The sequence below is a fragment of the Calonectris borealis genome, chromosome W (assembly GCF_964195595.1).
Source record: "Calonectris borealis chromosome W, bCalBor7.hap1.2, whole genome shotgun sequence".
In the NCBI taxonomy this organism is placed as follows: domain Eukaryota; kingdom Metazoa; phylum Chordata; class Aves; order Procellariiformes; family Procellariidae; genus Calonectris; species Calonectris borealis.
The window spans coordinates 37,178,322-37,242,613 of NC_134351.1; the positions used below are offsets into that span (position 1 = coordinate 37,178,322).

General features: G+C 56.4%; 2 protein-coding genes across 3 annotated transcripts; one reads left to right on the top strand and one right to left on the bottom strand.

The window, feature by feature from the left end:
* Nucleotides 1–17,357: 17,357 nt before the first annotated feature.
* On the bottom strand, nt 17,358–21,272 carry LOC142074717 (cyclic AMP-responsive element-binding protein 3-like). The gene is made up of 9 exons (XM_075135544.1): nt 21,047–21,272; nt 20,695–20,968; nt 20,370–20,482; nt 20,049–20,141; nt 19,354–19,460; nt 18,766–18,834; nt 18,526–18,610; nt 18,306–18,387; nt 17,358–17,854 (listed from the first exon to the last, which is right to left on the bottom strand). The coding sequence occupies exons 1-9, from the start codon at nt 21,182–21,184 to the stop codon at nt 17,481–17,483; spliced, it is 1,335 nt and encodes a 444-aa protein (XP_074991645.1). The 5' UTR covers nt 21,185–21,272; the 3' UTR covers nt 17,358–17,480.
* Nucleotides 21,273–28,307: 7,035 nt separating this feature from the next.
* On the top strand, nt 28,308–58,583 carry LOC142074903 (talin-1-like). Of its 2 annotated transcripts, XM_075135868.1 has the most exons (57): nt 28,308–28,472; nt 28,564–28,727; nt 31,026–31,123; nt 31,360–31,489; nt 31,721–31,873; nt 32,193–32,335; nt 33,267–33,394; nt 33,902–33,962; nt 34,263–34,367; nt 34,687–34,842; nt 35,064–35,165; nt 35,380–35,456; nt 35,629–35,809; nt 36,457–36,570; nt 36,905–37,013; nt 37,525–37,733; nt 37,851–37,949; nt 39,859–40,026; nt 40,301–40,595; nt 40,697–40,863; nt 41,232–41,360; nt 41,704–41,817; nt 42,039–42,152; nt 42,318–42,452; nt 42,613–42,741; nt 42,851–42,953; nt 43,030–43,238; nt 43,327–43,446; nt 43,613–43,810; nt 44,151–44,290; nt 44,390–44,483; nt 44,653–44,742; nt 44,917–45,039; nt 45,222–45,365; nt 45,688–45,849; nt 45,938–46,078; nt 46,338–46,519; nt 46,876–47,008; nt 47,131–47,232; nt 47,356–47,526; nt 47,717–47,866; nt 47,988–48,089; nt 48,214–48,333; nt 48,622–48,768; nt 49,715–49,881; nt 50,130–50,313; nt 50,576–50,701; nt 51,012–51,128; nt 51,209–51,394; nt 51,510–51,617; nt 54,610–54,715; nt 54,857–54,981; nt 55,287–55,412; nt 55,550–55,612; nt 55,871–56,053; nt 56,784–56,909; nt 57,565–58,583. In XM_075135868.1, the coding sequence occupies exons 2-57, from the start codon at nt 28,598–28,600 to the stop codon at nt 57,694–57,696; spliced, it is 7,626 nt and encodes a 2,541-aa protein (XP_074991969.1). In that variant the 5' UTR covers nt 28,308–28,472; nt 28,564–28,597; the 3' UTR covers nt 57,697–58,583. The 2 variants fall into 2 exon arrangements, with proteins under 2 accessions (XP_074991969.1, XP_074991970.1); XM_075135869.1 differs by lacking the exons at nt 28,308–28,472; nt 28,564–28,727 and adding an exon at nt 30,087–30,793.
* Nucleotides 58,584–64,292: the final 5,709 nt, after the last annotated feature.

Below are 64,292 nucleotides of genomic sequence, written 5' to 3' on the forward strand. Positions count from 1 at the left end.
GTGGAGTCCGGTTTCCGCAAGTCAGTTTTGGCGAGCCAGCCAGGAGGCTCTCTGCTTCACCGCGGGATCGGCTGGGGAGCGGACGCCCCTGGGCGCGCCCCGAGCATTTCCTCGGAGGGGACTCCGCTGCCAGCCGCTCACCGTGGGAGTAGACAAGAACCTCCTGAGTCCGCGGAAAGGAAAGGTATGTTTTAGGAGAGGGGCCTGTAAGTCGTACGCATGGCTGGGGCTGCTGGTAAATCGCGCAGAGACGTCTGGCGTGCAGCATAGTCCCCGTATGGTAGGAGGGTACCCTGCATGGTAATAGGGGGGATTCGCTGACCGATAGAGCGGCTGCTAGCGATCTTGGGAGTAGATCGAGTGAATCCGAGGTTTCTGCTGTATCCCAGTGTTGGGAGCCAGGACGGACCTGCTAATGACTGGTATATTAGAAGCAGGAGAAGGGTAAGCGGACCTCCTTGCAATTACGATTGGGTCATCTTTACGGTTGCAGCTGCTGGGTGGGAGTACAACTAATCCGAGGAGTTGTACGTGGCATGGCCATAAATATTATCATCTGTTGCAACAATTTATTGTGTGACTGAGTGTCTGTGTTGTATGAGTGAGACGCAGCACAGCTGCGAAGCGAGTGCGGAGTTCTGATCCGCAGTTCCGTAATCTCCGCGAGGAGAGCGGCCGGAGACGAACGAAGTGAATGATAGGATCGAGCCTTTGTCTTGTGTGTACGAAAACATTGTAGAATTTTGTGAAAAAGCAGTATTGTATATCTAGAGGGTTCTATGATAAGAAAACCTCCGATAAAATCACTAAGACAGTGCGGGAAGGAAAACCAGTCCCAGCATCTTATTAAAGGTTAAAAGAAAAGATCAATAAAGGGAAGATACGAAATGGGTAACACTCAAAAGGGAGTCTTGAAGAAAAGCCCCTTGGGCTGTGTGCTTGCTCATTGGAGAGATATCGTTGGGATCGGAGGGACGGAAAATAGAAAGGTTCTTATTAAGTATTGTAATCAATGGTGGCCATTGTATAAACTGGAAAGTGAGGCTAAATGGCCACTTAATGGATCAATAGACTACAATACTCTCCTACAATTGATGCTATTTCTAAGGAGAGAAGGGAAGTGGGATGAAGTTTCATATGCAGATATGTTTTTCACCCTCCGAAACCATCCGGAGTGGCAAAGGGACTGTGGAATGGTGCCACCACAGGACCCTATGGTACTCGCACTTGAGCGAGAAAATAATAAAGAATTTAAAGGTAAACTGAAGCGGTGTTGCTCGGCATGCAGTATTGGACAGAGGTGTTTGAAAGCAAACAAAATTCACCAGGTGCCGGAACCAGAGCTAACTGACCTGTTTAAGCCTCCCCCTCGACCACAGGAACAGGATGCGGACTCGGACGAAACTTCCACCCCCCCGGACAGCCCTGTATCTTCCCGCACCAGAAAGAAAACTGCCCCAGTAGCCTTACAGGCACCTCTTCGAGAGGCGGTGGCGCCTGATGGCGGGACGATGCTAATCAAGGTACCTTTTTCCACTACTGATTTAGGGGAATGGAAAAGGGTTGCAAAGGATTATAGGAGCGATCCGATTGGTGTAACTAAACATTTTCAGTTTATTGTGAAACAACATAACCCTGATTGGAAGGACATACAATTATTATTAGACTATATGTCTGAAACAGAAAAGCAATTGATTTTAAAAACAGCAGAAAGTTTGGCTGATGAATACTATAGGACTACAGGAGGGGATGTTAAGGAATATTTCCCTCTACAAGATCCAAAATGGGATGCGAACAGATCTGCAGAAATGGTAAAACTACAGGGGTATCAGGAGTGGATTTCGAGAGGAATGGAAAAGGCTATACCCAAAACCATAAACTGGTCAGCTCTATATGCAATTAAGCAAGGTCCCTCCGAGTCCCCATCTGAATTCCTAGATCGACTGAGGGATGCAATGCGCCATAACACACTGCTGGATCCTGGATCCGAGGTAGGAATACAACAACTAGTCTCTCTGTTTTTGGGTCAGTCCACAGGGGACATTAGGCGCAAGCTCCAGAAGCTACGCACTACAGAAAGTAGAAATTTGGAGGTGTTGCTAGATGAAGCATGGAGAGTATTTAGTAACAGAGAAGAAGCATACAAACAGGTACAAAGGAGAATAGTGGCAGTTGTAAGGAAAAAAGAGGAAAGGAGACCTAGGCAAGAACCGCCTCGCTTAGAAAAAAATCAATGTGCACGATGTAAAAAGTTTGGTCATTGGAAAGGAGAATGTCCGATGAATAGGGGAAGAGGACGAAATTATCAGGCAAGGAAAGTGGTAGCTCATGTGAAAAAGGACTGACAGGAACCTGGGGAATCCACCCTAGCGGATCCACTGGTTATAATAAAGCTAGGGAAGGAACAACAAGAGGTAGAATTTTTAGTTGATACAGGGGCAACATACTCAGTTTTGAATCAAGCCTTGATGCCCCTGGAGAATGATTACATCATGGTAAAGGGGGCAACTGGCCATAGTGAAAAGGCGTATTTTTGTAAACCTTTGAAATATAAACTGGGAAACCAATGGGGAATTCACAGATTTCTATATATGCCCAACTCTCCAAAGGCCCTATTGGGAAGAGACTTGCTAGAACAATTAGGTGCAAAAATTATATTTGAAAAAGAAGAAATTTCTCTGAAAGTAAAAGATCAAGAATACATTCAAATCCTGAGTTTATTCTTAACCAGTCCTTCCATAAAAGGAGAAATTAGGGAGGAAGTCTTAAATCAGGTATACCCTGGGGTATGGGCTACCGATGTACCCGGAAGAGCAAAGAATGCATTACCTGTTGAAGTTAGACTTAAAAAGGGAAACCAACAACCAGTAAGGATTAAGCAATATCCCCTAAAGAGAGAAGATAGAGAAGGGATTCGGCCGATAATTGAAAAATTTTTACAATTCGGACTATTAAAAGAATGTGAGTCTAATTTTAACACACCCATATTACCAGTTCGTAAACCTGACGGGTCGTATCGTGTAGTCCAGGATCTACGGGCCGTAAACAAGGTAACTGAGGATCTCTACCCCGTAGTGGCGAATCCATATACTCTGTTGACTACACTAACACCTGAATTAGCCTGGTTTACTGTTATAGACTTGAAAGATGCCTTCTTTTGCCTCCCTCTCCATGAAGCCAGCCAAAGATTGTTTGCATTCGAATGGGAAAACCCCAAAACCGGTCGCAAGACTCAACTCACCTGGACGGTGTTGCCACAAGGATTCAAAAATAACCCTACCATTTTTGGCAATCAGCTTGCAAAGGACTTGGAATCATGGGAAATCCCGTCTGAAAAGGGAAAACTGCTACAATACGTGGACGATATCCTGATTGCCACCGAAACAGAGAACGATTGTATCACCTGGACGGTGAATCTATTAAATTTCTTGGGGCTCCAAGGGTACCGGGTGTCTAAGAAGAAAGCCCAAGTAATACAGCGCAAAGTGATTTATTTAGGCTATGAAATCAGTGCTGGGGAAAGAACCTTGGGACAAGCCCGCAAAGAGGCAATCTGCCAAACCCAGAGACCTCGAACAGTGAAAGAGTTACGGACTTTCTTGGGAATGACTGGGTGGTGTCGGCTGTGGATTTATAATTATGGACTGCTTGTTAAACCATTATATGCCCTAATAACTACCAACCAGGGACACCTTGAATGGAACAACCAGGCCGTACGAGCCTTTGAGAAACTAAAGAAAGCCTTGATGTCAGCTCCAGCTTTGGGGCTCCCAGATGTGAGTAAGCCATTTCTCCTCTTTTCCCACGAAAAACAAGGGGTTGCTCTGGGGATACTGGCACAGAATTTGGGTCCCGATTGACGAGCAGTTGCCTACTTTTCCAAACAGTTGGATACAACTGCGAAGGGCTGGCCTGGATGCTTGCGGGCAGTCGCAGCTGTAATACTAAACATACAAGAAGCCCGAAAATTCACTCTGGGTCAGAAAATGACTGTGCTGGTGTCCCATACAGTATCTGCAGTACTGGAAGCGAAGGGTGGACATTGGCTTTCTCAACAAAGATTTCTAAGATATCAGGCTATATTGGTAGAACAGGATGATGTGGAAATAATAGTCACTAACATTGCCAACCCAGCTTCCTTCCTAGAGGGAAATACAGGAGAACCAGTGCATCATGACTGCTTAGAAACCATTGAAGCAACATATGCAAGCCGACCAGATCTGAAAGACAGCCCCGTAGAAGACGGAGAGAACTGGTTCACAGACGGAAGCAGCTATGTCCTGAGTGGTAAAAGATACGCAGGATACGCTATTACCACTAGTCAGGAGATAATAGAATCAAAGCCTTTGCCCCTAAATACCTCGGCACAGAAAGCGGAGATAATCGCTCTAACCCGTGCCTTGGAATTGGCCCAAGGAAAAATTGTAAACATTTATACAGACTCAAGATATGCCTTCGGAGTTGTGCACGCACATGGAGCAATCTGGAAAGAGAGAGGGTTATTGAGCTCTCAAGGAAAGAATATTAAACACGCAGAGGAAATTTTGAGACTGTTGGAGGCAGTACAACTCCCTGAGAAAGTGGCAATTATACACATCAAGGCACACCAGAAAGTGAGCTCGGAATTGGAAAGGGGAAATGAGCTGGCGGACAGAGAGGCAAAACAGGCAGCCAAGGCAAAGGTAAAAATAGAAGGGGCTTTAGTCCCTGATGGGTGAATCTCCCTAGAAGGTAAGCCAGAACATACAAAAGAAGATCAGAAGCTTATTGCAGATCTAGAAGGGTCATATAATAGAGAGGGGTGGGCTCTCACCCCACAAGGGAAACTAATCATTCCCTCCTATCTAACATGGTCTCTGATAAGGGAAGAACATAAGAAGAGGCACTGGGGGGCGGAGGCCCTATATAAACAACTAATCAAAGAAATCGTAGCTAGGAATCTATACACTACTGTAAGGCAAGTGACACAGCAGTGCGATCTCTGTCTCCAGACAAATCCCAAGAATACCCCCAAACCAGAAATGGGCCAAATTGGAAAAGGCAACGGGCCTGGGCAACAATGGCAGATCGATTTTTCAGAACTCCCAAGAAAAGGGGGGTATTGATATTTATTGGTATTAACTGACACCTTTTCAGGTTGGCCGGAGGCATTCCCTACCAGGACAGCCAAGGCTCGGGAGGTAACTAAAATATTAATACAAGAAATAATACCACGTTTTGGGGTTCCAGCAACCATATCTTCTGACAGAGGACCACATTTCATCTCAAAAGTAGTACAACAAATTAGCCGCCATTTGGGCATAGATTGGCAACTTCATACCCCATATCGCCCTCAGTCGAGTGGCCAAGTAGAAAAAATGAACCACTTAATCAAACAGCAGATTGTGAAATTGGGACAGGAAACTAACTTGGCCTGGCCTCAGTCTCTTCCTTTGGCTCTTTTGCGCATACGAAGTAGGCCAAGAGCAAAGAAAGGACTGAGCCCTTTTGAAAGCCACCGAGGCGAAGGGCTCCGGAGCGGAGGATCGCGCCGGGGGACCCTTCCTGAAGCGGCAAAACCGCGGCAAAAACCGCAAAGGCAAAAGCGCAGGGAGCGAGAGGGTGCCCCAGCCCCCCGTCCCCCGAGCCGGAGAAGGGAGCTCCTGACGAGCGGCAGCTCTGACTCGGCGTGGGCGGGGACAGGAGGGACGGCGGCCAAACCCCCTCAGATACAAGAGCAGCCCCCAGGGAGCGCGAGCGACCTGGGGCGCGGTGCGGCAGTTTGCGCCGGCAGGGCGCAGCCACCCTCCAGGCTCCAGAGGCTAGCTCAACTCGTGGTCGTCGCCCTCCCAGAAGAGGACCTGGCCATGGTTTCCACTCGGCCGAAAGCCATCGCCAGAAGAAACGTGGTGACCCAGACGGAGCCCCTACGCAAACACACATCTGTCCAGGCCTCCGGCTGCAGGGAGTGCCTGAGGCTGTCCCTTGTACAGGAGGGCAGCAGAGGTGACGCCTGTGTGTGCTGTGACCAGGTAGATGATCTGCTCAGCCTGGTGGCAGAGCTGAAGGAGGAAGTGGAGAGGTTAAGGAGTATCAGGGAGTGTGAGAGGGAGATAGATTGGTGGAGCCGCACCCTACCGTCCCTGAGGCAAGGGCAACACACGGAGGCTCCGCAAGAAGCGGAGGACCCCCTACCCTCTTGCCACCAGGCAGAAGGAGGAGACCCAGGTGATGGAGGGGAATGGACACAGGTCCCTGCTCGGGGCGCCAGGCGAACCCCCGCCCGGCCTCCCTCACCTCAACCTTCCCAGTTGCCCCTACACAACAGATATGGGGCTCTGGAACTCGAGGGCCAGACGAACGAGGACGCAGATGAAGGCCCATCCAGGGGGTTGCCCGAGGCGAGGCAGCCAGCCCCACAAATTACGACTGCCTCCGCTAAGAAAAAAAGGAGGGTAATTGTCATTGGTGATTCCCTTCTGAGGGAGACGGAGGGCCCAATTTGTCGGCCTGACCCATCCCACAGGGAAGTCTGCTGCCTCCCTGGGGCCTGGGTGAAGGATATTACTAGGAAGCTCCCTAGTCTCGTGCAGGCCTCCGATTACTACCCGCTACTGGTTATACAGGCTGGCAGTGAGGAGGTTGCAGAGAGAAGTCCCGAAGGGATCAAAAGGGACTTCAGGGCACTGGGGCGACTGGTGGGAGGATCGGGAGCACAGGTAGTGTTTTCCTCGATCCCTTTAGTGGCAGGGCGGAACACTGAAAGGAACAGGAAAACTCATTGGATCAACACGTGGCTCAGGGGCTGGTGCCATCGGCAGAATTTTGGCTTCTTTGACCACAGGGAGGTTTACACGGCACCAGGCCTGCTGGCGACGGACGGAGTTCAGCTGTCTCACAGGGGGAAAAGGATTCTCGCGTATGAGTTGACGGGGCTCATCGAGAGGGCTTTAAACTAGATTCGAAGGGGGAAGGGGATAAAACCAGGCTCACTAGAGAAGAGCCTAGGGACCGCACGCCAATGTTGGGGGAGAAATCAGCAGCCCAGCTCAAGTGCATCTACACCAATGCACGCAGCATGGGCGGCAAACAGGAGGAGCTGGAAGCCATTGTGCAGCGGGGTAGCTATGACTTAGTCGCCATCACGGAAACGTGGTGGGATGAGTCTCATGACTGGAGTGCTGCAATGGATGGCTATAAGCTCTTCAGAAGGGACAGGCGAGGAAGGAGAGGCGGTGGGGTAGCCCTGTATGTTAGGGAGTGCTTCGACTGTCTAGAGCTCGATGGTAGTGATGACGAGGTCGAGTGCTTGTGGGTAAGGATGAGGGGGAAGGCCAACAACGCAGATATCCTGCTGGGGGTCTGTTATAGACAACCTAGCCAGGACAAGGAGGCAGATGAAATATTCTACAAGAGGCTGGCAGAAGTCTCCCAGTCGCTAGCCCTTGTTCTCGTGGGGGACTTCAACTTTCCAGACGTCTGCTGGAAATACCACACGGCAGAGAGGAAACAGTCAAGGAGGTTCCTGGAGTGTGTGGAGGATAACTTCCTGACACAGCTGGTAAGCGAGCCCACTAGGGCAGGTGCCTCGCTTGACCTGCTGTTCACGAACAGAGAAGGACTGGTGGGAGATGTGGTGGTCGGAGGCCGGCTTGGGCTTAGCGACCATGAAATGATAGAATTCTCAATTCTTGGTGAAGTAAGGAGGGGGGCCAGCAAAACCGCTACCATGGACTTCCGGAGGGCGGACTTTGGCCTGCTCAGGACACTGGTCGAGAGGGTCCCTTGGGAGACAGTCCTGAAGGGCAAAGGGGTCCAGGAAGGCTGGACGTTCTTCAAGAAGGAAGTCTTAAAGGCGCAGGAGCGGGCTGTCCCCATGTGTCGAAAGAAGAACGGGCGGGGAAGGCGACCGGCCTGGCTGAACGGGGAGCTCTGGCTGGGACTCAGGGAAAAAAGGAGAGTTTATCACTTGTGGAGGAAGGGGCAGGCAACTCAAGAAGAGTACAGGGATCTCGTTAGGTCGTGCAGAGAGGAAATTAGAAAGGCAAAAGCCCAGCTAGAACTCAACCTGGCCACTGTCGTGAGAGACAACAAAAAATGCTTTTATAAGTATGTTAATGACAAAAAGAGAGCCAAGGAGAATCTCCATCCTCTATTGGATGCGGGGGGGAATGTTGCCACCAAGGACAAGAATAAGGCTGAGGTACTCAACGCCTTCTTTGCCTCAGTCTTTAGTAGTCAGAGTGGTTATCCTCAGGGTACTCAGCCCCCTGAGCTGGAAGACAAGGACGACGAGCAGGATAAACCCCCCATAATTCAAGAGGATGAAGTTAATGACCTACTACGCCACCTGGACGCTCACAAGTCTAGGGGGCCGGATGGGATCCACCCGAGGGTACTGAGGGAGCTGGCAGAGGAGCTTGCCGAGCCGCTCTCCATCATTTACCAGCAGTCCTGGTTAACTGGGGAAGTCCCGGATGACTGGAGGCTCGCCAATGTGACGCCGATCTATAAGAAGGGCCGGAAGGAGGATCCGGGGAACTACAGGCCGGTCAGCCTGACCTCGGTGCCAGGGAAGATCATGGAGCGGTTGGTTTTGAGGGTGCTCACGAGCCATGTCCGGGACAACCAGGGGATCAGGCCCAGCCAGCACGGGTTCATGGAAGGCAGGTCCTGCTTGACCAACCTGATCTCCTTCTATGAGCAGGTGACCCGCCTAGTGGATGAGGGAAAGGCTGTGGATGTGGTCTACCTGGACTTCAGTGAAGCCTTTGACACTGTCTCCCACAGCATTCTCCTAGAGAAACTGGCGGCTCACGGCCTAGACAGGTACACTCTTCGCTGGGTAAAAAACTGGCTGAACGGCCGAGCCCAGAGAGTTGTGGTCAACGGAGTTAAATCCAGTTGGCGGCCGGTCACGAGCGGTGTTCCCCAGGGCTCAGTTTTGGGGCCGGGCCTGTTCAATATCTTTATCAATGAACTGGACAAGGGGATCGAGTGCTCCCTCAGCAAGTTTGCAGACAACACCAAGTTGGGCGGGAGTGTTGATCTGCTCGAGGGTAGGAAGGCTCTGCAGAGGGACCTGGACAGGCTGGATCGATGGGCCGAGGCCAATTGTATGAGATTCAAAAAGGCCAAGTGCCGGGTCCTGCACTTCGGCCACAACAACCCCAGGCAACGCTACAGGCTTGGGGAAGAGTGGCTGGAAAGCTGCCCGGAGGAAAAGGACCTGGGGGTGCTGGTCGACAGCCGGCTGAACATGAGCCGGCAGTGTGCTCAGGTGGCCAAGAAGGCCAACGGCATCCTGGCCTGTATTAGGAATAGTGTGGCCAGCAGGACTAGGGAAGTGATCGTGCCCCTGTACTCGGCACTGGTGAGGCCGCACCTTGAATACTGTGTTCTGTTTTGGGCCCCTCACTACAAGAAGGACATGGAGGTGCTGGAGCGTGTCCAGAGGAGGGCAATGAAGCTGGTGAAGGGCCTCGAGCACAAGCCTTATGAGGAGCGGCTGAGGGAACTGGGGTTGTTTAGTCTGGAGAAGAGGAGGCTGAGGGGAGACCTCATCGCACTCTACAACTACCTGAAAGGAGGTTGTAGCGAGGTGGGTGTTGGTCTCTTCTCCCAAGTAACTAGCAATAAGATGAGAGGAAATGGCCTCAAGTTGCGCCAAGGGAGATTTAGATTGAACATTAGGAGAAATTTCTTTACTGAAAGAGTGGTCAGGCCTTGGAACAGGCTGCCCGGGGAAGTGGTTGAGTCACCATCCCTGGAAGTATTTAAAAGACGTGTAGATGAGGCCCTTAGGGACATGGTGTAGTGGGCATGGTGTGTTGGGTTGACGGTTGGACACGATGATCTTAGAGGTCTTTTCCAACCTGTATGATTCTATGAAATCTTGTATGGACGACCCTATAGAGTACAGAAAGGGATGTCCATGCAAGCCGGGGATGAAATCATGACCTCCTACATGGTTGCTTTGGGGAAACAACTCAGGAAGGTTGAGAAATATGTGGTTGGGACTCGAAGCAGGGGTTTGGATGGGCCTGTACATAATATACAACCTGGAGACTATGTGTATGTAAAGTCTCTTGCAGAGAAAACTTTGGAGCCGCAGTGGGAAGGACCATTCCAAGTACTCCTCACCTCCTTCACAGCAATCAAAATCAAAGAACAGAGCGCCTGGATCCATCATACCAGAGTGAAGAAGGCACACAAATCTCCATGGAAGGTCACGCAAGCCCAACCGGGAAAATTATTTTTTTCACGGTCATAATTATGATTTGGGGGTGGGAAAGCACTTCTAGCCAGGATAATACTAAGCAGCTTTGGTCTCAGGCTTATATCAAATATACCGAATCCATGGGGAAATTGATCTGAGAGGCTTAAATCTTTCTACTGTGGTCATACACAGAAGCCAGGTATACTTGAGAGGGGAAGGGGGTAACACTACAGAAATTCATCAACTCCAGGGGACTGTAGGAGAAGAAATCTAAGTGGGATGCCGAATGACTAATGGGACTACTACCCATAAAAAGGCATCCCAGATTAGTAATGGGAACATCTGTCCCATAGATGATACCACAGAAGCCTGCCCTCCAAGTAACATAATGGCCTGTACCGGAAGGGAATTAGAACGTTGGCATAACTTCACACTAATAAGAACCACTGAGGTGGTTTGTCTCTGGGCCAGAGATAACATTGGACTCTCATTTAAATTTAGGATAAATGCTGTGGCAAGGCCTGTTGCAACGGTCACACCTCATGCACTCAAGCTCAAACCTAGAGTGTATGAAGTCGGGCCGTATGTAATAAGGAATACAAGACAACAACAAATGCTATTTAACCCGGATCGGTCCCTTAAACAAGTTAAATTGCAAATGCAGAACAATGTCTCAGAAACTCAACCGGCCTGTTCTCCTTTTTTGCAAACCTCTTACGAGGGGTGGACTACCTGGCTGCATAAAAGACGAATATCAAGAGACTTAACTGGTATTTTAGGTACAGGGTTAGGGGTCCTAAATAGCATTGACGCAGAAGTAATAATGAATAAATTAGCTGCCTCTACTACCGAGCTGACAAAATTACACCAGCCTTTACGATCTTCCCTATTGGCTCTGGGAACCCATCAGTGGCTACTGTCAAAAGTGTTACCTGATTGGGAAAGAATAAACAGAGGAGACCATGAGATAATCATGAATGCACTCGGTGGGCTCCAAAATAATGTTTCTCTAGCTCTCAGCTGTATTCAGGCACAATTGTGGATGCAATCAGTAACTGCTTCAGTCCTAAGAGAGGGTGAAGAGGGAATCTTCCCCACTGAAATTCAGAAAATAATTTGGGACAATGCAAATGACTTCGAAAAGAAACTTCAGTCTTGGTGGAACTTAGTGAATTTTACTTATGATCCTGCTACAAACACAGTCGAGGCTTTTGTACTAACTATTAGCAGAGCTAGAGTATATATGATCCACCCTATTATAGCGTTAGGACTGAATCACAAGAAGACTCTACATTACCCTTTTGAACATAGGGCATGGGCTCAAAAAAAAAGGGAATGAATGGCAAACTGTAGATTTAGAATCTTGCATTGTACGAGAACAACAAGGGTTCATTTGTGAGAATAATGCTATCGATACTCAAGATATTTGTCTTGACACTGATCAGAAAGTTTGTCATTTTGAAATTCGCCCCAATGCTGACCTTAAAACCATAATAATATACACTGGCAAAGGTTGTGTATGTTTGAGAACTACTTGTAGTTTTGCATCTGTAGAGGACACGAAGGTAGACACTAAAAATCACTCAAATTTTTGCATTTGCAATTTTACTAAAATCATTGGATGTGACTTTAATTATATAGCTCCAGTCATATCCCATCAGGTTCTTAGATCTAATTATACATTATTCCATGAATTGATACCTACATCCCTCGGGATGGATTTAGCTCGAACGAAAGAATTACTACAACAACACGATTTAACACGAATACTAGAAGAAGTTAAAAACAATGGAAAGGAGACCTTGATAACGGTGCATCATGACGTAGACAAAATAAAAAAAGTTCTAAAGTGGGTAAAGAAGGATGGATAACACAAATGGTGGGAAATACTTTTCGGATGGTCACCCACTGCTACAGGTATCCTTAATACCTTATGTCACCCTATTGTTGTTCTCCTAATTCTAGTTTTTATTAGTATTGCTTTATCTGCAATACTGTATGTTTTAAATTGGCGAATAATAAAACAAATAAGGCACTTGAGGTATGACTATCAGCACCGACAACAAATTGAAACAGGCAAAAATCTTATAAAGGATCTGGAGAAGAATGGGATAATATAAAGAAAATTAGTATAGGGTTTAGTATAGAGTAAAAGAATTTACTAACTTTTTAGAAAAGGGGGGACTGAGAGAAGGGATTAAGGAATTTTAGTAGTTGAATGATTAATAGTAGTTAGAAGATTGAATCAGTAGGTAGGGGCTTGATACTTTGTTCCTCACAAGGTCGGCTCAGCCTGATAAGGCCGACTTAGCTATGGCGTAAATTAACTGAGGCGCCTCACAAGGACAGCTCCCGATAAAGACTAAAAACTTGTCTCAAGAAGCCAGCTAAAACTGACCCTGCGGTATGGACAAAAGTAAAAAGACAACTGAGCCTGCGCAAGAACAAAAGGTTACTAGCGGTGACGAAGAGGAACTATCAGCCTTCATCCCCACGACCCCCGACGACCACCACTAGGAGGCAATGCGCAAGCGCAGATGGGAGGGGTCTATGGAAATGACTTCTTGGAACTCATTTTAATACAAAGCGGGGACAGGTCATGCATATGTATAGGCGTATTACAAAACTTTATGAATATGTAATATTTTACTGTATATATTTATGGTGAGTGCCACGTTGAGGCGCGCACGATTTTGGTGGGACTACCCCCCCGTGTCGCCCAGCGCTGAATAAACATACCTACTTTACAATCTCATAGATTGTGGAGTCCGGTTTCCGCAAGTCAGTTGTCTGACTCAATTCTTTCTGGGATGCCATGTCGCCATAGGACTTGCTTTTCAAGGCCCAGGATGGTGTTCCGGGCGGTGGCATGGGGCACAGGATATGTTTCTAGCCAGCCGGTGGTTGCTTCCACCATGGTGAGCACATAGCGCTTGCCTTGTTGGGCTTGTGGGAGTGTGATATAATCAATCTGCCAGGCCTCCCCATATTTATATTTCAACCATCGTCCTCCATACCAGAGAGGCTTTACTCGCTTGGCTTGCTTGATTGCAGCGCACGTTTCACATTCATGGATAACCTGTGCAATAGCGTCCATGGTTAAGTCCACCCCTCGATCACGAGCCCATCTGTATGTTGCATCTCTTCCTTGATGGCCTGAGGCATCATGGGCCCACAGAGCTATAAATAATTCACCCTTATGTTGCCAGTCCAGATCCACCTGAGCCACTTCAATCTTAGCAGCCTGGTCCACCTGCTGGTTGTTTTGGTGTTCCTCAGTGGCCTGACTCTTGGGCACGTGAGCATCTACGTGACGTACTTTTACAACCAGGTTCTCTACTCGGGCAGCAATATCTTGCCACAGTGCGGCAGCCCAGATGGGTTTACCTCTGCGCTGCCAGTTGTTCTGCTTCCACTGCTGCAACCACCCCCACAGGGCATTTGCCACCATCCATGAGTCAGTATAGAGATAAAGTACTGGCCATTTTTCTCGTTCAGCAATGTCCAAGGCCAGCTGGATGGCTTTCACCTCTGCAAACTGGCTCGATTCACCTTCTCCTTCAGCAGTTTCTGCAACTTGGCGTATAGGACTCCATACAGCAGCTTTCCACCTCCGATGCTTTCCCACAAGGCGACAGGACCCATCAGTGAACAGGGCATATTGCTTCTCCTTTTCTGGCAGTTTGTTATACAGTGGGGCCTCTTCAGCACGCGTCACCTCCTCCTCTGGGGATATTCCAAAATCTTTGCCTTCTGGCCAGTTCGTGATCACCTCCAAGATTCCTGGGCGACTGGGGTTTCCTATTCGGGCCCGTTGTGTGATCAGTGCGACCCACTTACTCCACGTAGCATCGGTTGCATGATGTGTAGAGGGGACCCTCCCTTTGAACATCCAGCCCAGCACCGGCAGTTGGGGTGCCAGGAGGAGCTGTGCTTCAGTACCAACCACTTCCAAAGCAGATCGAATCCCTTCATATGCTGCCAATATCTCCTTCTCAGTTGGAGTGTAGCGGGCCTCGGATCCTCTGTATCCCCGACTCCAGAACCCTAAGGGTCGACCTCGAGTCTCCCCTGGTGCTTTCTGCCAGAGGCTCCAGGTAGGGCCATTCTCCCCGGCTGCCGTGTAGAGCACATTCTTCACATCTTGTCCTGCCCGGACTGGCCCAAGGGCTACTGCCTGAACTATCTCCTGTTTAATTTGTTCAAAGGCTTATTGTTGCTCAGGGCCCCATTTGAAGTCGTTCTTCTTCCTGGTCACGTGATACAGAGGGCTTACGATCTGACTGTAATTTGGAATATGCATTCTCCAAAAGCCCACAACGCCTAAGAAAGCTTGTGTTTCCTTTTTGCTAGTTGGTGGGGACATGGCTGTTATTTTGTTGGTCACATCCGTTGGGATCTGACGACGTCCATCTTGCCATTTTATTCCTAAAAACTGGATCTCCTGTGCAGGTCCCTTGACCTTACTTTGTTTTATGGCAAAACCAGCCTTCAGAAGGATTTGGACTATTCTCTCCCCTTTCTCAAAAACTTCTTCTGCTGTGTTGCCCCATACGATGATGTCATCAATGTATTGCAGGTGTTCGGGAGCCTCACCATGTTCCAGTGCAGTGTGCATCAGTCCATGGCAAATGGTAGGGCTGTGTTTCCACCCCTGGGGCAGTCGGTTCCAGGTGTACTGGACGCCCCTCCAAGAGAAAGCAAACTGTGGCCTGCACTCTGCCGCCAAAGGGATGGAGAAGAACGCATTAGCGATATCCATCGTGGCGTACCACTTGGCTGCCTTTGACTCCAGTTCGTATTGAAGTTCTAGCATGTCCGACACAGCAGCACTCAGTGGCGGCGTGACTTGGTTCAGGCCACGGTAGTCCACTGTTAGTCTCCACTCTCCATTGGACTTTCGCACTGGCCATATGGGACTGTTAAAGGGTGAGCGAGTCTTGCTGATCACTCCTTGGCCCTCCAGTCGACGAATCAGCTCATGGATGGGAATCAGAGAGTCTCGGTTGGTGCGATATTGCCGCTGGTGCACTGTTGTGGTAGCAATTGGCACCTGCTGTTCTTCAACCCTCAGCAACCCCACAACATAAGGGTCCTCCGAGAGACCGGGCAAGGTGGATGGGTGCACATGGGTCGCGTGCACTGGACGTCATCTGGATCTTTGGGTGTTTGGTTGTTGTCCAGGTCACTATAAACCACCTCCAGCACGCCTAGTTCTCTCAGGTACTGGATACCTCTCTCCATAGTGGTCCACTTGCCTGGGCGATATATAACATCTTCCTTGAAGGGATACCTTTCCTTCACGCCTGACAGCAGTCGCCTCCAGAGGCTGAGGACCTGTGCCCCTTTTCCAATTGCTTTGTCAATGCTCCCTTCCCTAGAAAGGGATCCCAGCTGTCTGGCTTCCTTCCCCTCTAATTCCAGGCTACTGGCCCCATTATCCTAGCATCGGAGCAGCCAGGTAACAATATGCTCCCCTGGACGACGGCCGAAATCTTTCCGCATATCTTGCAACTCATTCAGGGATAAGGATCGGGTGGTTTCCGTCTCGTTTATGAGTTCTTCCTCTTCCTCCTCCCCTCCTCGTGATGGCCCTGGTTTTCCATCATCCTTTTCTGAACGACCTGACTTCCGCTTCAAAGATTTCTTCTTCTGTACAGGGGCGACGGATACCAGCGACGGTTGGTCCTCTGGTTCAGCTGTAGTACCCATCGCGAGGGTTTGGGTAGCTGCAGTGCCTGTCGTGGGGGTTGGAGTAATTGTAGTGACTGTTGCCGGGGTTTGAGTGGCTGCAGTGCTTGTCGCACTGGTTGGAGTAACTGCAGTGACTGTTGGCGGAGTTTGAGTAGCTGCAGTGCCTGTTGCGGGGGTTGGAGTAACTGTAGTGACTGTTGCCGGGGTCTGAGTAGCCATAGTGGTTGTCGTGCGGGTTGAAGTAGCTACAGTGCCTGTCGTGGGGGTTTGAGTAGCCACCGTGTCTGTTGCTGGGGTTGATCTCTGGACAGTATTCCTGAATAGTTGTTTCACCCTAAACAAGGCCTGAACCACATTCAGAAGACATAGCAATATGATCATGCTTGTTTGAACATCCCAAGGATATTCAAAATTCTCAGGGAATATTGTGGACGTGTTCATGAAGAGGATAGAAGAAAAAGGAGTTTCTGAAGATATGGAAGGGAAGGTGAACAAGTGGGAGAAAGTGTCCCATCCTGTCTCCCCACTAAATTCATCCTCTGAGGCGAAGAGGTAAAAAGTGTAATTATTAATAGTTTCCAAAAGATAGCTCCCGAAGAACAGGAATGACGGCAGTGCTGAATACAGGCTCGTGACCAATAATTTTATCATAACATAAAGCCAGGTCACACAGTATAGCAAAGCAATGACCTTAATCCATTTCCCAGAGATGACCAACCCCACATAAAAACTGATAATCAGCAGTATAGACAGCCAGTAAGGTGCTATATACCACAACTCCAAAAGCAGATCCAGAAACTCTGAGAGCAAATAAATCAACATTGTGAACATCGAGTACTAAACTGATATAATGAATGCTTATAACAAATTTGTTTTAACCCATTCGGGTCAGATGTGTCGTTATCTCAACCCTTCGTGCCCCACGTTGGGCGCCAAAAAGGACTGTCGTGGTTTAACCTGGCAGGCAGCCAAATACCACGCAGCCGCTCACTCACTCCCCCCACCCCCAGCGGGACGGGGAGAGAATCGGAAGGGTAAGAGTGAGAAAAACTCGTGGGTTGAGATAAAGACAGTTTAATAGAACAGAAAAAAAAAGGAAAATAATAATGCTAAAATATACAAAATGAGTGATGCGCAATGCAATTGCTCACCACCCGCACTGACCGATAATCAAGTAGCGATCGGCACTTCCTGGATCACGCCTACCCTTCATATACTGAGCATGACGTCACATGGTATGGAATACCCCATTAGCCAGCTGGGCTGGCTGTCCTGATTATGTTCCCTCCCATCTTGTGTACCTAGCTCAGTCAGTAGGCATGGGAGCTGTCCTTGGACTAGGAGGGCACTTAGCAACAACTGAAAACATCAGTGTGTTATCAACATTCTTCTCATACTAAATCCAAAACACAGCACTAGGAAGAAATTTAACCCTATCCCAGCCAAAACCAGGACAACCCTCTGAGCTGTCAGCAATCAGGAGTATTCAAAAGCATCTGCTTTGATAGATTATCTGTTAACACAGCTCTGCTTGTCCCTGCCCGGCAGGGTGCCTGGTGTCACCCCAACAGGCAGAAGGAGGTGGCAGTCACATTTCATCGGCATGATGCTGCTGGATGACAACACTGGCAGTGCGTTCCACCCACTCCTGCCTCTTGGCTTTCCATGCTGCCGGCACCACCGTGTGCAAAGGGTCATTCTGGGAGTGCTGCTCCTGAGGCTGGGGAGGGCCCAGCTCGGAGCCTGCTGCTGCTGGAGGGTCAGAGGATGAGTTGCTGTTGAAAGCAGATCTGGGATTAGGCTTGGGTGGACTCTGTCCCTCTTCCCATGACTGATTGAGGCTGCCCAACAACGAGGGGTCCTCAGGCTCTGGGCTGAGACTCTCCAGCGCAGCTTCCTCCTGCACATCAGGTGCTGCCTGCCTAACCTGGTTTGGGAACTCGCGGATCTGCCGTGACAGCACTGCAAGAGAGGTAGAGCCAGCTTTGTCATTCCCACCTTGAGAGCGGGACACACCAGCCTCTCATGGTCCTGCTCTGAGCATGGGCCACCACAGAGCCCACAAGAGGGGAATAAACTGTTCAACTAGGGCTGCCTCCTCCCGAGGAGGCAGGGAGAGGATGCTGCACAGCCACCAGGCACAAGCACAGCTTGTGCTCCAAGAGGGACTGGATACGTCCAGTTCTGGTACCGTCCTTGGCCCAGGGCCCTGCCCCCAGACAGGCCTCCACAACAGGACTGAGGAAGAGTCCAGAGCTGGGGCGAGACAGCAAAGCCAAACCAAGTGGTCATCCCAGGCAAGGGGCTGCTGGGTTGGAGGTGCCCCAGAGTTCAGGCTGTTTCCGAGGAAGGTGCTCTGCCCTGGAGGGCAGCACTTCACCTGGAACCACGCCTCAGCCCCCAGGGCACTCACCTCTGAGCTCCGGCTGTGGCGCTCTGCTCCCAAATGAGTAGAGGCTGGGGGGGAGAATGAGGCAGAAGGACAGAACCAGGACCTGGAAACAGAAATATGATCAGCAAAGCCCTCAGCAAAGGACATGGATAGGCATCACCAGCCGCAATAAACGCCTCTCTCCCAGACTTATGGGGACAGCAGAGACCCCTTCACAGACACTGGGGCTGAAGCCACTCACCATGATGCAGGTGCTTGCTGTGGTAGTTTTGGTGGTGGACTGTCTCACTAAGGCCTGCAGTTTCTGCAGCTGCTCAAGCAGTGACCTGCAGGAGAGCAGGCAACGCAGGTTAACGCAGCGGCTGAACCAAGAGCTGCACTCCCCTCCTGCCCCTTTGCAGCCAGGGACAGACCACAAACCCAAGAAGAGGAACAACCTTCCCCACCACATCTCCTGCCATGTCCAACAACGAGAACTCACATGTTCTGCTTCTGCAGCAGCTGCACCTTCTTCTGCAGTTCGTGGTTCTGAGCCATGCAGGCTGCCACCCTTCCCGGGAAAGATGAACAACACGGGGGAAAAACAGAGAGATTTTGTTAGTCAACAGCAGGGACTCCATCAGTCTCTCCCTCAGGGAATCAGCCACCAACTTTGGGTGGCTGGGGCAGCTACAAGCGCTCCTGGGGTCTACCTGGCACCAGCTGGAGCAAAGCCCAGAGAATGACATCTCACACCAGGTTTGGGGAGGGGTAAGCCCTGCCCAGTCCCGCAGAGAAGCGCCAGATTAATCCCTAAGGATGCTCGCTCCTAGCAGCACACCAGCCCTGCAGATCAGCAACACCAGGCTGTATTACAAACTAGCCTAACCTGGAGAACACACTGGACCTGGCAGGCCAGTACCTGGCTCAAACGGAGCAAGCTCTGGGCCATCTCCAAGCCTAAGAGAGCAGGGCAGGATATGCCCTGAGCTTCTGAGCCTCTTGAGAAGACCACAGGGGTCAGCCTCACTTTCTGCCCAGGGTGGCAAGACCCCAGCAGTGGCACAGCACAGCTGCTGCATGCCCATACCTGTTTTCCAGGCCGTCCACATAGATCTTCTTCCTGCGACGACTATCCTGGGCTGACTGCTTGTTCCGGATCTTCCGACGCACTTTCTTCAGAAGCCGCTCTTCAGCCTGCAAGGGCCATTTCTCATTATCAGCCACCCCAGGGCATTGGCAATCCAACCCTTGCAAATCCTGCATACATCTCAGCACTCAGCCCTGCTTAGAAAGGCAGCAACCCACATGCTTTTGTCCTCTGTCCCTCCCACGCCGCTGAATGAGCTGCATGAGCTGCAAGGCAAACTCTGGCTTGCTGATGAGGCCAGCAGCTTCCCCAGTGTAGAAGAAGAGTGAGGCACACCTAAGGGAGATGAAAAGCACGCAGCTCACAAGACATGAGGCAAGCGGAAAGAAAAAGGCACTTGTGGTATAACTGCCTCCTGCAAGCAGTCACAAGTGGGGAGACTGACAGCAGCCAGGTCTTGCTGCTCTTCATATCTACCTGACTAGCAAAGCAGAGGCTGCTGTGCACGTGGACACCCCCCGGGCCTCAAAGGGAGGAGGAAGACACCAAGCCCTGCCGCATGCTGCCCTGAACACAGCACCTGGGTGCTAACGCTCTCACCAAGGCACCATCCTGCATTTTTGACCCCTACTCTGGCTGAAGGGTTTGAGTGGTCCGAGTCTGTTTGGGAGTGACAGGCTGTAGCGAGGACTCACTTTGGTCAGTGGCAGACAGGTTGGTAATGAAACACCTTCTTTCTCCAGGAGCTGCCTCTCCTCCTCTGTCAGGACCAGCTCTGGGAAGTCAGACTAGAAAACAGAAAAAATACGCCCGCTGAGAATGCAAAGTAAAGGGAGTCCACCCCAGGGCAGAGAGGGCATGCAGAAAGCCTACAGAACCAGGATCAGCTCTCCCAAAGCAGCATCACACTTTCCTCTGAGACATCCCTCATAGGAGCCAAGCCAGGAGAGAAGGGGAAATGTGAGCAGAAGCAAAGGCTGGGGCCCACACACTTCCTAAGGCATGGCAGTCAGTACCTGCACGGTGGCTCCAGGCACAAGCTGGAGTTTGGCATCCACAGCAACAGCAATGGGGAAACTGGAGCTCTGTTCCAGCGCCTCACTTGTGCCTTCCAAACCCGTCCATGTCTCTGGGGAAGGAAAGGAGAGTCAAGCTCCGGGTCTCAGTGAAGCAGCACTCAACCAGCCAGCTTTGAGTAGCACAAAACCACAATTTTATGGCAGCAGAAAGCCACCAAACTCGGCTTTCTCCATCGCTGCCTGGCACCTCCCCAAAAACCCCTATGTGAGACTGCTTTTCTGCCTGTAGCCAGAACAGAAAGAGCCCACGCACATCACTTACCAAGGTCGATGGAAACATCTCCTTCTGCCATTTCAGACCTCACACTTTCAAGCACAGGCCAATCCCAATGGAGGGAATAGTTGTGATCAAACTGCACAATGTCTGAGCTCTGAGGGCTGCCGACAAAGTCACTGCCAGGGCTATGGGACAGATTCTGATCCTCAGAAATGCTGCTGTCACTGTCAGCAGGCGAATAACCCTGCAGCATGCCTGGTTCATCTTCAAAGGGGCTCAGCAGGGAGCCGATGAAGTCATCCATCTCCTTGTTCAGGAGCTGCAGAGAAAAAGCTTTTAATAAGCAGGGAGCCAAACCTCCCCACAACCCAGCAGCAATTCCTCCTGAAGAACTCGCCTCAGGCTCTGGCAGGCCCCAGTCTTCCAGCAGACCATTCTCCTCCCCTGGGATTTCAGGGCAGGGAGCATCATCCTTCAGGAGGAAGTCAAGCAGGTCCTCATCTGCCAGGGCAGCCAATTCCTCTGGACACGACATCTGAGCAAGACACCCAAAGTGAGCACGGGCCCCAGGGGAGACACCAGCACTCCTCTGGGATGTCACTCAGCCCCTACTGACAAAGTCTCCCCATGCAATGGCAACAGCTGCCAGGGCCTTGCAGCAACGACCAGGCCATGAGTACTGTCCCGACAGGGCCGTTAGCAGCACCGGTGGCCCCACCAGACTACTGGGACCCAGCCATGGGAGCCAGGCTCCACCTAGAATGCAAAAGCTGCAGGAAGGAGAGGGAAAGTGGAAGGGCCCCAGACTTTTTGCCATGGAGGGTATGCAAGATCCTGCCATTCCACTGAAGCCTGAAGGTGCTGTACCCCTGGCATGCAGCCAGCTGGGACAGCCTCCCCATTAGCACCATTAAGATTTCAGATCTAGCTGACAGGTGTCACAGTCCACAAAAAAAAAAAAAAAAAAAAAAAGGTGGCCAGGGCAGACTCGTCACAGAGCTGCTGCTGTGCCAGCTGCCTGGGAGCAGGAAGGTGGTGCACAGGGCTGCCCTGCCAGATGGCACAGAGAGCAAAGTCTAGCCAGCAGGAAGCAGAGCAGTGAGAGGAAGGGGAGGTGAGCAGAGTCCAGGCAATACTGGGGCCCGTTGTTTCCACAGACATGAGGACTTTCTATCTAGGAAGCGTGCACTGGGCAGGCAGCAAGGAGAGAAAGAGAACAAGAGACAACAGCATGTGAGGTAGAAGAAAGGGTCACAGGAGCGCGCAGGGCAGGAACCGTTCCCCCCACCTAGACACCCACCCAAAGGAAGCCAAAAAACCTCTCACAGTCCCAGCCGCGGGGCTAGCCCACAGGCAAGCACGGCGTGCCGCTGCCTGGGGCACAGCCACAACCTGCAACCAACGAGTCCCTGCCGGGCAGCACAACCCGAAGCCTGACAGCACAGCCCCACACGGGAGGAGGGCCGAGGCCCCAGGTGCCCCACCAGCGGGCTGTCAGCGGCAGGCCACGCCACGGCTGGGAGCTCCCCTAGCCGCCAGCCCCCACGCCCAACACCCCGCAGGGCCCCCCCGGCCCGGGTGGGGTAAGGGGAAGGCAGCGGTGCGGTGCGGTCCCTCACCTCAGCGCGACACCACCCGGCCGCGCCGCTTCCAACGCATCACCAGTGACGTCACCCACCTCCCAGCAGGCCGCGTGCGCTCAGCAGCCTTGCCCCTCCCAGGGGTGACGCGGCGGCGCCGGCGTCTATTGGCCGACGGTGCGTGGGCGGTGGGATCGCGCGGCGGCCGTGGGCGGGGGGTACGGCCGGGGGTGCCCGGGCCCCAGTTGCGTGGCGGCCCAGGCCGTGCCGGGTGGGGGCTTGGGGGTGTGAATCAGCGGGTAGAGCACGGCCCCGGGGTGCGGGCGCAGGGCTGTGCCGCTCGGGCGCCGGGCAGCGCGCAGCACTGGGCGTGGGGCTGGGGTGCCGTGCCGTGCCGTGCCGTGCCGTGCCGTGCCGTGCCGTGCCGTGCCGTGCCGCCCGGCGGCGCGCGGTGCCCTGACGCATGCGCGACGGGGGGCGGTGGGGCGGGAAGCGGGAAGCGGGAAGCGGGCGGTGCCGCCCTGCTCCGCACAGCCTTGGCGGGGCCGCTGCGCTGCTCCTGCCCGCGCACAGGTATGGGGATGGGGGGGTACGGGGTCCCGGTAACCGGCAGCACCCTGGCTCCTGGGGGCTGCCGGAAGCGGATGTCCTGGGGGGAGCCCCCCGCTTACAGGGGAGCAGCGCCTCGGTTACCGGGGCTGAGCCTTCCCTGCTCCCACTGGGGTGCCTCCCCGGGAAAGAGAGGCTGCGGTCATCCTAGGGGCTTCCGAGGGGACGGTCACGCCTTAGCCTGATTTTGGGGCGCGCCTTATCGCCCCCGGGGCTGGCGGCACCCGCCGGTGCTGATGACCCTGGGGCAGTGCGGGCAGGCACAGCTGGGCTGGGCCTGGCCTTGGCTCCGTTAATCCCGGCCCTGTCCTTGTCCTGCCCCAAAATAGCCGCCACAGGCCTGAAGTCAGCACTCGCTAGGCCCTGGTTGGTGTCCCTGCCTCGGGGGTCCCCGGGGACCGAGCGGGAGAGGCCTGGGTGTGGCCACAGGCCCTCAAACCAGGGGGATGAGTTTTGGTACTGGTTGGTTACGGCAGTGAAGCTTTCCCGCTGCCTGTACGTGGGGGGAAGCGAGTGGGAAGGGTGTCTCCAGCCCATGGTACGGTTTTGGGTGGGGATGCTGGAGGACACGCTCCCCACAGCCGTGACGCAGCCAGGGGAGGTAACCCTGGCAGCTCCTGATGATCGTCCTGGCACAGAAGGTTGGTTGTGGCCCCCCCGGGACGGGGCGCTGGGGTGGGACGCGTGGGGCTGGGGTGGGTGCTGTGGAGCAGGACTGACCCCCAATGGGGAAAAGCATGGGCACCCACCATGCCCCGGCTGGAGCAGCTAACTGGGCAAGGGAAACCCTGCCACATCCTCTGCCTTTTCCCTGCCTAGCCTTGCTCTCTGCTGGCTCCTGCCCACACCCCTGCAAGCTCCCCAGCCCTTTGAATCTGCTGGCAGGATGTCTACATGCTTCTGCCATGGCTTTGTTGCTGGCTGTTAGACCCATATTTGGTAGCAATAATTGTTTACTCCCTTCTCCTCTCTCCCCGTGCCTCGTTGCTGAGAAGAGGAGGGGACGTATTTTTGGGATCTTTAGCTTTGCTGGAGCCCACAGGTTGCCTGGTAAAGGGTCTGAACGTGCCCCCCCCGCAGACCATGGGGTGAAACCCCCCAAGTGCTAAATGAGCGGTCACTGCTGCGCAGTGTACATGATGGTGTGCGGTGAGCACCAGCTGAGTGCACGGCTTGCTCTCTGAATGGCAGTGGCAGGAGCTTGGTGCATCCTGAAGTGGCACGTCCTGGCAGATTTGGGGAAGGGGAGCAGGAAGGCTGGGGAACAGGGATCTGTGGGGCACCCTCCTTTTCGCTGGCTGAGCTCGCTGTCCTCCTGCCCTTGCTCGCCCCTGTGCCTGCCTTAGTGGTGGGCAGCCCGGGGGTGCTGCTGTTTGTGCCCCCTCCCTTTGGAGGGCAGGGGATGCCCGGCAGGAGCGGACGGGCCTGGGGATGTGTGGGAAACGCCAGTGGTTAATGGCCAGAGCCACTTCACCCCAGTGCAGGTGAGCTTGTGGGCTGCCTGCAGCTGTGGCTGTGATCCCCCAGCCCCGCTGCCCATCCCCTGCCTGTTTCCCACGCCGAGCAGGGCTGCCCTCCCTGCGGGGGCAAGAGGATGCTCCTGCCCCAGCCACGGGTAATAGCCAGGTGGTCGCAGAGGTGCTGCAGGGCTGGGCTCACCAGCCACTTACGTTCCCCAGGAGCAAGCTTGGCCCCGGCTGGAAGAAACCATCTCACCGTCCAATGTGGCCATGCAGCTGGGAAAGAGGAAGTGGGCTGAATTGGCTCAGCAGTGTGCAGCATCGTCACTGGCCAGGGCTGCTGGCTCAGCCTTCCCATCAGCATGAGGCTGAGCCACCTGTGCCCCCAGTGCCTGCCATGGCTGTGTATACTGGTCCCATACTGGAGGACCTGTCCAGAGCTGGGTCCGGCTTCTTACTGGGTTAATTTTTGACCCAGTTCCTTCTGCTGTTGTGCAAACGCCGGTGTGCGGGCAGAGCTGCTGCTGGCAGGTGTCATGGTGGCCTGGGACCTGCCTGGCTGTGCTGGCAGCCATGCTGGCTGGGTGGGCAGCCCCGTGTCTGTGGATAGCCCCGGCAGTGGGGTGGTTTGCAGCTGATAAAGCTTCCTGCAGCCAGCTCCCAGCGCTGCTTCACCCCCAGCCCGGGGGTGGTCCAGAGTAGGGCCTTTCCCAAATGAAATTTGGCATTGCTGTTTTTTTAAAAAAAAAAAAACACAACCACAAAAAAAACCAAAACAAAACAAAAAAAACCAAACAAAAAACAAACCCAAACCTCATCCGAAGTCTCCCTTAGAAAGGGCACGTTAAAAATGGCGAAATTGTTGCGTTTGAAGATTTATGGCTTGTTCTGGAAACTTGCCATGAGTGTGCCAGCAGGCTGCTTCGATGCTATTGAATTTTGGTTGTTTTTTTTTTTTTTAAAGATCTAAAACCTCTGTAACCGTTCTCGCAGTGCTAAACTCAGCCGATACAAATATAGCAGTTACGTCATGTGATGGAAAACTCGCTCTCAGTGGTCTTGGCAATGATGCAGTGGTTCATTGGGCTGGTGTGACGCTGGCTCCCTGCAGCTGTCCCTGCTTGTGCTGGCCCTGCCTTTAAGCAGAGCCCCAAGCCAGGAGACTCTACCACCGCGATGGTTTTGCTCACCTAGTGTGGGGTGAGATGGAGGCAGCCAGGACGACTCCTAAGGGGGTTGGACCCCACCAAGAACTCCCCCCCACCATTCTGGGATCGGCTCAGGAGCATGCTCACTGCTCAAAGGGTTGCACGCAGCTTTCCATAAAATGCAGAAAGTGCCTTAATCTGGCTGCCAGCTGGCCGGCTCGCTGCTCCGGTGCCTTATCTGCCGTTGCATACCGACAACCGATTGCGAACAGGTTTGCTTGCTCTGGAGGCGAGCCAGCGCAGAAATTTGGTGTGTGTTCATCGAGACTTGGTTTGTTTGGGTTTTGGTGTTTTGTTTTTTTTTTTTTTCTTTCCAGAGGGACAGCTTGAATTTTGCCATCCTTTATTTTTCTGGTTTGCAGCACTGGGCTCCCACACTGTCCTGTCCCTTATGTCTAGTCCAGCTTTTCCTTCCCCACATGGTACCTGGAGGGGAGAGGTCTGCAGGTGCCCTCTCGCAGGAGGAGGTGTGCGGGCAGATTTGCAAACCCCGTGTGATTAATTGCCACGTTTGCTGACAAATCTCTCCAGGGTTTGAGGAGGTGTACTTATGCAGCAGAGAGCGTTTCTGCTTTAGACATTGATGTCAGCAAAGTTCAACTGCTGGAGCCTGAACCGTTTCTGTAGAATATGGGGATTAAAATGAACCATCTATCTCCCTTTCCTCTGAGGGCTTGCTTGATGTTGTAAGCACCTTCCCTTCTAAGCTCTGTCATTTTTGTAAGAGCTCAGGAGTAGGAAGGCTTGAGCAGTCATCCTCCTGCGAGGTCTTGGAAGGTGTGGTGGCCCCTGTGAAGGGCATGCTAAGGGGTGCCTCCAGTGCAGTGCCTGATTTTGGGTGGCTCTGGGAGGGCAAGAGGAGGCTGCAGAAATGGCCGGGGCAGGAGTGACACTGGCATGGCCTGGCTCCTCTCGGTTCCTCTCTACCATCCGGCATCCTCCCCTCCTCTTCCTTCGTGGTCTCTGACCTTGTCCTGGTGGTGGCATGTTCTCCTTTTCCCGCAGAGGGACAGAGAGCAGCTTTATGCTTAACTCGAGAATATTTTTAGATATAGAGAAGATGTTGAGTACTGGCCTGGTGACCGCAGCAGCCCGCCCTGTGTATGAAATACTCAAAAAGCCCTTTCTACGGCAGGGTGTTCCTCGTCCCTTCAGTTCTGCAGCTTTGCTGGTGCTTTTGGGTGGACAGCAATGGCACATGCGGGTGCCTCTGCCGCCTCCTTCCCACTGCTAGTGGGCTCCCTCGCTCTGGACCCAAAATGCATTTCATTCCTCGTCAGTGGAGCCAGTGGGGGCTGCGTGCCTCCGCAGAAACATTGCCGAATGGCTCAGGAATGTGGAGCTGGAGCGGCTCCATGTGCTGGCGGAGGCGGCAAGCTCCTCTGTCCCTGCCTCCCACCCGGCTTTGTGGCTCTGCAGGAGTGGGACCCCTGCCCTCTGCCTCTCCTTGCTCTGACTCGCTCCTGCCCAAAATCGGATGCAGGAACTTTTTATCCATCACAGGTCCTGCCCCTAGCCCACTTGGGTCCACAGTTGGAAGCAGCCTGCACCAGTGTACCCGCTTCCGTGGGGGACCAAAGCTGGCAACGCCAGGCAGGGATGCACAGGCTTGCCATCTGCTGCTGTGGTGCAAGGCAGGCGAGGGAGGCTGCTAGCAAGTCTTGCCCAAGAACCTTCCCAGGCCAGGCTGAGGATGCATGTGGCCGGTAACCTTTCCCTGACAGCCATAATAGGAGGCCTAGTAATCAATCTAAAAGAGGACAAGCAGACATGGTGCATCCCGCCGGTGCTCTTGTGTCTTTCTACCAGCTGGGGTTTAAGGACAAGGCAGCCTGGGTCAAGGCAGAGCAGGGGACTTCTTCCCCATGAGCAGGCTCTCAGGGAGAGGAAAAGGGGTGTCACTACTGGAGAGCGTTTTGTTGGGGCTGGCCAGGGACTGGGGATGCTGAGAAGGGCAGGGAGAAGGACCCGGTGTAAGGACCCCAAGGCATGCAGCAATCTGGGAAAGCACTGAAAGCTTCTGCGCAGCGGGTAAACCCAAAGGAAAGGGCTCACCCTACAAGCCACAGCAGGCAAGTGGGGGGGCTTATTTACAACCTCCTTTGGTTATTTCTTTCCGATTTTGCTCTGCTGTAAGAATATCATCGTTCTAAATAGGTGTTATTAAACCTGGTGTTTCAGAGCCCTGTTGAGGGGTGCTTGCTCTGAAGCTGATCTACGCAATCCTTCAAGCTTGAAGCTGATCCTTCAAGCTGGACCTAGCTCGGGGCCCATTTCAGATGGCGTGGTGTGGCTCTCGTGCCCTTGCAGCAAGAGCTGCAGCAGCTGGGTCCCTTGCCCTCCTGCGCATCACACTGCACATGGGCTCCCCTGCCCTGAGTTTGTGCCGCGGCTGCTGCTATAGACCCCAGTCTCCAAGCACCAATGCGGTACTCGGCACGAGTGGTTGCTTTCCCCAGGTAATTATTTTTAATGGGTGGGTTCAGTGCCTGGTGCCCTTATCTCGCCTCCCTGAGCGACTCCAGGCTTTTCCGTCCCTCCGGGTCACTCTGTGCTCAGGCTGCCAGCTCAGCACCGTCTGCTGGCGACATGGGGGGCCCTAATAGCCGGGGCAGGGCCCCACCAGCTCCGGGTCAAAGCTTGGTTTTCCTCTTGTGGCTTCAGTGTCACGGCAGATTTAATTATAACCCCTTCCGTCACATTCTCTCAGCTTATCTCGCATGCTCCCGTGTGCTCGCTTCCTTCTTGCTGGCAGCATCTCTGCTGAGTACCAGCCACCGTCGCTCCCGCAGGCGAGCAAAATAGGCTTTGGGACCTTGGGACGGGGAGACAAGGGTCCCAACGCTGGCCAGAGACCCCGGGGTCAGCACGGGGCTGGAAAGCGGGACCCCCTCGTGAGCTCACCAGCGTGGGGTGCAGCCCTTGCTTGCTGCTAGAAACCAGGTCCTAGCTTTTGGGGAGCAGAGGTGCTGCCGGAGGAAGAGGAAGGACCCTGCGCATCGGAGGGGACCGCACAGGGACGGCAGTCAGAGCTAACCCAGCTGTCTCCTCCAGCAGGTGACACAGGAGTGGGGACAGCCAAGCTGCCACCATGGTCGCCCTCTCACTGAAGATCAGCATCGGCAACGTGGTGAAGACGATGCAGTTCGAGCCCTCCACCATGGTGTACGATGCCTGCCGGATGATCCGCGAGCGGGTGCCTGAGGCCCAGATGGGACAGCGTAAGTCTGCAGTGGGGCTGTCCGCCGTGCTGCCGTGCTAGGGCCACCCCAGCTTGGTTCCTGGCATTTCACTGGCTTCCCTTTCCTCTCTTGTCCCTGTGCCTGTCTGGGCTTTCCCAGCTGGCACAGAGCAGTAGGGGGTGGGGGGAGCAAGGTCCAAGTCCTCCTGCCCGGTTGAGGTGAGGGGCTGAGCTCCTCGGGCTCCCTCCTTGACACCCCAGAAGAAATTTGGGGGCTTGGGAGGTAGGAAAACACATTTGGAAGTGAAATACTCGTCAAGCTCTTTGAGCCTGCTGCCTTTTCTGTCTCTGCTCCTCTCTCCTACTTGCATTCATCACCACTAGCCAGGACTAGGTGGGTTTAAACAGTCGCAGGGGTCATAGCGAGCATTAATAAACCATATAAGTTAATTTTTCCTTTCTTGGGGAATATATAGTCCTCCATTAGGTCTGGCCCCCCCGGCAGCTCTCTGCCAGACTGTGCTGGTGCTCTGTTACCTTGCTAAGCTTTCTCAGCTCTAATATCTCCCTGCTGCCGCAAGGCTCAAAAGTAAGCTTATGGCACATGAGCTCATGATGCGATTCATGCCCACATGGATGTGGCCTGTCCCCGGCATGGACGGGGGGGGCTGGAGCGCTGGGACATCATCTTGGGGGCTCTCCTGGGTCCCTGCCACCTCCGAAAGCGGCTCTGCCACGAAGGAGAGCCGTGCATCGGGCAGGCAGCAAACAGGAGGTCAGGAGTTGTGGGAAGAGGAGGGGGAGCGTGGCGACACCTGGGAGCTGTGAATTCCTCATGGATGAAAGGAAATGCCTTCTCGTGGGGCACCTGGCTGGCCCATGGGACGCGGTCTGGCGGATCGCAGCTTTCAGTTTCGGAGAGGGACTGGATGTTTATGTGGATGCGGGGCTGTAACGGTGTTGGAAGGAGCGTTGCATTTCCTGCTCCTGGGTGTGAGCCAGCCTGCTTAAAAAAAAAAAAAGCAACAACAACAACAAAAAAACCAACAACAACAACAAAAAAAAACAAAACAAAAAAAACCAAAGGCAAGGGGAAAGCCTTAAAGGGAACTGCTTATTCCCAAGTTCCTGTTCAGTTGCTCGCAGCTTTTGTTTCTCTTTGCTCTCCTTACCCGGTGGCACTCGGGGGTCCCTTTTTGAGCTGCCCTGGTTTTTTTGTGATCTTTGGACTGGGGAAGCTTCGGTGTAGGTTTCCAGCCCTGCTCTTGCTCTGTCTCAGGAAGTGCCTCTCCCTGCCCAAGCTATGGATCTGGGGCAAGCTGCTCAGTTTTCAGTGCTTTAAGAATTATCCTTTTAGAATTTGCTTTGAAAATAGCTTTTTTTTTTTTTAAATTAAAAAAAAGGCAAGCCTCAGTGATTTTTCTGCTCCCTGTTTAGTAGGATCCTAACAGCAGTGTTAGCCAGGCAGGAGCGGGGTGCTTCAGGAATTTGTCCCTCCCCGCAGAGAGCTGCCAATGAGATGACTCATTATAAACTTAGCAGCCAGCCAAGACAGCCTGTTGGAAAGGGGTTGTTGGAAAGGTGGAGAAAGACCTTTCCCAGGGCAAAGCCAGGTGTGGTCCTGGCCTCTTGCAGCAAGAAGACAGGGCCATCCCCGTGGGTCCAAGCTGGGGTGCCACTGCCCAGGCATCAGCAGCAGCACTCTCACTGGGTACCTCAGCCCCGAGGGAGCAGGATTTGGTGAACAGCACTTCTACACTTTCTCACCACCTCTGAGACCTTGTAAGCTTCGATCCCATCCTCCTTCAGCCTCCTCCCCAAATGGAGTTGTCCCAGCTCCATTAGTCCCTCATACCAAGGCTCCATCATTTAAGTTGCCCATCTCTGTATCTTTTCAAACTCTGCTGTGTCCTTCTGGAGAGGTGCAGACCACACCACCACGGAGTACTCAAAGTGTGGATGTGCCTAGGTTTTATAGACCAGTTCCCAGCACCCTTCCTGGTGATGGCCAGTGTTTTACTACCTTGCTTTGGCCGCTGCTACACGTTGCACTGAAGATTTCAGAGAGCTGTCAACCACGACTCCAAGCTCTTCCTTCAGTTCCAGGTTTGGCATTGTGTAGGCATGCTTCAGATGATTTTTTTTCCATAGATAACTATATGGTAAAACATGTACCTTGAAGCTCGCTTGCCAGCTTTTTGCTGGGCTCCAGCGTGCACAGTACTGCTGTGCTTCGCGTGCTGGGCTGCAGGCACATCCCTGGGCGCAGGCTGGCATCTTGGTGGCCCTGTACTGCTCAGGATTACCCTGGCAGAGAGAGACTTTACCTGTTTTTCAGCCAATGATTTTGGGCTGTTCCTCTCGGATGAAGACCCGAAGAAAGGGATCTGGCTGGAGGCTGGGAAGGCTCTGGACTACTACATGCTTCGCAACGGGGTAAGCATCCATCCCACATCCTTCCAGCTGGTACCTGCCTCGGCTCTGTGGTCAGATGTGCCCACGGTGGGAAGGTGCTGTGGGTGCCTGCCCTGCTGCCTTGCATTGCACCTGGATGTACCCCATGCCCCCCCCGGCAATTGCACTGGGGAGATGGGAGCTGTCAGCACGGTGGCAGGATGCAGGCACCCTGCGCCGGTGCCACTGCTGGGAGCTGTGCTCCACTGTGCTCCCAGGACACCATGGAGTACAAGAAGAAGCAGCGGCCCCTGAAGATCCGCATGCTGGATGGGACAGTGAAAACGGTGATGGTGGATGACTCCAAAACAGTCACAGACATGCTTATGACGATCTGTGCACGGATCGGTGAGAGGAGGGGGCAGCAACAAGGGGGGGGAAGGGAGGTGGGAAGATGGCAGCGTCTGGTGAGGGGTAATGGGGTACCAGCAGCAGCTCTGCGGCAGATAGCCTGGCGGCGGGGATGTCCAAGGGGTGCGTGATGCTGGGGAGGGGACACCACTCTGCACCCCTGCGTCGCTCCAGGCTCTGTATTTGGCAGTGGTGTCGTGCTGAGCTCGGTCCTCTGTGCTCCTGCAGGCATCACCAACTACGATGAGTACTCACTTGTTCGGGAGATTATGGAAGAGAAGAAGGAGGAGGTTACTGGCACCCTCAAGAAGGACAAGACCCTGCTGCGAGATGAGAAGAAGATGGAGAAGCTCAAGCAGAAGTTGCACACGGATGACGAGTGTATGTGCTTGCACGTGCTGGGGACGGGGTCAGCCTGTGCCGAAGGCAGCAGGGAGGAGAGCTGGTGGGCAGGGATGGGAGCAGGGCCCCCCCCTGCAAGGGGAAGACCCAACGCAGGGGAGTGGAGAGGACTGTGATAAGGGGACATATGCCCACGCTCCTTGGAGTCTCTCCTTTTGTGTGGAGGCCCAGGGCAGAGGGATGAGAACTGGGATGCACCAAACGGACATCCATTTCTTGCTCCGCGTGAGCAGCCCCGGGGCCGGGACCAGCCCTGCCTGGGTGTCCGTCCCTGCTCATGCCCTGGCGTTGCCTGCAGTGAATTGGCTGGACCACGGCCAGACCCTGCGTGAGCAAGGCATTGACAACAGTGAAACACTGCTGCTGCGGCGCAAGTTCTTCTACTCTGACCAGAACGTGGACTCTCGAGATCCTGTGCAGCTCAACTTGCTCTATGTGCAGGTACAGCCCCCTGGAGCACCTCTCTCTGCTGCCCCATGCCAGCCCCCTGCCAGGGCTGGTGGATGAGGGTTTTGGCCAGGAGCCACCATAGGGGGCACTTCAGGATGCCCAGTTATCTCCTGGGAGAGATTTCCCGGGTAAGAGCCAATGCTGGCAATCCCAGCCCTGCCCTCTGTGTACTCTAGAGCTCCCCAGGGGATCCCGTGTCTCCTCTGCCTGGTAGGAACCATCCTGAAGTCCTGCTGCTGTTCCTCTCCCAAGCATGGTGATGGTCCCTATAGAATCATAGAATCATTAAGGTTGGAAAAGACCTCTAAGATCATCAAGTCCAACCGTCAACCCAACACTACCATGCCCACTAAACCATGTCCCTAAGCGCCTCATCTATACGTCTTTTAAATACCTCCAGGGATGGTGACTCCACCACTTCCCTGGGCAGCCTGTTCCAAGGCCTGACCACTCTTTCAGCAAAGAAATTTCTCCTAATGTCCAGTCTAAACCTCCCTTGGCGCAACTTGAGGCCATTTCCTCTCGTCCTATCGCTAGTTACTTGGCAGAAGAGACTGACACCCACCTCACTACAACCTCCTTTCAGGTAGTTGTAGAGCGCGATGAGGTCCCCCCTCAGCCTCCTCTTCTCCAGGCTAAACAGTCCCAGTTCCCTCAGCCGCTCCTCACAAGACTTGTGCTCCAGGCCCTTCACCAGCTTCGTTGCCCTCCTCTGGACACGCTCCAGCACCTCAATGTCCTTCTTGTAGTGAGGGGCCCAAAACTGAACACAGCTGTAGGGGACAGCCTGCCCCTAGATCCTTCTCTTTTTCATGGCCATTTCTTTTCTGTCTGGAAGATAGGTCCTGCCTGGTGTGGAGGGGAGCGGTGGCAGGGCTGCATGGCTACCCAGCCCACAGCGGTGTCTTCTCTTCCCACGCAGGCTCGCGATGACATCCTTAACGGTTCCCACCCTGTCTCCTTTGACAAAGCCTGCGAGTTTGCCGGCTACCAGTGCCAGATCCAGTTTGGGCCGCACAACGAGCAGAAGCACAAGCCGGGCTTTCTGGAGTGAGTGTCCTGGGGAGCCCCTGGGCTTGTCTCCAGGTGGCTCAAGCAGCTCGGCAGCCCCCAGCACTGCACCGGCACACAGCGCTCGGGGATGCGGATGTCTCTGGAGTGACCCCTCTCCTCCCTGCAGCACAGTGCCCAAGCGTGGAGGTCCACGCCAGCTGCAAGGGGTGCCAGTCCCCCATCCTGCTCCCTCTGGCACCTCCCTGGAACATGCAGCCAGCTCCCCTTCTGATGGGGGGGACCTCAGCCCGCCGTACAGCCTCCCATGATGCCACGCGAGGGGCTGCATCCTTAGCACCTCCACCCTGCTCTCAGCAGGGTGGCTCCTGGGACAGCTTTCATTACTGCAGCAACCTCTCCCACATCCTTCCTGCTCCTAAAAACTCCCAGCCTGTGCCCTGGCAGGGGTTTGTCCAAGGCTCTGGGTTGGGCCTCTTTGTAGGCGAAGACAAACACTGGCTTCGGGCTCTGCTGCTAACAGCTGGCTTGGCTGTCTCTTGACAGACTCAAGGATTTCCTGCCCAAGGAGTACATCAAGCAGAAAGGGGAGCGCAAGATCTTCATGGTACGTGCAGGGAGGGTGTTAAGACTTAAGACCTGGGCTTCTTGTTCCTCCTTGCCAAAGGTTGAGGCTGTTCTTGTCCCTGGAGGCAGCATGTAGTGGCTTGGTGGGTGAGAAATAGGAGCATGAAGCTGTAGGTGGGCAGACAAGGCAGCTCCTGAGATCTCAGAGGGTCAGAGGGATGCTGTAGCAGGGGCAGGGGATGCCGGTGGGGCGGGGAGAGCCTGGAAAGGCAATGACAGGGCAATGGTGGTACAGCCAGGGGACCGTGGAGCTAGCGTGATGTTCTCTTTGCTGTCGCAGGCCCACAAGAACTGCAGGAACATGAGCGAGATCGAGGCCAAAGTTCGCTATGTGAAACTTGCCCGTTCCCTCAAGACCTACGGGGTCTCCTTCTTCCTGGTCAAGGTAGAGCAGTGGATCCCCTGGCCAAAATTTCCCTTCTCCAGCATATCTCCGTCTGTTGTTGAGCTGCTACTCATCAACCCACGTTGCTCCAGTTTTCCCTGCATCCCCACTATCTGCCTGTCCTTCTTGGCTTTCCCTGTGTGCTGCCTTCCCACTTCTTGGTTCACGCTTTTTCTCTTTTTCAAGCCCCATGTCATGGTTGTCACCACCTGAAAGTGTGGCCTTGGGGGTGTTTGGTAGCCAAGGGAGGCCTTAAAGGTCTCTGCCTGGATGGATCCATCCTGGGAGCAGCCTGCATCCCTTCTGTCATGGCCCGCAGGAGAAGATGAAGGGGAAGAACAAGCTGGTGCCACGGCTGCTGGGGATCACCAAAGAGTGCGTGATGCGCGTGGATGAGAAGACCAAGGAAGTGATTCAGGAGTGGAGCCTGACCAACATCAAGCGCTGGGCAGCCTCACCCAAGAGCTTCACCCTAGTACGGGCCTCCCTGGTGGTGCCCCTGTGGGGGGCTGCTCTCATGCCAACCCCTCTCTTGGCTATTGCCCTGCAGTGGGACAGCCTTGCCCTCCTCTGGTGCCTCTCCCAGCCCCAGCTTCTGTTTTGGAGGCTGGCACTGGGTGCTTAGCACATACCAGAGGGGCTCAGGATAGCTGCCAGTGCCCTGCTCTGGTGCTACCCTGTGCTGTACCGTTGCAGGATTTTGGAGATTACCAGGATGGTTACTACTCGGTGCAGACGACAGAGGGGGAGCAGATAGCCCAGCTGATTGCCGGCTACATCGACATCATCCTGAAAAAGGTGAGGATGTGCTGGGAAGGGCAGCCGGGCACCGATAAGAGTCTCCTCTCTGGAGAGGGGTGCAGGGTTGCCCCTTCCAGCTGTCTCTAGACAGCCGTTGGCACACGGTGCTGCCGGGGGGACCCCGTGGCCCTGGTATGGTGCCTGGGCTGCGGGAGGAGGGGGAGGTTGGGAGGTGTGTGCTGGCTGATGTGTTTTCTCTTTCCCTCCGCAGAAAAAGAGCAAAGACCACTTTGGACTGGAGGGGGATGAGGAGTCCACCATGCTGGAAGACTCCGTGTCTCCAAAGAAGTAAGTCCTCTAGGAGAAGTTGAAGAAGTTGAATGGAGAGCGGGCTCCAGCCAAGCTTTGCAGCACAGCGTGTCTGGAGGAAGAGCTGCCAGTCCTTTGGCAGCAGTGCTCCTGGAGAGCCTGGTGCCGGGGCCATGGGCATCCCTTGACCTGGTATTTCTCCCCATTTCAGGTCGACCGTCTTGCAGCAGCAGTTTAACCGTGTAGGCAAGGTGGAGCTGGGCTCTGTGGCCCTGCCAGCCATTATGCGGACAGGGGCTGGAGGGCCAGAAAACTTCCAGGTGGGCATGATGCCGCAGGCTCAACTGCAAATCACCAGTGGCCAGATGCACCGAGGTCACATGCCTCCCCTGGTAAGCTCTCCCCGCGCCCACTGTAGGGCACAGACTCTGAGAGGTGCCCATCAGGCTCACGTAGACCCATCCATTTGGGTACGTGGTCAGGCATTTGCTTGCCATGAAGAGCAGGAGCTTTGTGCCGCTGGCCTCATGCGCTTGCTGGCCTGGCTGAGCTGGCGTCCTCCTGCAAACTTGAGCTCCACCCTGGCCTTTTTCCCCTGGCCGGCAGCCGCAGCCTCTCCTTCAGGTTGTGCCACCCCAAGCTGCTGTGCCCAGCCAGCCCCACCAGTGCCATGGTTTGCAGCAGAGCCCTGCGCCTGGTGTTGGTTCCCCCCCCCCCCCCCCCCCCCGCATCCTTCTCTGCAGCCGGAGAAACATTTAAAAAGGTCCCTCTGCATCTGCTCCCTAAGAGCTGCCTAACTGCGGGACTCACTCATACCCATCCTGGGCAGACACTTTGTAGTGGGCTGGGGCATTTCCCAGGGGGAGGTGCAGAAGGGAGACCCCCTTTTTGCTGGGTGCATCCTCCTTTTGCGGAGGCGCTTGCCTAGAGCACTGTCATCAACAGCATGTTACACCATGTTGTGGGGGGGTGCATGAGCTGAATATTTGAGCCTGAACATGGAGCCCCTGGTGTACCTCAATCTGTCCCTGTGTTGCAGACTTCAGCCCAGCAAGCCCTGACCGGCACCATCAACTCCAGCATGCAGGCTGTGCGCGCAGCCCAGGCCATGCTGGATGACTTTGAGACCTTGCCGCCTCTCGGGCAGGATGCTGTGAGTGCCGGGTGAAGAGGGGGTGCTGGGGGGAACCTCGCTGGAGGTTTCTGGCCAGGCTGGGTGAGGCTGGCCACATTCCTAGGAGGGGTGTCAGCAGCTCCCGGGAAGATCTGCTGCCTGCAAAGAGGTGGGGTTGTATCCAGCTCTGGGGGCAGGGGCAGAGGGGGGTGCTTGGTCACGTCGCTTGGTCAGGATGGGCTGGGGAGTTTTGGGTGGTGACAACTCTTCCTTCCCTCTTTCTTGTCTCCTCTCTCCTGCATCATTCTGTGTGAGCATGGGTGCAGCTCCCCACCTCCACCATCACCTCCTGACCTTGTTCTCCCAATTTCAGGCATCCAAAGCTTGGCGCAAAAACAAGATGGATGAGTCGAAGCATGAGATCCACTCCCAAGTGGATGCTATCACTGCTGGCACAGCCTCGGTGGTCAACCTCACTGCAGGTATATGGAGGGTTGGAGAAGAGGGATGCCCCTGTCTCTGGAGAAGGCTTGGTCTCTCTTGTCTGGCTGAAGGTCGCATCTCCTGCCCTCCATCAGAGACTGGAGGAGCCAGCCTGCCCTAGCTAGAGCTAAATCAGCCCCAACTGCTGCTAATGTGCCTCTAGAGCCAGCCATGCCCCCGCAGTTCACCCTGCCTTTGCATCCCCCAACATCCCTGCCTGTGTCCAGCCTGGTCCTTCCTCCCAGTCCTTGGCTGACCTGCCATCCTCTGAACCAGGAGCGTGTTGTCCAGTCCCTGCTATAGCTCCGGGCACAGCCGCGGCACGGTGCAGCTCTCCTTCCCCAGGCTCTCCTGCCCAAACTCAGCCAATGCGACCGTCTTTTGGGCTTAGGAGCCAGGGCATCTCTCCCCCACTCCTGGGAAGGAGAACCATATCGGTGACAGGTGCAGGGATGCTCTTGGAGCATCACTGAAGCACATCCCGTCCTGACTCGTCTCCTCCCTGTGCAGGGGATCCAGCGGACACGGACTACACTGCCGTGGGCTGTGCCGTCACCACCATTTCTTCCAACCTGACGGAGATGTCCAAGGGAGTGAAGCTGCTGGCCGCGCTGATGGAGGACGAGGGAGGGAACGGGCGGCAGCTTCTGCAGGCAGCCAAGAACCTGGCGAGTGCTGTCTCGGATCTGCTGAAAACGGCGCAGCCTGCCAGTGCTGAGGTGGGGGGCAGGAGGGGCCGTGGGGCTGAGAGGCGGGTGGAAGCCAAGGGGAACCATCGAGAGAGTTTTTAGGGCTTGCTCATGAGCCTGGTGTTGCTTTTGCCTCGTTCCTCGCAGCCTCGCCAGAATCTCCTGCAGGCTGCCGGCCTCGTGGGCCAGACCAGCGGGGAGCTGCTGCAGCAGATTGGGGAGAGTGACACTGACCCTCGGTTCCAGGTGAGTGCACCCGGTGGCGCCCAGGGACACCTGCTCCCTAAAGCCATCGGCCTTTGCACAGGACTGGCAGGAGGGCTCCAGGCCAAAGCTTGGCCCAGTGCATGTCAGTGACTTTGCTGAGGGAAGGGACAGGCCATTGCCCATCTCTGGCCCTAGAGCCGCTGTGATATAACGCCTCTTATCTTGTGGATTCCCAGAAAGCCAGCGTGCTTGGATCCTGCCTGCCTCTGACCCAAAGATGGTAAAAGGGGGCTGTAGGCATGGCTTGGTGGTCCCTGCCCTCTCTGATGTGAGGAGTGCTCCTCTGGGGACAATCAGCTGAACTCTTTGGAGAAGGGCTCTTGTCAAAAAATGTGCTTTTCTGGTGGTCAGCTCTCAGAAGTCCATGCACTTGGGTCACCGCTCAGGCGAACGCTGCCCCAGGAATCCTCCCTCGCAGCTGCCTCGGCTCCTGCCTGCCACCCCTGCCCGTGGTCGGGAGCTGCCTGCCTGCCCCCCATCGGGGAACTGGGGTAGCTGGAGCCTCGTGGGATTTTTTTTGTTTGGTTGGTGTGTGTTTGTTTGTTTGTTTTTGGCTGAGCTGGCTTCTAGCTGGCCTGTTTTCCCACGACTGCTGCTTCCAGCACAAGGGAGGTAGCACACCATGCTGGGGAGGGGGATCCAGCTGTAGTATAGACCAAAACGGACTCCAGAAAGGAGGAGTTTCTGTTCACTGCAGCCACACGGCCTCAACACGAGCAGAAAAGCCTGGACAGGGAGCCAAGGGGAGCAGAAAAGCTAGCGCCAGGGCAGAGGGCCATGTGCGGCCAGGCAGCAGTGTCAAGACAGGGTAGCCCCAAGGGGCAGACTTAGGACCTGGAAGACAATTTGCACACGTGTGGGGTGCTCTGCCCTGCAGCTGCCAGACCCGAGTGTATCCACTTCCCTCCCTGGGCTCCTCTGGCGGAGTGGCCGCTTCTTTGCCGCAGTCGGATGCTGCAGTCTGGGGACTCTGGAGCTGGGTGCATGTGCTTTCCAGCCTCTCCTCCTGTCTGGAAGGGTGATGGTTTGCAATGGGCGTAGTCTTGGCTTGCAGGAGGTGAGGGGATGCTGTGACATTTTTGGCTTAGTGGCCAGAGGCTTAGCTGCCACAGGGTGTGGGGCCACTCACCATGGGTCTGGGTCTGGTGTCCGGTGGGGAAGCAGTTTGCCGTGTGCTGGTTGCTGCCTGTTGCATGCTGGCAGGGTGGCCCCATGCCTTCCCTGATGTCCCTGGGGGAGAGGAGGCTGGTTGCTGTGTCATACCCCTCCTTTAGCCCCCGGAATGACAGCAGAGGTGTAGCCTGTTGCTAAAGAGCTAGAAAATAGCTGGCATGCCTGCAGTACAGGTGACCAGTGTGGGCAGCAGCTCCTGCTCGCCTCTTGCTGGTGGGGTGAGCCCATGGGCGGGCAGTGCCATGGGATGGCACTGGATGCTGCCCACAGTGCAGCTGTGCCCATGGCCGGCTTGTGCCTGCTGCTTGGCCAGAGCCCGGCCCGGGGTGCAAAGCTGGGCAGTGCTGGAAGTGCCTCACAGCAGGCTGTCACTGTGGTACAGTCAGGGACTCAGTGCGGGTTGTTGCCTGGGGAGCGGGCAGTGAACAGGTCATGGGTGTTGGGGTGATGCTGAGTGTTGCCCAAGCTGCTCTGGGCAGTGGTCATGGCAGCGTCCTGGCACAAGGAGGTGCCGCGGCGCAGGCTGCAGCTTGAAGCCAGGTTACAACCTCACCGCCAGCTGTCGCACGCGGTAGGGATGGGTTCAAGGTGTTGCCAGCTACTCCAGGTGTTCAGTGCTGCCAGTCCTGGGCTGGGGTGGATGAAAGCCCCCCACCCCCCTGCTGCTGGTGCTCCCACTGCTGCTTCCGCGCTGACCCTCTCAGTTCCCCCCCAGGACATGCTTATGCAGCTGGTGAAGGCAGTCGCCAGTGCCACCGCTGCGCTGGTGCTCAAAGCCAAGAACGTGGCTCAGAAAACGGAGGACTCTGCACTGCAGACACAGGTGATCACTGCTGCCACCCAGTGCGCCCTCTCTACCTCCCAGCTGGTGGCCTGCACCAAGGTAAGCAGCATTAACCCTTGCCTCGGCATGCCTGCAAGCATCAGCTTGGTGGTGGCAGCTCTAGCTGGTAGGGTTGTAGGTGTGCCAGGACCACATGTCCTCAGGTGGGATGTTAGGGGTCTGGCACCAGAAGCATGGGCTGCCTCGGGCGTCTGCCTCCCCCAAACGCTGAATATCCTCTTTGGAGGAGCAGAAGTTGGGGACAGTTGTCCCTGCACAACTCCTACAAGGAGCACACCACACTTGCTGCCCAGCCTTTCCTCCTCCCCTCCAGGTAGTGGCTCCCACAATCAGCTCCCCAGTCTGCCAGGAGCAGCTGATCGAGGCTGGCAAGTTGGTGGCCAAGTCAGCGGAGGGCTGCATGGAGGCCTCCAAGGCTGCCACCAGTGATGATCAGCTCCTGAAGCAGGTGGGGGTGGCGGCCACAGCTGTCACCCAGGCCCTGAACAACCTGCTGCAGCATATCAAGCAGCATGCCATGGGCGGGCAGCCCATCGGGCGCTACGACCAGGTCACCGACACAATCCTCAACATCACCGAGAACATATTCAGCTCCATGGGTGACGCAGGTGAGAGCGGCTGATGGCACCCAGGGTAGAGCATGGTGGGTGGGGAGGCATCGGGAAGCCCGTGGGACTTGCTAACGGGCCACCCTTCCTTTCTGTCCCAGGAGAAATGGTGCGTCAGGCTCGTATTCTGGCCCAGGCCACCTCTGACCTTGTCAACACCATCAAAGCTGACGCAGAGGGAGAAACGGACCTGGAGAACTCGCACAAGCTGCTGAGTGCGGCCAAGATCCTGGCTGACGCCACCGCCAAGATGGTGGAGGCTGCGAAGGTTCGCGGCATGCAGGAGGATGGGCGCTGGCTCCGGCCCCTGTTCAACACTATTGGCTCGGTGCTGCAGAGGGGACAAGCAGCCTCTGGGTCGGGGAGCAGTTCCTGGAGCAAGGTCCTGCACCGAGCCAAGGACCTGTGCAATGGAGTGGGGCTCTTCCTGAAGCTGTGGGTGGTAGCAGAGGAGCTGTTAGCTCTCCTGCTGCTGAGCTCTCTGGGAGAGGCCTCGGTCATATCCCCGGCACCATAAGCAGCCAGGTTGCCTCGGGGGTGTTCCCTGGTATCAGGCCAGAGCACAGCCGCTGCTGTCAGGAGGACAAGGGACCTAGTGGCCCCTGCAAGGTGTGATGGGTTTCCTGCTTTCTTCAGGGAGCCGCAGCCCACCCAGACAGCGAGGAGCAGCAGCAGCGGCTGCGTGAGGCGGCAGAGGGGCTCCGCATGGCAACCAATACCGCAGCCCAGAACGCCATCAAGAAGAAGCTTGTGCACAAGCTGGAGGTGAGATGCTGGGCAAGGGGCCATGGAGGGCGAGCAGGCATGGTCAGCGAATGAGACCTGGCTGGGAGCCCCCGTGTCCCTGAGCTTTCTGGAGGGATAAAGTCCTTTTCATGTACAGTGTCCATGCTGCATCCCGCAGAGACCTCCTCACTGCTCCCTTCCCTTGTGTGCACCGTGTTGCTTTGGGACACTGGGCATCAAGGGTGCTGGGGATGCTCCGTTGTCACAGGTGAAGGCACAGGAGAAGAAGCTTAGGGGGAGCTGGGCCCCAGTGCATGGCAGGGAGACTCCAGGGTAGGCTGCCCTGCTGCTGCTGGTGCTAACCCGTGCTTCCCTCCACCAGCATGCAGCCAAGCAAGCCGCCGCTTCCGCCACCCAGACCATTGCCGCCGCGCAGCACACTGCCTCCTCCAACAAGAACCCCGCTGCGCAGCAGCAGCTGGTACAGAGCTGCAAGGTAAGGGCCCGGGCCTGATCCTGGCATCTCCTGCGCCACCTGTCCCTTCTCCCATCAGCTGTGCCAGGGCTCCGTGCTCAGCCTCAGTGGGCAGGCAGACCTTGGGGTCCTCGTGCAGCTCCCCCGGGAGCCAGTCTTCCAGTCACTGGTCCTGGATTAGATCCGTGGGGAGTGCTGTCTCCTCCCAGCTGAGCCTCTCCAGTGACCCTCCTCTCTGGCAGGTGGTGGCAGAGCAGATCCCAATGCTGGTGCAGGGTGTGCGAGGAAGCCGGTCCCAGCCAGACAGCCCCAGCACCCAGCTAGCTCTCATTGCTGCCAGCCAGAACTTCCTGCAGGTACCCGCGCTGCCTGGAGCCTCCTGTGCCGGCTCCAGCACGGGCGTTACAGCTTTCATACCGTGCTTGGCCCTCCTAAGATACCGGGAAACCTACTGCACATGGGCAGCAGAGAGATGCTGTGTGTTTGTCCCCTTCTCATGGCTTTTTCTTTTGGCCTGGCAGCCCGGTGGGAAGATGGTAGCTGCAGCCAAGGCCACTGTCCCCACCATCACAGACCAAGCCTCTGCGATGCAGCTCAGCCAGTGTGCCAAGAACTTGGCCGCGGCTCTGGCCGAGCTCCGCACGGCCGCCCAGAAGGTGAGAGGCTGGGTCCCATCGTGTGGCAAAATCCTGGCTACACAGAGCAGGGTGGGGATGGCAGGGCGATGGGGACAGCCCGGTGGCAGGTCACGGTCTCTGCCGCAGCAGGGTGGGCTCAGTGGTTGCCCCACTCACCTTCCCCTCTCCCCCATTGCAGGCTCAGGAGGCGTGCGGACCCCTGGAGATAGACTCCGCACTGGGTCTCGTGCAGAGCCTGGAGAAGGACTTGCAGGAAGCCAAGGCAGCTGCCCGTGACAGCAAGCTCAAGCCTCTGCCGGGAGAGACAGTGAGGGCGTGGGGAAGGGCAGCGTGGGATGGGTGCTGGGGCAGGGGAGCCACCGGGGTGGAGGCTGGAGGTGCAGCCCACCAGCACGTCCCCACTCATCCCCCCGCAGATGGAGAAGTGTGCCCAGGACCTGGGGAACAGCACAAAAGCCGTCAGCTCCGCCATCGCTCACCTCCTGGGAGAGGTGGCCCAGGGCAACGAGAACTACACAGGTACTGGCTTCCGCGCCGGGGCTGGGAGAGGGGAGGGGGCTGCACCGGCAGCGACTGATCTCTCCACCCCCCCCAGGGATTGCCACCCGAGAGGTAGCCCAGGCCCTGCGCTTGCTCAGCCAGGCTGCCCGCGGTGTGGCGGCCAGCACCCCTGACCCACAGGCGCAGAGTGCCATGCTGGAGTGTGCTGGCAACGTCATGGATAAAGCCAACAACCTCATCGAGGAGGCGCGGAAAGCGGTGGCTGAGCCCGGTGACCCGGAGAGCCAGCAGCGCCTGGCCCAGGTGGGGGGAGCCCCAGTGCCCCTCGCCAGCCCGCAGGAAGGGCATGGGGCTGGCCGGGGGACAGTGACCGCTCTTTGCTTCTCCGCAGGTGGCCAAGGTGGTGTCGCAGGCCCTGAGCCGCTGCATCAGCTGCCTGCCAGGACAGCGGGACGTGGACGCTGCCATCTGCATGGTGGGAGAGGCCAGCAAGAGACTGCTTGTGGATTCGGTGAGCTGAGCCAGGGCGGGAGGGAAAGGGGGGAAGCCTTGTAGGAATGCAAGCTGGTTCATCCATGCTGGGTTCCTCTCTAGCGTGTCCCCAAGCAGGTGCCAGATCTTCATCCTCCATCTCAATCCTCTTCGCCACCTCTCCTAATCCCTCTCCCTGCCTCCAGTTCCCTCCCAGCACCAAGAGCTTCCAGGAGGTGCAGAGCCAGCTGAACCAGGTGGCCGCAGGGCTCAACCAGTCTGCCAATGAGCTGGTGCAGGCGTCGCGTGGCACCCCTCAAGACCTGGCCACGTCCTCTGGCAAATTTGGGCAGGACTTCAATGAGTTCCTGCAGGCGGGAGTGGAGATGGCCAGCCAGTCCCCGGTGAGAGCAAATGCCCATTGGGGGATCCTGGGTACAGTGAGAGGTTTGGGGTGCCTGGGAAGGCAGCTGACCGCAGGCAGGGTGGTCGGGCAGCGGTGGTTAGGGTGGCTGCGGCCAATGCAGCTGGTGAGATGGGGGTCTGGGGCTGTGCAAAACTGCAGCGGCAGGGGGAAAGTGGCTTGGGTTGGTTTGGTTCAGCAAGCGTTGCTGCCATATCCTTGCTGTTGGCGGATGAGTTGGATGAAGGGAACTGGCTCAGCTTGGAAACCACTGGAGAAGACCCAGGGTTGGTGTGGAGCTTGGAAACCTGTTGCAGGTAACTCTTCTTGGCTCCTTGTAGAATAAGGAAGACCAGGCGCAGGTGGTGTTGAACTTGAAGAGCATCTCCATGTCCTCCAGTAAGCTGCTGCTGGCTGCAAAGGCGCTCTCCGCCGACCCCGCAGCCCCCAACCTCAAGAATCAGCTGGCGGCAGCGGCATGGTAGGAGGAACTGCTCCCTGTGAGCTGTTTGCTGTAGCAGTGGGGCCGGGTGACAGAGCCAGTGTTGATCCGTGGGTCTCTCTCCCCTGTCCCCGGTAGGGCCGTGACTGACAGCATTAACCAGCTGATCACCATGTGCACCCAGCAGGCGCCGGGCCAGAAGGAGTGCGACAACGCCCTGCGGGAGCTGGAGGTGAGAAGCCACATCTCGCTAAGGCAGTGGAGGGGCTGAGATGGCTGGGTGCTGAGATGATGAGGAGGGGGCAGCTGCGCCCTGCTGCGAGGGGTGGGAGGGAGTGAAGAGGAGGTGCAAATGGAGGGCATGGACCCTTCCCCTGGATGTGACAGCCATGTCTCTGCAGACGGTGAAGGAGCTGTTGGAGAACCCCACCCAGACCGTCAATGACATGTCCTACTTCAACTGCCTCGACAGCGTCATGGAGAACTCCAAGGTGAGCCCTGAGCTGGGGGCAGAGGTTTGGGGAAGGATGGGAAGGTTTGGGAAGGATGTGGGGACAAAAGGAAAGGTGGTTCCTCCCCCGTTGATGAAGCACAGTGAGCTCTGAGCCTGGGAGCACTACGGGAGTGGGAGGTAGTCTCTAACTGGTGTGTGGTGTGTCCTGCAGGTGCTGGGCGAGTCCATGGCTGGCATCTCCCAGAATGCCAAGAACAGCAAACTGCCCGAGTTTGGCGAGTCTATCAGTGCCGCCTCCAAAGCTCTCTGTAGGCTGACAGAGGCAGCTGCCCAGGTAAGACGCACTTGGTCCCAGCCTTGAGCGTTACGCCTGGTGCATAGTTGCCGTACGCACCCCTCCCCTGCCCCTCCAAGCCTGGCCCCATGGGACAGTGCTGCTAGCCTCCTCCCCAGCCCATGCCTGCTCTGAGCCTCCCCACCACATGCAAGCTCTCGCTGCCTCTCTTGTGCTCCCAGGCTGCCTACCTCGTGGGGGTCTCAGACCCCAACAGCCAGGCTGGACAGCAGGGCTTGGTAGACCCCACTCAGTTTGCCAGAGCTAACCAAGCCATCCAGATGGCCTGCCAGAACCTGGTGGACCCTGCCTGCACTCAGTCCCAGGTGAGCATGAGGTGGGGCACCGTTATGGGCATTTTCTTGCATGAAAGGGAGCGTGAGGCTAGCGGGAAGAACTGTGTCCCAAGAGTTGGCTAAAATTATGGGTAGTGTCTCATCAGGCCCCATCAGCTGTACTGGGAACTAGCTGGCAACAGTGACAGTCCAGATGGGGGGCTGTATGGGCGTGCAGGACCTTGATGATCCTTCTTGGGTCCCAAGAGGGACCTCTGCGGTCACTGGTGCCCTGTGTGGGGCTGGCGGGAAGGGAGAGCTGTGGGGATGGGGAGATGCGGTGGGTCCTGCCTCACCCTGCTCTTCCCCGCAGGTGCTGTCAGCAGCTACCATTGTAGCGAAGCACACCTCGGCCCTGTGCAACACATGCCGCCTGGCCTCCTCCCGCACCGCCAGCCCTGTGGCCAAGCGCCAGTTCGTCCAGTCAGCCAAGGAGGTGGCCAACAGCACGGCCAACCTGGTGAAGACCATCAAGGTGCGGTCTCCCTGCTGGGGCGCCATGGTGGGGATGGGATTTGGGGCATGGTGGGGGCTGGATAACTGCCCCAGTCTCTCTATGCCAGGCCCTGGATGGCGCATTCAACAAGGAGAACCGGGAGCGGTGCCACGCTGCCACCACTCCTCTCATAGAGGCCGTGGATAACCTGACGGCCTTTGCCTCCAACCCGGAGTTTGCCACTGTTCCTGCCCAGATCAGCCCGGAGGTAGGATGCTGCAGGGGCAGGGAGGGGATGGCCTGGCTGTGATGGGGGCTGCTGAAGGGTGGGGAGGAGCTGTGCCTCCCCCTGAGCTTGGGATGGGGCCCCAGTGCAGGGCTGGAGTTTGGGGGGGGTGATGGGGAGGTGGCAGCAAGCCTTGGGCTTTGAGGGGCTGCTCTGGGGTGAGGGTCGTGGGAGAGGGAGGGGGTAACTTCCCATGCACAGTCCCTCGTGTGCGTCATCAGCCCATCGTCTCCCCATGCAGGGGTGCAGAGCCATGGAGCCCATCGTCTCTTCGGCCAAGACCATGCTGGAGAGCTCTGCCGGCCTCATCCAGACCGCCCGCTCTCTGGCTGCCAACCCCAAGGACCCACCGCAGTGGTCGGTGCTGGCCAGCCACTCTCGCACTGTCTCAGACTCCATCAAGAAGCTGATCGCCAACATGAGGTGAGGCAAGTCCTGCCCATTTGGCCATGGCCCTGTCCCCGCTAGTGGGTACCCCTGCTCAGGCTTACTCCAAGTGAGCCATCCCTAGGGACTTTTTGGCTCATCTTCTCCTTGGCCGCTGCCAGGGGGGAGGCAAGGGATGGGATGGAAGATGCCAACCCTCGTCCAGTATGGGAGCTGCTCCTCCAGCCCTGGCACAGGTTGATGGGGACGTGTGCCGGTGTGCCTGGGCTCTGACACCGGGTTGCCCCCGGCCCAGGAGAAGGGGTCCTGCCCCTCGCCAGCACCAGCTGAGGCCAGGGGCAAAGGGGTGGCATAGCGCCTGCCAGCGCCAGGCTGATCTGTCTGTCACGCAGGGACAAAGCTCCAGGACAGCGGGAGTGTGACGAGGCCATCGAGGTGCTGAACAGATGCATGCGGGAGGTGGACCAGGCCTCCCTCGCTGCCATCAGCCAGCAGCTGGCCCCCCGAGAAGATGTCTCCCAGGAGGTGGGTTGGGGACACACTGCTGCAAGCTCAACTGGGGCGGGTGTCTTTCCCCCTGGCTCCCAGCAGCGTGCAGTGACCCCAGCCCTGCTGCAGCCTCACGCGACACCCTCTCTTTGCGACAGGCTTTGCACAACCAGATGATCACGGCTGTTCAGGAGATCAGCAACCTGATCGAGCCCGTGGCCAGCGTGGCACGGGCCGAGGCCTCACGGCTGGGGCACAAGGTAATGTGGGGATGGGGAGCTGCTGATGAGGCGCTCAGTGCATGTGGAGGAGCTTGCGGCGGGAGGAAAGGCGCGAGGCAGCTGGGGCTGGAAGCTGCTGGCACTGATGCTGCTCTTCCCTAGGTGTCCCAGATGGCTCAGTACTTTGAGCCTCTCATTACAGCGGCTATCGGCGCTGCCTCCAAAACGCCCAACCACCAGCAGCAGATGAACCTCCTGGACCAGACCAAAACGCTGGCCGAGTCTGCCCTGCAGATGCTGTATACGGCCAAGGAGGCCGGTGGGAACCCGAAGGTGAGCAGGAGGGGCATGTGTCAACAGTGTGCTCCCCTTCACGCGTGGGTGCTGCATGAGAAGCTTGGTCGCGTGCTGCACATGCGTATGCCAGACACAGAAACCTTGCCGGGGCCACCGTGAGTGTGTGGCATCCCTGGCGGGAGGGGAGATGCTGCCTGCTTTCCCTCACTCTGGCTCATCCTTGCAGCAAGCTGCCCACACCCAGGAGGCTCTGGAGGAGGCCACGCAGATGATGAAGGAAGCAGTGGAGGACCTGATCACCACCCTGAACGAGGCAGCCAGCGCTGCGGGTGTCGTGGGGGGTATGGTGGACTCCATCACCCAGGCTATCAACCAGGTGAGGGGAGCATGGAGAGGACCTGGCCAGGGCTGAGGGTGGAGGAGAGGAAGAGTCAGTCAAACCCTACAAGGTCTCTGGGCTGGGGCTGGAGCCAGACTCTCCTGATGGTCTCTTGCAGCTGGACGAGGGGCCGATGGGTGAGCCAGAGGGGACCTTTGTGGACTACCAGACCACAATGGTGAAGACGGCCAAGGCCATCGCAGTGACTGTGCAGGAGATGGTGGGTGCAAGCAAACCTGTCACCACAGAAAGCGGTGCCTGCCACCCAGGCAGGGCAACCACCCTCCTTGCTTGCCTGTCCCAGCGTAGGGCCCCTCTACCTCCTGCTCTTCTTCCATCGGCAGGTCACCAAATCCACCACCAACCCAGATGAGCTGGGCGTACTGGCCAACCAGCTCACCAACGACTATGGGCAGCTGGCGCAAGAGGCCAAGTCGGCTGCACTCACCGCTGAGAACGAGGAGGTGCGAGCGTGGGCTGTGCCATGGGGCAGAGCAGGATCTGCTGGGGCATGAGAGCAGAGGATGGGGGCACTCAAACCTCCCATCGGAGCTGGGGGCAGGCAGCATTCAGACCTCCCTTGCAACACGGTGTGGAAACGCGGAGCAAAGCTATGTTTCCTTTTTCCTCCTTCTGAGTTGGGAGGATTGGGAGAGAGGAGCTGGGTGGGGGTGGCTGGTGTTTCCCAGCGGGTATCACGGATGCAGGGCTTAGTTCCCTGCTGGCTCTCTCACACATGTGTTCCCCTCCAGATCGGCTCCCACATCAAGTGCCGGGTGCAGGAGCTGGGTCACGGCTGTGCTGCCCTGGTCACTAAGGCTGGAGCCCTGCAGTGCAGCCCCAGCGATGCCTACACCAAGAAGGAGCTGATAGAGAGCACACGCAAGGTTTCTGAGAAGGTGAGCAGCCTGGAGAGAGGTGCGATGGCGTGGCGAGGTGGGAGGGATGCTGGATTGAGCCACGTGCCCTTGGAGCCAATGCACTGGGTTCTCCCCTGGTCCTGTTGGGTTCTGTTGGCTCTCTCAGCTGTGCTTGCTCTGGCCTGATTCAGCTGATGGGGTGGAGGATGGATCCCCCTCTCCAGGTACTTGTTAACAGCAGCTGGTGTTGTGATGGGTGAGTGCGACATCCAGATGCTGCCTGATGACATGCCGATGATGTCCTGCCAGGGAAGGCTAATCTGCACACTGGTGGCAGCCCAAGGCCCTCTAAATCAGCTCTTTTAGTGGTGGGTGTAGCATTTGCTGCGTCTCTAGCCAGCCTGCAGCTCATGCTGGGTGATCGATCTCTCCTGTACCTTTTGCTGGCATGGTGGAAAGCATCCTGTCTGTAAGTCAAAAGAGCACACTTCTGAATAACAGACAAAAATATGGCTAAAAAACTCTAGTTGATAAGGGTAGAGCAGCAGTGCTTGTAAGCAAGGTTCCAAAAGCAAAACAAACACTTGTTCATAGTGCCTGGCATGTGTCTGCACACTCAGGGCCTCCTGCAGGTCCTTCCTTTCCAAGATTGCTTTCCATCAGGAAACATGTTCTACGAGTGCTTGCCCAAGTACGGAAATTGAGTTGAGCAGTTAAAGAAGGAATAAGCTGCGATGTTCTGATGCCCATCGTGCAAACCTTATTCATTTGGAAACTAGCAGAGTCCAATATCTCCTGGACCCCCAAACACGATAGGTACAAGGTAAAAATATGGAAGCTAAGAAGGGGTGTCCAGACCACATGATTCCCGATTCCCCTCCTTGGTGTGAAGCGGCTCTGTCCTGGGGAGGTGTCGGAGGAGGTATGCAGTGGGGGTTGCCTGAACCTGCTCTGCTCCCCCAGTCACCCTGCTCGTACCCTGCAGGTGTCCCACGTGTTGGCAGCCCTGCAGGCTGGGAACCGCGGGACACAAGCCTGCATCACAGCAGCCAGCGCCGTCTCTGGCATCGTTGCTGACCTCGACACCACCGTCATGTTTGCAACAGCAGGAACCCTCAATCGGGAGAACTCGGAGACCTTTGCTGACCACAGGTACCTGGGCACCTCGCCCAGCCTCTGCTCAGCCAGAGATAGGGGGGCAGGCTGTGTCCTGCAGTCTCCCGTCTTTCTGAGCTGTGGACCAGCCCCAAGGAGAGCTGCAAGTTCAGGTCACGCTGGCTCTGTTTCCCCTCCAGCTCGTACATACAGAAGGCAGGGTCTAGAGTCTCTCTACACCCCAAGGAGCATGTGTGTGTGTGTATAGAGGGCTGTGTTCTCTCTGACTCCCTTCTTCCCCCTAGGGAGGGCATCTTGAAGATGGCCAAGACGCTGGTGGAGGACACCAAGGTGCTGGTGCAGAATGCCACGGCCAGCCAGGAGAAGCTAGCCCAGGCTGCCCAGTCCTCCGTGTCCACCATCACGCACCTGGCAGAGGTGGTGAAGCTGGGTGCTGCCAGCCTGGGATCTGAAGACCCGGAGACTCAGGTGGGATGGGGTGTGTGGGGTGAACGGAGGCTGCTCATAGCTTGCTTGAAGGGGCTGAGGGTTGAAGGTGTTGTGTGGTGCTCTGGACTGGACTCTGAGTGTTGTGGAGAGGGCTGGCTGGGCTTTGGCTGGTGCTGGCTGAGCTGGACTCCGTGTATATCGTGTGCCCTGGGGTGTCCAAATTTCCCACTGCTGGGCCACACCAACCCCAGCCTGAGTGTAACCATAGCCAAGCTGTTGCCCTGGTCTTGTTCTTCCCCAGGTGGTCCTGATCAATGCTGTGAAGGATGTGGCCAAGGCACTTGGGGACCTGATCAGTGCCACCAAGGCAGCTGCTGGCAAAGCTGGGGATGACCCTGCTGTCTACCAGCTGAAGAACTCTGCTAAGGTCTGAGCTGGACGTGGTGGGAAGGAGGGGATGGGGCAGGGGGGCTGGAGAAAGAGCAGGGGGGCTTCTCTGCCTGCCTTGGGGGCAGGAGGACAACTGGGGGGCAGTCAGGGCAAGGGGGGAGGAAGGGGCACGTAAAAGGTGGAGCACAACATGCAGAGGAGGCATTGATGGGAGAACAAGATGAGGTGGTATGAGTGGAATATGGGGATTGGGGCAGTTTTGGACCAAACCATGAGGGAGGGACAGGTGCTGGCAGCAGCCCAGAGCTTGCATGGGGCTTCACCTGGTGCTCTTCTCCCTTCCACAGGTGATGGTGACGAACGTTACTTCCTTGCTGAAGACGGTGAAGGCTGTCGAGGACGAGGCCACGAAGGGGACACGAGCGCTGGAGGCCACGATAGAGCACATACGCCAAGAGCTGGCAGTGAGTATAGCTGCGGTGGCACGGCTGCCGTCCTGCCCGCCGGCTGTCCCCACGCCTCACCGCCGCCTCTTGCCTCGCAGGTCTTCTCCTCCCCCGTGCCTCCCGCCAAGGTCTCCACCCCAGAGGACTTCATCCGTATGACGAAAGGCATCACGATGGCCACAGCCAAAGCGGTGGCCGCTGGCAACTCGTGTCGGCAGGAGGACGTCATCACCACAGCGAACCTGAGCCGCTGTGCCATTGCGGATATGCTGCGCGCCTGCAAGGTATGGCAGGGGTCAGCAGGGGCTGTAGGTCTAGCACGGGTTTGTGGGGGGCAGCGTGCACCCTGCAGGGGAGGTGCCTGGATGTGAATCGGGGTTTGCTGTCTCTGGGTTTCAGGAAGCCACCTACCACCCGGAGGTGAGCAGGGACGTGCGGCAGCGGGCGCTGCGCTTTGGCAAAGAGTGCACCGATGGCTACCTGGAGCTGCTGGAGCATGTGCTGGTGGTGAGTGTCCCTGCCCCAGTTCCCAGAGTGTGCAGAGGCTGCCCGTGGATGCCAGGGTGCTCCCCAAGGCCCTCTGGGCTCTGCACCTCTTCCCGCTGAGGTCTTTGCATGGCCCCCTTCACTGCCTGCGCCGGCACAGCATGTGGCCGAGCCCCTGCCATGGAAGCAGATGTCAGAGATGAACAGGCTCTGAAGAAAGGTATTTGGCTAATAACAGATGGAGATTAACTGGCTGTAAACAGGTGGAGGCTGGAAATTCAACAACACAGGAGCAAAATCCTGAAGCAGCTTCCAGTGAGAGTGGTGGGAGTAAGAGACTTCAGCCAGTGGGAGAGGGGTAGTGCCCGCGATGGCAGAGGTGATGACTGCAAGCACCAGCTGCACCCTTTTGATCCAGTCTTCCTCTAGTTTAGTCCTGAGGACTTCAGCTGGCTGCTTTAATTAACTGTCCTACAAGATGAGTGTAGTTTACAAGAAGCAAATTAAGACCGGATTAACCAAGAGAGTGGTAGAAAGGATCCAGTGAGGTCCTCCCAGCAGTTTGCATTCTTGGCGAGATCACAAAGGTGGAGTTGAGGGCGCTGGAGGGATGCACAGATCCATGCCCGCGGAGCTGCGAGAGCCCTCAAACCGGGGTCAGGACAAAGATTGAGGGCGAGTCAGCTCTGCAGCAGGGTTTCACTAAGCTGGTTAGAAGGGCTTGGTAAGAGTGTGCCATTCAGGTTCACAAGATACAAGGCAGAGGAGCTCAGATTGTGGTTTCCCACAGGGAAAAAGCCCCTTTAGGCAGAGGGTAACCAGCGCTGGCAGCACAAAGAGGAGGTGGGCAGGAATCAATGGCTAGAAACTGTAGCTGGGTGGAGGGGAGATCAAAGGATGGTTTTATCCGGAGGAGGTAACCACTGGGGTACAGTTCCAAGGGGAGCAGTGAGTTTTCCATCCTCTGCATCTAGATCAAATATCTGTCTGGAAGATGCTTTAGCCACACGTAAGTCATCCGCAGCCAAGGCTGTAGTGCTAAGGAAAAATTCTCTGGCTGACCTGTTGTTAACAGATGATTGGGCTAATGACTTACTGTGGCAGTGCCTGAGGTCAGCCTACTTGCAGGAATACGCTATTCTGCTGTATTTTGGGTGTAACCTCCAGCTGCCATGTGGCATCTCTTGAATATCATACATGCGGTACATCCCCTGAAACATTCACTGGAGGTGCATCTTAGTAAGCTCGTAGCTTCCAGGCTACTTTCAGCTCCTGATAAAGATCATTCAGCAGTTTTAAACACATCGTCAGAGCAGACAGCGGACTTAATAACGTGGCATTTTGTCTGGATGCGCTTATGAGGGCAAACCATCTGTCGCTGCGTGCCATCAGCTTGGGGACTCCGAGCCACGTGCAGTTCTAGTGACTTTGCTGGGATGGCCCCACACAAGCAAGTCCAGAATAAAGTCACGACGCCCCCAGCCTCTGCAGCACTCTGGCCTGTGAAGGCAGGAATGAAGCGCATGGGTCACATTTATCAGAGGGCAGCAGGTTCCTGGAAAGCCACAAGCAGGAAGGATGTAAGGGAATGGGAAGGGAGATGGCAGATGCGATGCTGCCTTGCTCCCTGGCAGCAGCAAGACCATTGTTGTACGCTGGGTCCCCAAGGGAACCAGTGCTTCGCACGGAGCATGAACAAGCATGGTTTAGGGTTTGAGAAAGGGGGTTATTTGACTCGGGATGGAAAACATGGCTCCTGGCAGAAGAGTGGGAAAGCCTGCATATTTTACTGGGGAGGGGAAGGAATTCGAACCTCCACAGGGACTTGGTATTTGGTAACAATAGGTCTCTCTCTTCAAAAGCAGAGAGATCCGGTGGCTGAAAACCACAGTGAAGCAATCCAGGGTGGGGAGAAATAAGGTGCAAAGGGAGGCGAGGAGGAGAGTGGCTCTGTGGCTGCTCTGGGTGTAGGTGGCTCCTCCGGCCCCGGGAGCCTCTGGGTCTGGGCAGCTGGCCGCCTCCGGGCACCCTGGCTCCCCTGGCCCTGCTGAGGCTGAAGTATGAGCTAACACTGGCAGCACGGCTCCCCACCCGGGGCCTCTGATCCTTCATTCCCACCTCTCCTCTTGGCTGCCCTTCACCTCCCACCAGAGAGCACCCACCTTTCTGTGCTCCCTATCCCCAGCACCCATGTTTCCCGACTGGGGCATTCGCTGCTGCCTTCTCTCTCTTCTCCCTCCCTGTCAGCTGGTGAGTAAGGCTACATTGGGGTGCCTGCCGGTGTCTAACCTCAACATGCGCCTTGCTCACAGCGTATCTGCGTGCCCAGCCCAGCGCTGGGGTGGCACTTGTGTGTGTCTGCAAGGACCCCAGGATCCGTGTGTGTGTGTGTGCATGTGTACTCACACCCGCTCTAGCTGACAGGGTGGCTGCCACCTGTGCAGTGCGAGTCGGGCCAGCAGTGAGCTCTGCTTGCGCATACGGACCCTGCGTGTGTGCACACGCATGTACCATGGTATGCGCATGCCTGTCCCCCTGCCCCAGTGAAGGACCCCTGTGGCTCTGCCTGCCACCTTGTGCTGGTGGGGCCAGCCCTCCTGAGCTGGGATGTGGCTCCAGGGTCCCCCCCCTTGCCCAGCTTGTGTTTGCAGACAAACCTCCAAAATGGGGACAGCGAGGGGGAAATGCTTCTGGAGCTTGAAATACTTTTTTTTTTTTTTTTTTTTTGGGGGGGGGGAGAAATCCTGGAGCGGGTAGCCACTGAGTGCAGGAAGGCTTGCACTGAGGGACTTGTGTCTGCAAGATGTCCCAGAAGCTGTGGACGCTCATACCCATCCTCGGGCAGGAGGAGACCAGCCATGGTCACTTGAGAAAGCATCGCAGACAGTGCCCAATACATACACACATGCAGTGGAGCTGGGGGATCCCACTCTCCTTCCCTGGGGAGCGCACCCCGAACAGGCCAGTGGGGCCCCCCCTTTTCCAGGTGCTTACCTCTGCTCCTTCCCCACAGATCCTGCAGAAGCCAACTCACGAACTGAAGCAGCAGCTGGCAGGCTACTCCAAGCATGTGGCCAGCTCTGTCACTGAGCTCATTCAGGCAGCCGAGGCCATGAAAGGTAAGGAAGGGTCCTGCTCAAGGGGGCAGGACTAAGGACTGAGACTAGGGTGGAGGGCTCAGCAGCTGCTGGAGGAGGTAGGACAAGTCAGAAATGAGGTTGTACGCAGGTTTAACCTGCCTCGCTTCCTGGTTTTTCTAGGGACGGAGTGGGTTGACCCAGAAGACCCCACCGTCATCGCTGAGAACGAGCTGCTGGGGGCAGCGGCTGCCATCGAGGCTGCAGCCAAGAAGCTGGAGCAGCTGAAACCAAGGGCCAAGCCCAAGGTGTAGTGGTGCTGAGCCCCATGCTCAGCTTGGGGCAGGCTGGGTCTCTCCTGCCTGGGCCTTGGCCAGACATGAAGGGTCACGTGTGGGAAGCCCCATCCAACAGCCAGTCTCTCTTCCTGCGCTCCTGCTGCCTCCCACATCCCCAGCTGGACCTTCCTCGGGCAGCCCGTACCCTCCTGCACCCCAAGGCCTTTAATCCAGCTCTATATGTGCCCCCATCAGCCCCCTGCATCCATCTTCCTGCTCTGCCCCGTCTATCCTAGTGCCCCTGCCTGGGACTTATGCCCTGCTTTTGCCCACAGCAAGCAGATGAGAGCCTGAATTTCGAGGAGCAGATCCTGGAAGCTGCCAAATCCATTGCTGCAGCCACGAGCGCCCTGGTGAAGGCAGCCTCAGCAGCCCAGCGAGAATTAGTGGCCCAAGGAAAGGTAAGGCTGGAAGGGGGAAAAGAAAATCTAGGGCTGTGGTGGGCTCTCCCTTCTCCCGGGGCTGCTTGCAGCTCTCGGGCCCCGTGGCAAGGGGTATGCGGGGCTGTGAGCTTCACTCCTCCTCTCCTGCCTCACAGGTGGGCGCCATCCCTGCCAACGCAGTGGACGACGGACAGTGGTCCCAGGGACTCATTTCAGCCGTGAGTATCAGTCATGCCCATGGGATGGGGGGGATCCTCCTCTCAGCTCCTGCTGCAAAGATGAGGATGCTCTGCCTTTGTGCTTCTCCTCTGTGGAAGAAGCAGCCTTGCTTCTTGCTTTCTCTCCCACCAGCTGAGACATGGCATGAAAGCTGGTCATCCCCATCCCATGTCCCACAACCTCCCTGGGGCCGGTCCGGGCATATCCTCTCCAGGGGAGGCTCCTGCACCCCCCCCCGACAGCCTCTCTCACCACAGGCACGCATGGTGGCTGCTGCCACTAACAACCTGTGTGAAGCTGCCAATGCAGCGGTGCAGGGCCACGCCAGTGAGGAGAAGCTCATCTCGTCAGCCAAGCAGGTGGCTGCCTCCACAGCACAGCTCCTGGTGGCCTGCAAGGTGAAGGCTGACCATGACTCAGAGGCCATGAAGCGGCTCCAGGTGAGTCTCAGGCTGTCCTCCAGCCCCAGATGCCTCCTCCTGGCTGCTTGAGAGGTGGGTGGGAGGTGGGGTGAGGACATGTGGGACTTCAGGATGGGGCCATCCACAGCGGAGGTGTCTCCCCAAGGCTCACGCTCCCTGCCTGTGTGTATCAGTGGGGAGCTTGTTGGGGTGCAGGCTCCAGGTAGCTTGGACTTTACTGCTACTGTGTGCTGGGCGTATGTGTGATGCTGGGCTGCTGAGCCCAGGGACATTCAGAGCTGATGAACTGGCACAGAAATGCCTGAAATGTGTGCACTGGATCCCTGGCCTTCAAGAGGTTAATGTTTGGGGGGCATGTTTTGTAGCACTCTTAATCCTCAGAGGCTGTGGCACACAAGAGGTTAATGCCCATGTGTTGGGGGGTTAACACAGGGTCCCAGTGCTGGTCCCTCAGGGCAAAGGGCTGGGGAGTGTCAGTGGGGCTGCCCCCTAGTCCCTGCCTCACAGCTCAGATGGGAGCCAGAGCCCAGCTGGGAGCAGCAGTGCCTGAAATGGTCATGAGTGGGTGGTAGTGGTGTGGCAGCGAGCCATGTAAAGGAATCCCTGTCTGCAGCTCCCCAGGGTGCCCGGCTGCCTCTCCTGCCTGCCAGCCTGGCCTGGGGCAGGGGTTCCTTCACACCCCCCCCAGGCAGCAGTCATGCCCTGGGGCTGGGACTTACGCTGCTGCTCCCCCTCTTCCCCGCTGCAGGCCGCTGGCAATGCGGTGAAGAGAGCGTCGGACAATCTGGTGAAGGCAGCACAGAAGGCAGCTGCCTTCCAGGACCACAACGAGACGGTGGTGGTGAAGGAGAAGATGGTTGGGGGAATTGCACAGGTGAGGAGTGGGGCTACTCTCATGGAGCAGGGGTGGCTCTGGCTGCCACCACAGCCTGTGTGTGCCTGTCTCAGGAGCATGTCCTACCACCCACTGGCATGGGGCATGTCTCTGGAGAGCCTCAAAAAAATGCTGCGGGTGCACCCATCCCACTCAGTGCCAATTAAACACCATGGCTTCACCCTTATCCTGCCACATGTAGCAGTGGGCACAGCCGGTGATCGTGCACGATCCCAGGAGCATAACGCCCTGGCTTCTCCTTGGTGTGGTGCCTGCACCATCCCAGTGTCCAGGACACGCGTGAAGGGGCAGAGCATTGGGTAAGGGGTGAAAGCTGCCTGGTATGGGCTGCTACAGGTCCCAGCACTGCCTCCTGGCCATGGGCTTGCAGCTCGAGACCCTCCGCAGGGTGTGCGGGGCTGAGCTCTGGGAGCTCTGCTGCTCCCTGTTATCTCCGGAGGACCACAGTCCCACCGTAGGGACAGTAGCCCTTGTGCCTGGGGCCACACCAACCTAGGGAGGCTGTGGCTGTGATGGGGGGGAAGCAGCAGCCCAAGAGCCTGACTCTGGGCTCGGCATTGCCACGGCGGAGGCTCTGGCCATCCCTGACGGAGGCAGCTGCGACCCTGGGGCGCTCGCCATGCTCTCCCAGCAGATCATCGCTGCCCAAGAGGAAATGCTGCGCAAGGAGCGGGAGCTGGAGGAGGCGCGGAAGAAGCTGGCCATGATCCGGCAGCAGCAGTACAAGTTCCTGCCCTCAGAGCTGTGGGACAAGGAGCAGAACTGAGCCCATGCCCTCCGGCCGCTCACCACACAGACTGCTGCCCGCCCCCTCCTATTTAAGATGACCCACCTCAAGCGAAGGGCTGCCTGGGCTAGACCAGGGCTCTGCCTGCACCCAGAGTGCTGGGACTAACCCAGCTGCTGCTCGCTGGTGCCACACTAGCAACTCCCCTTCACTGCCCAGGGCATGGCCAGAGCAGCTGGAGGGGCCCAGCTGGCGTGGGAGCTAGGGCTGCACTGGCTCAGGGCTCACCTACCAGCCCCAGCGTGGGGGACTGGAGAGCTCCCCACTGCGGGGGCTGTTTCTGTGTGCCTTCGTCATTCCCACTTGTGCTCCTTTTCTCTGCGTGGGAGAGGAGAGGTGGGTGGCTTGCCCTCTCCTGTGCGATGAGGTGCAGGGAGCAGCATGGTCCCTCACTGAGCTCTTGCACAGAGCTGCCTTTCACCTCCAATGCCTTATTGCTGGCTGAATCTCCCTCCTCCTCTTTCTCTTCCTCCCCAGCTTCTCTGGGAGGCACCAAGTCCCCCCGCCCTGAGCATCTTCTTCAGCCTGGGCCCCTCCTGGGAGTGACGGGGCTGGAAGCTGCACTGCCTCTACTGGGGGTGGGGGAAGGCGATGGGTTTGCCTCTGGAGCTGCTCTTCGCCTTCCCTCTGGGCTTCCCCCCCCCTCGTGGCCCTAGTCAGCTCTGCCCTCTTCCTCCTTCCCAAGTGCCTGCATCATTTACCAAGATCTGCAGTATTTTTGTAACTTTTCAATTTCTGCAGCTTTCAACATTCATTTATTAAGCTTCCCCTATTAAACATTGGAGGAAACCAGCTTCCCCCTGAGGCTCTGGGCTGGGGGGTGTTGATGTCTCCATAGAAAGACATGTTCATCAATAAAATCTGGTTTTCCTGCTTTCTGTATCAATGGGACCCCCTAAGAGAAAGAGGGGGTAGGGGGGCCTATGGCCAGCTGCCCTCCCTGTGGGGGGGGAATGCTGTGTGGGTGCTTATACAGCATGGAAAATATTTGAGGCATGTCCAGCCCCAGGCGCCCGGTGGGCCGGACCCCTGCTGCCAGCCATGTGCCGGCCTTCACAGGTGCTGCTGGGGGGCTATTGCTATGCAAGGGAGCCCTGGGCATTTTGTTGCTGGGGGAGTTGGGCTTCAGGGGGGGGACTGGACAGACTCCTGGCCATAATCCTGCCACCAGACGAAAATATCCCTGGGTAGGGTGCTATGGGGGTGCAGGTGGGGGGCCCCCTGGTTACCAGCAGCTCACTGGTGGGGAAGTGGCAGCGCTTGGTGTGCAGCAAGGCCAGGAATGTCTCGAACCCTCTGGGCTGCTGGCACTGAGCTTATGCCCCGAAATAGTCCCCTGGGGCCAACCTGCGTGGGTGGCAGCTGCCCTGAACATGTCCCCACCTGTTCCCACCCTGTCACTCAGCAGGGGTTTGGGAGGCCCAAGCAGTGGTGGGGCAGGCAGGGATGCTGTGGGGTGGAGCAGGGACATGGCCGGGCTGGCATGTGTCCCCTGTCTCTGGGACCTGTCCACGGCAGCATGAGCAGCGAAGGCAGCATCCTGCAGCATCACTGCCAGCGACCCCCTGTCCCCCCGCAGGCACATCCCTGGGGGTGTGGAGGGGCTGTTCCCCCTGGGACACTCACCCCTGGCCAGGCTCCAGGATGGATTTGTGGCTCTTGCAGGCATCCCAGTCCTCCCAGCTGTCCCCTGACAATCTGCGCTGGCCTGACCTGGCACCAGGCTCTCACCCAGGTACCAGCTGGCATGGGGCCCCTCTGAGCAGCCAGCAAGGACGGCGAGTGGGTGCGGTGCAGCAGTGGCCCCGGCCTCATCCGGGCAGCCTGGGGCCACGAGAGCTCCGGCACCCCTGACACGGGGCTGCAAGCACACCCCCCTGCCGTGTCCTTCAGGTTGAGGTACAGGCAAGGGGTGGTGGCACAAACACCAGGGGAGGGATATGGGCTGCGATTTGCCCCAGCCCCCTAAATCTCCCTCATCAGAGTGAGGGGTTATTTTGGCAGGCAAGTTCGGGCAAGCACATGTGGGGGCTTGGAGCTGGGACACTGCAGTCACGAGGCACCAGCACCTCCGTGGGGACCCAAATCTGGCCAAGTTGGAGGCGGGCAGGGAAGCCACAGCCCAACTTCTCAGGGAGCCCAGGGATGGGGTGAGACACTGAGGCATGGGTTGCACCCAGGAAGTTCCTGTTAGATGGTGGGACAAGCCTTTCCCCAGCAGGGGCAGTCGGGTCCTGGAGTGGGGCATGGATGGGGGATCCCTGTCCTTGGAGTCCTTAGCCCAGGGTAGGGCTGGGCATGGGGCAGCAATGGGAGGGATGTGCACCCACACCCCTCTGCATCCCCTTGTCCTGGAGGCCACCCCAGAGGATGGCTTTGAGGGCAGACTCATGGTCTCGGGCACCCGGATGGCCCCAGCTGTGCCGGTCAGACGTGGCCCTGACGCCTGGAGCAAAGGGGAGCGAGCAGCAAGGGGGAACTGCTCCTTCAGGGGGGACATTCGAGGGCTGAAGCCCTGCCTTGCCCTTCCTGGCTGCTCACACCGTGCACATCATCGTCTTTCCCCTGAGTGCTGAGCCCATGAAGCTGCTCTGGGCCGAAGCATCTCACAGAAAGCCATCCATCCTCGCCCAGGAATGATGGGAGACAGATCTTCCCCCTCCCCTCAGAAGCCATGTACTGGCAGTTACTGACTCTCCTTGTCCAAATATGTGCCTAATTCGTCAGTATTAATAGCTGCTCTCCAGAGTCCAGCAGCGGCTCTTCTGCTGCTTTCCCCATGGCGCCAGCAGCCCCTCGGTCCTCGGCTGCTCCCGTCCCTCCTATGCCCCCTGCAACCCAGGGCTGAGCACTCCTAGAAAGCCAGTTTCTCCAGCTCTCAAAAACTTTTTGCTCCTCTCTGCTTGGAGCACTGGTGCCGAAAAGTTGCAGCAGGCAAGGGCTGGATGCGGCCCTGGGGTGATGGGCTGGGGGAGCCTGTGCACCCCTCCTGTCCCCATCCCATCCCAGCCTCCCCACGTGCCACACAGCTCCTGTGGCCCCTCTGCCAGCTCCTTCCAGCCCCCCTGGTCTAGAGCCCTCCCTGCAGCTGGGAATGCACCAGAAGCATTTACGAGTGTTATTAAAGTGCGTGTTATTTTTGGAGGAGCCAGGATCTGAAAGGTTTGCATTTTTTTGCCTGTGGAATACAGTTTATTTAGAGCAGAAAGGCAGGGCATCAGGCTGCCTGGGCACCCTGTGTTGCCCTGAAATAAAATCATAGAATCATACAATCATTTAGGTTGGAAAAGACCCTTAACATCATCAAGTCCAACTGTAAACCTAACACTGCCAAGTTCACCACTAAACCATGTCCCTAAGCACCACATCTACACATCTTTTAAATACTTCCAGGGATGGTGACTCCACCACTTCCCTGGGCAGCCTGTTCCAATGCTTGACAACCCTTTCAGTGAAGAAATTTTTCCTAATGTTCAATCTAAACCTCCCTTGGTGCAACTTGAGGCCATTTCCTCTCGTCCTATCGCTAGTTACTTGGGAGAAGAGACCAACACCCACCTCACTACAACCTCCTTTCAGGTAGTTGTAGAGCGCGATGAGGTCTCCCCTCAGCCTCCTCTTCTCCAGACTAAACAACCCCAGTTCCCTCAGCCGCTCCTCATAGGACTTGTGCTCCAGGCCCTTCACCAGCTTCGTTGCCCTCCTCTGGACACGCTCCAGCACCTCCATGTCCTTCTTGTAGTGAGGGGCCCAAAACTGAACACAGTATTCGAGGTGCAGCCTCACCAGTGCCGAGTACAGGGGCACGATCACCTCCCTACTCCTGCTGGCCACACTATTTCTGATACAGGCCAGGATGCCGTTGGCCTTCTTGGCCACCTGAGCACACTGCCGGCTCATGTTCAGCCGGCTGTCAACCAGCACCCCCAGGTCCTTTTCCTCTGGGCAGCTTTCTAGCCACTCTTCCCCAAGCCTGTAGTGTTGCCTGGGGTTGTTGTGGCCCAAGTGCAGGACCCGGCACTTGGCCTTGTTGAACCTCATACAGTTGGCCTCAGCCCATCGATCCAGCCTGTCCAGGTCCCTCTGCAGAGCCTTCCTACCCTCGAGCAGATCAACACTCCCGCCCAACTTGGTGTCATCTGCAAACTTACTGAGGGAGCACTCAATCCCCTCGTCCAGATCATTGATAAAGATATTGAACAGGACCAGCCCCAGTACTGAGCCCTGGGGAACACCGCTCGTGACCGGCCGCCAACTGGATTTAACTCCGTTCACCACCACTCTTTGGGCCCGGCCATCCACCCAGTTTTTAACCCAGCGAAGAGTACGCCCATCCAAGCCATGAGCAGCCAGTTTCTCCAGGAGAATGCCGTGGGAAACGGTGTCAAAGGCTTTACTAAAGTCCAGGTAAACAACATCCACAGCCTTTCCCTCGTCCACTAAGCGGGTCACCTTGTCATGGAAGGAGATCAGGTTAGTCAAGCAGGACCTGCCTTTCATAAACCCATGCTGACTGGGCCTGATCACCTGGTTGTCCTGTACGTGCCGCGTGATGGCACTCAAGATGAGCTGCTCCATAACCTTCCCTGGCACCAAGGTCAGACTGACAGGTCTATAGTTCCCCGAATCCTCCTTCCAGCCCTTCTTGTAGATGGGCGTCACATTTGCTAACCTCCAGTCAACTGGGACCTCCCCGGTTAGCCAGGACTGCTGATAAAGGATTGAAAGTGGCTTGGTGAGCACTTCCGCCAGCTCCCTCAGTACCCTCGGGTGGATCCCATCCAGCCCCATAGACGTGTGTGTCTAAGTGGTGTAGCAGGTCGCTAACCATTTCCCCTTGGATTATGGGGGCTTCATTCTGCTCCCCATCCCTGTCTTCCAGCTCAGGGGGCCAGGTACCCTGAGAACAACTGGTCTGACTATTAAAGACTGAGGCAAAGAAGGCATTAAGTACCTCAGCCTTTTCCTCATCCTTTGTCACTATGTTTCCCCCTGCATCCAATAAAGGATGGCGATTCTCCTTAGCCCTTCTAGTTTTCTCCCTGCATAACCTCACGACATCTTTGTAGTCCTCCTGAGTTGCCTGCCCCTTCTTCCAAAGGTCATAAATTCTCTCTTTTTTTTCCTGATTTCCAGCCAAAGCTCTCTATTCAGCCAGGCCGGTCTTCTTCCCCGACGGCTCGTCTTTTGGCACATGGGGATGGCCTGCTCCCGTGCCTTTAAGATTTCCTTCTTGAAGAACGTCCAGCCTTCCTGGACCCCTTTGCCCTTCAGGACTGTCTCCCAAGGAACCCTCTCGACCAGTATCCTGAGCAGGCCAAAGTCCGCCCTCCGGAAGTCCAAGGTGGCAGTTCTGCTGCCCCCCCTCCTTACTTCTCCAAGAATCGAAAACGCTATCATTTTGTGATCGCTATGCCCAAGACGGCCTCCAACCATCACATCACCCACAAGTCCTTCTCTGTTCGCAAACAATGCCACCCTATGGTCTGCGCACAGGCCGGATGTCCCTGTGGGTGCCAGGGACGGTGGCGCCAGGGTGCAAGGCAGCAGGGAGATGGGTGCCAGGAAGCCTGCGCGGAGCCGAGGCCCTCCTGCCCTGCCGTGATGCAGGAGCTAGACAGGGAGGTTGGGGGCTCGGCTCGCTTCTCTCCCGGAGGATTTTCCCCATGTGGGCAGTGCCAGCCCGTGATGTCTCCAACTGCAATCACAACCCATGGGTGTCTCTGAGCGCACTGCCAGCCCGTGACGTCCTGAACTGCAATCACAGTTTATGGGTGTCCCCAACTGCAATCACAGCCCATGGGCATCCCTGAGTGCAATCAGCCTGTGAGTGTCCCCAAGACTGCAGTGTCAGCCCATGAGTGCCCCCAATTGCTGTGCCAGCCCCTGAGGTGCCCCCAAGCCAGTGCCAGGAAGCAGGGTCCCCCAGGCCCCAGGGTGCAGTGACAGGGTGTGCCTAGGACAGTGCCAGCCGTGCGGTGTCCTCTAGCACAGGGACAGCTCTGGCCAGAGCAGAAGCAGGTCTCAGGCCCTGGGGGTGGATGGCTGGTGGTGTCCCTGGGCATGGTAACAGTACACTGCCAGCCCGTGGGTGTCCCAAGTGCAGGGCCAGCCGTGGGATGTCCCCCACAGTGGTGAGAGGCAACAGGGTGTCCCCCTAGCCCAGTGCCACTGGGGTGTCCCTGGGGAAGTGCCACCAGAAATGCCCCTACCGAAGTGCTCCGGGGTGTCCCTAGCACAGTCCCCCCCCAGGGTGTCCCTAGTACAGTGCCCCGGGGTGTCCCTAGTGCAATACCCCCGGGGTGTCCCTAGTCCAGTGCCCCCAGGATGTCCCTAGCGCAGTGTCACTGGGGTGTCCCTCGCATAGTGCCCTGGGGTGTCCCTAGTGCAGTGCTCCGGGGTGTCCCTCACCCAGTGCCACCAGGATGTCCCTAGCACAGTGTCCTCGGGGTACCCCTAGTGCAGTGCCCCCGGGTGTCCCTCTCACAGTGCCACCGCGGTGTCCCTAGTGCAGTGCCCCCCGGGTGTCCCTCTCACAGTGCCACCGCGGTGTCCCTAGTGCAGTGCCCCCGGGT

What these genes read in the sequence shown, in the direction of transcription:
- LOC142074903 (XM_075135868.1), top strand. Translation starts at nt 28,598, where the DNA reads ATGGTCGCCCTCTCACTGAAGATCAGCATCGGCAACGTGGTGAAGACG. An exon ending in GGGCAACGAGAACTACACAG is followed by an intron (nt 42,954 to 43,029) that starts GTACTGGCTTCC and finishes CACCCCCCCCAG; the next exon opens with GGATTGCCACCCGAGAGGTA. An exon ending in AGGCCATGAAGCGGCTCCAG is followed by an intron (nt 56,054 to 56,783) that starts GTGAGTCTCAGG and finishes TCCCCGCTGCAG; the next exon opens with GCCGCTGGCAATGCGGTGAA.
- LOC142074717 (XM_075135544.1), bottom strand. Translation starts at nt 21,184, where the DNA reads ATGTCGTGTCCAGAGGAATTGGCTGCCCTGGCAGATGAGGACCTGCTT. An exon ending in GGGGCCTGCCAGAGCCTGAG is followed by an intron (nt 20,969 to 21,046) that starts GCGAGTTCTTCA and finishes TTTTCTCTGCAG; the next exon opens with CTCCTGAACAAGGAGATGGA. An exon ending in AGATGTTTCCATCGACCTTG is followed by an intron (nt 20,483 to 20,694) that starts GTAAGTGATGTG and finishes TTCCTTCCCCAG; the next exon opens with AGACATGGACGGGTTTGGAA.